General features: G+C 44.3%; 1 protein-coding gene and 1 long non-coding RNA gene across 4 annotated transcripts; one reads left to right on the plus strand and one right to left on the minus strand.

Annotated features, from left to right (window-relative positions):
- Positions 1 to 28,437: 28,437 nt before the first annotated feature.
- On the minus strand, positions 28,438 to 30,063 carry LOC147863998 (uncharacterized). Of its 3 annotated transcripts, XR_015529796.1 has the most exons (4): positions 30,022 to 30,063; positions 29,656 to 29,762; positions 29,117 to 29,417; positions 28,438 to 28,830 (listed from the first exon to the last, which is right to left on the minus strand). It is a non-coding gene; the product is annotated as an uncharacterized LOC147863998 (long non-coding RNA). The 3 variants fall into 3 exon arrangements; XR_015529795.1 differs by lacking the exon at positions 30,022 to 30,063 and having other exon boundaries at positions 29,656 to 29,886; XR_015529794.1 differs by lacking the exons at positions 29,656 to 29,762; positions 30,022 to 30,063 and adding an exon at positions 29,454 to 29,579 and having other exon boundaries at positions 29,117 to 29,362.
- Positions 30,064 to 31,512: 1,449 nt separating this feature from the next.
- LOC147863999 (B-type cell cycle switch protein ccs52A-like) lies at positions 31,513 to 35,290 on the plus strand. Its single transcript, XM_087319626.1, has 10 exons — positions 31,513 to 32,304; positions 32,900 to 33,022; positions 33,112 to 33,216; positions 33,422 to 33,601; positions 33,711 to 33,773; positions 33,852 to 34,046; positions 34,127 to 34,228; positions 34,486 to 34,548; positions 34,665 to 34,733; positions 34,819 to 35,290. The coding sequence occupies exons 1-10, from the start codon at positions 31,594 to 31,596 to the stop codon at positions 34,870 to 34,872; spliced, it is 1,665 nt and encodes a 554-aa protein (XP_087175752.1). The 5' UTR covers positions 31,513 to 31,593; the 3' UTR covers positions 34,873 to 35,290.
- Positions 35,291 to 72,089: the final 36,799 nt, after the last annotated feature.

Consider the following 72,089-nt stretch of genomic DNA (forward strand, 5'->3'; position numbering starts at 1 on the left):
TATGTTTGCCAAGGGCTCTTGAGGCTATATTTGTAAATAGCCCGAAAGTCATATGTGTATAAATATGACTTAGGGCAAACAGTTGCTGTTGTTGCTCATTTTTCTGTGTATCGCCACTCTTATGTGAGCAAGAGAGTGAAGAGAGCAGCCGAGAGAGAGAGAGAGAGAGAGAGGGAGAGAGACGAAGAGGTCGTTGCCTCTGTGTATTACCGCCGCCTGTGGCGAGGACAGTGAGCTCAAGGTTGTTGCCTTGTAGCTCCACCATTGTACATCTCTGATTATAGTGATAGTTGGAGTTTGAGGACTCCCGTGGTTTTTTCCCATTAGGGTTTTTCCACGTAAAACATCCTGTGCACTCTTCTCTCTATTGTCTTCGTGCATTTCGTATTTCCTGTTTTCTGTGAGTTGATCCTATTCCTCGGTTGTGGCCGAGCACTGTGTTCAACAGGCTCATCATATGGTTAGACCTCCGAGTCAACATACCACAGTTCCTCTGATTTGGAAGTGATCTTCTTCATCGAGTTCGCCTTGTGCTTCATTACAAAGGTCGTTCCTTTTTCGGTCTTCCCGGTTCCGGATCCTTCTAATCCTTCAACATAGTGCGAGCTTTGAAGGTTCCCTTGTCCAGGATTACCGAATCCGGATTTATCCGAATCGGCACGCTTCTTCCAGCACTCGCTTTCTCGGTGGCCTTTCTTGCCACAATACCAACATTCCGTGTTGGCCTTTCCTTGTTGGTTTTGGGCGCTACTTTGACTCCCCCCGCTTGTGGAGGGTCTGGAACTACTGTCGACACTATCTCTGTGCCTCTGATTCTACTCTTGTCGGCCGCCTACATTGCGTACCGATCCACCTCATCCTCCACGCCCACGGGGCTGATCCACTTCCGGGTATAGCATCCAGTTGTCCTATTGAGTCGTCCTTGGCCCACTCTCGTGGTTTTCTTCAACCATGAGCATCGATTGCAGGTCGAAGAAGGATGGTGGTTTCTCCTAGGTGAGGATAGAGGTCTGGATGGGCCCGTACCTTTGAGCCAGACCACCGAGGCATATTTGCACCATTTCATCCTCATCTATCGTGATGTCAATGGACCCTAATGTGTTGCATATCTCCTTTACCTTTGTGGTGTAGTCTGAAACTGACATATCCTTTTGTCGTATATTGTTCAGTTGTTGCCGAAGCTGTAGCTTGCGGGCTGAGGTACTTGCGGCGAAAATCTTTTTCAAATTTTCCCAGGCCTATTTCAACGTCTTAGCATCTCTAATGTAGCCGATCATTTGGTCATGCACAGAGGACGCAAGACAATATAGAACTTTTCTTGCTCCTTGTTCCCATGCCAAGAACTCCTTTTGTGACGACTCCAATGCTATTTCATTCGCACCCTCAACATAACTCCAGTATCCATGTCCGAGCAGATACTAGTGCATCTTGTATGACTAGGAGCATAATTGTGTCTGTCAAGCTTCTCTGTCGGAAGCAAGCTTGCTATACCTCTGTCCATCTTTCACTCTTTACCGGGAGTTAGGGTTTTTCTTCAATAATCTCTCGTTGGTAGCGGAGGTTCTAAACCCTAACGCTTTGATACCATGTAAAAGTTAACACGTGGACGCTTTGACAAACTGGTTTATCCGGATAGCAACATAAGATAGAGAATGACGGTTTCATGGAAGCTTAAGAACAGAGAATACACAGGAGAGACAGAGAGAGCAGAAAGCATCAACTCAATTCAAAATAATAACACTTTGTACATAGGATGTGCTTAGTGAGCACTCTTTATACAAGTTCACAAGGGACTGACAGAAGTACTATGTACTTCAGTGCTCATAGGAGTGGCTGATACTAATTACGAGGACCATGACTACCTAGTAGTCTAGAAGCGTAGACCTCTAAACGGCCTATCGATACACACATGGGTCCGGCTCATGGTTCTGGATACTATCCGGACATTGACCCGGATACGATCTGGCTCTGGCATATCTAGTTGATCTGGATCCGGTTGAGCTTGCTCGCTCAACGCCTTGATCAGCCATGAAGGATTCAAACTTCTGGTACCATTGTCGGGGAGCCTGCTTTAGTCCATACAAGCTCTTCCTCAACCAACACACCAAGTTTTCTTTTCCCTTCTTAACGAATTGTGTTGGTTTTGCATATCGATTTCTTCTTCTAAATCTCTATGCAGAAATGTTGTCTTGACGTCCATCTGTTCATCTTCTAGATCCATGTTGGTCGTGGGGGAGTGCTCCCGGTCATAATGTTCGTATCGTCCATTGTAATCCCGGTATCGATCATGCCGGTCATAGTTATCCCGCCGATCACCGTACCTGACATCATTCTCCCGTCGATCGCCATACCGGACATCCTGTGCCGGTCGGTCGCGGTCTATTCGCCGCCAGCGTTCGTCTTCTTCATCGCGGCTGCTGCGTGGCTCAATTTGTCGAACGGGCGGTGCTTGTCGGTTCAATAGATTATACTCGCACCTATCCGTCATATGGCTCTTGGATTGACAGATTACACATTGCGTCCTCATAGTGCATTCTAGAGCCGAGTGTCCGGAATTCAAGCAGGTTGTGCACTGTATTGCTTGCCGAAACCGGAGGTCTTCATCGGACGGTAACGCCCGTTGGAGTGCTCCCAGTGTGAGCCAGGAGCTTGTCTTTTCCATCTCTCTCACCCGGTCAATGACCTGGTCGATGGTACTTGTGCGGAAGTCAATTATCGTGCAAACCGTGCGTAGGGGTTCCCGGAGCGCGTTTAGGAATATAGTCCGTAATTCCTCCTCCGGGGGTGCGGGGGCAAGCTGACTATGCATCCGTTGAAACCGGATGACAAATTGGGGAATGCTCTCCCCTGCCTCCTGTCGGATGGTATAAAATAAGCCTACCATTATGGTCTGGTCCACCTCCTTTTGAAAAAAATGCAAGAATTTAGCTTTTAAATCTGCAAAGGTGTTGATGGTAGACGGGTCCTGCGTCCGGCGCCATCTTGCTGCCGGTCCCTCCAATGTGACGCCAAATTCCGCTATCTTAGAGCGTTCTTCTTCCTCCGGGGTCAATGGTTGGGACACATGGTTGGCTTCACATGTCTGTTCAAAGGTGTGCACATGAGCTTCCGCGTCCGGATCATCTCTATACTTGGAGTACTGGAACGGCATGTCGTCGTCCGGTATCGGTGCGCGGGCTGGCAGTGTTGGTGCTCGTTCCGGAATTTTCTCCGGCGTCGGTGGTCTTTCCCGATTTATTTCCGGCGTCGGTGGTTTTTCCTCTTCTTTTGGTGACAGAGATCTCTCCTCTTCGACTTCCGGTGTCGGAGGTCGCTCTTCCTCTGCTAGTTCCGGGGGTTCTAGTGTTAGCACTTCCGGTTCTGGTGTCGGTAAGGTATCCGATCCTTCGTCCTCCGGTCTGCCCGGGGTTTCATTGCTGCTACGGTAGTTCGTGTGCTCGCTGTATTCCCCTTCGGAGTCCGATTCATATGCTGAAAAGGCTTCTGCTTCGCCTTCTCCGTTTGCCAACGCGTGGAGAAGGGATTCGGTTTCCCAGAGGCTGCTTAGGCTGCTGCCGTCGTCCGGGTGCGATGTTTGCTATAACCAGAGGGAGTCCTCCGCTACTCTCCGGATTACGTTGGAAAACGAGCGATCCGCTCTAATTTCTTGCGCCGCTTGCTGGAAAGCCTCGCGTCTCCTTTGCCTTTCGGCAAGGCATCGAGTTCGATCTATAACCAGGTCGTGCGTTGATCTAGACATCCATCTGTGCCGTCGTTCGCTGCAAAAGCAGGAATCGTGGTTGCCAAAAACTGTGTTAACTCTTCGGGCCGGACAATGGCCTAACACAGGGTGTCTACGGAAGACACTTCACCAAAGAGTGTTACAGCAATCGGATTAGACTCAACGCTTAATCCGACTTAATTAAGTTACTTAGCATGATCGTCTTTCATAATTACACGCGTAAAATATAACAATTAAGACAGAACGGCAATTAACACAGAGAGATAACAACGCTAAGCTTCTATTAATTAACCGCCCTTCATTACATTGTATCCGGGCCTTTAAATAGGTTTCCGGTCTGTATTACAAAACGGTGCCATCCGCACCTGTTCGGGATCGGTCCAGATCCGGAACGACATATCGATTCCGGTCCATCCGTCCACACTCATAGCTTAATTACAACCACATTCCTACTACTTAAATAACTCTCTGTTTCCCACTTTGGACTCCTTTGCCGGCCGGTAACACCTAGTAGCTAACTGAGGTAAATGTAACTGATAAGCTAATTAGCTTTTCTGCTAACTGAGCTAATTAACTTTCCGTGTAGAGTCAAAACAAATGTTGAGATAAATGTAAATACCTGAGGTACATCAAGAAGATGAATGGGATGCTCCTCGTATTGATTTCTTCCAACACGTTTCCTGCATAAATCCTTTTTATTGGGTGAAACCCTACTCTCATTAGTCCAAAACATTGTGATTACATCCTTGATTTCAAATGTTATGGGTGTCATTGGCTTACATCTTGTAGTTAGCTTTAGTAGACTAGTTCCTTCACCCGAGGAAATTATACGGTTCATTGTATTGTACACTGTTTTTCTACTAACACCAATTACCTTAGATAGCTCACTGATGTTTATATCGTCAACATCACTATTAAGTAACATCATTAGACTAGACCTTTTTAAGACAAGATCATCTTCTGACCTGCTCATGGATACAAAACTATTACGAAGATTATTTACTAAAATAGATGATATGTTTGCATTAAGACCATCACAATCAACTAAGTCCTTTATCGATGGATCATTACATATTCCATAAAGTACTACCTTCTTTTCTTCATTGCTGATGTGCTTGGTTTGAACATTGAAATAGTCTACAACCTTTCTCTCTATGATGGTAGTCGCATTACTTACATTCTCAGCTAAACTATCCTTACCTTTACTGAGTGTGGCTTTCGTATCCTTCAACAATTGACGATGTTTCCTTTTTTTTTCTGCCCAATAGTTTCGTATGGCTTGTTGTGTCCTGATAGCATCATCCCTATCCTTATGATCATTGAGGGGTAATTCTAAACACCCTTCTTCCCCTTCCATTTGACTGGACATGTTAAAACCCTAAATTTCCAGAAAAAAAAAACAAGTATTTAAGATGGCTATGGGCAACAACAATACACAAAAATATTCCACAATACACAAGATTAGACACAACAATACACAAGATAATCAATAGACAGAAAAGTTATTGCAATCCAAGACCGAACAGTAGAGGAGTTCACTCCGTTGGATCGAACAGTTGAGGAGGCGATCCAAGACCGACCAATGGCGACAACTGAGTGTAGAATGTTGCCGTTGGATGAGTGAACTCCGTCAAATCGAAATGTGGAAGCAATCCGGGACTGGACAGTAGCGGCAACTGAGTATAGAATGATGGCAATGGAGGAGAGAACCCCGTCAGATTGAACAGTTACCAATGATGCTTGGAACACACATAGAAGGCACCTGAGAGTAGAGTGGCACAGAGAAGAGAACCCCGTCAGATTGAACAGTTACCAATGATGCTTGGAATGCACAGTAGCGGCCGCTGAGTGTAGAGTGGCACAGAGAAGAGAACCCCGTCAGATTGAATAGCTCTTTGATGACGCTTGGAACGCACCGTAGCGGCCCTTGAGTGTAGAGTGGCAAAGAGAAGAGAACCCCATCAAATTGAACATCTCTTTGATGATGCTTGGAACGCACAGTAGCGGCCCCTCAGTGTAGAGTGGCGGCAGGTGGACTCGATAGGGTTTAGCAACAGTGGTAGCAACTAACCCACAATACTCAACTAGAGATGGCCTACGTGATGTGGCAAAGGATCATGCATAATGGACCTAGGAATTCGATATATAATTTATGGTACACATTTATGGTGCACACATCAATTTATGTTGCACATTTATGGCACTCATTTACATATGTAATTAAAACACTCTAGTATTTTCAATGGTAGTTTTTTGCATACTTAATTTATTAATGATGGCTTTTTACTAAAATGACTATTTATCAATGGTAGCTTTTTGCATAGCTAATTAGCTATGTCAAGGACATAGCTAATTGTTTCCACTCGCATGCTTTCACCCAATGATAGTTTGCAGCTTGTGGGTTGCTGTGGTTTTTTCCATTAGTTTGGGTTTTCCACGTAAACATCCTGCGTACTCATCTCTTCTTCGTGTCGTTCATTATTTCCCGTTTTCTGTGTATGATTTTAAGCTCGGTTGTGGCCGAGCGTTGCGTATAGGGAGCGTGCAGTTCCATCAAGTGGTATCAGAGCGAAACGACACAGAAAATGGACAAATCATTTGGCGGCATGTTCAAGCTCACCGGCTCCAACTATTCAGTGTGGAAGTCAAAGATGAGGGACATGCTCGTGGTTAAAGATCTTTGGTTACCGGTTCAGTTCGGGGACAAGAGACCGGACAAGATCGACGCCACAATATGGGAGGTGATGCACATGAAGACAACGGCGTACATGCGGTGCTTCATCGACATGAACCTATACAACAACTTCAATGAAGAGAGCAAGGCTCATGAGCTCTGGGAGAAGATCGGCATTATGTTTCAAAACAAAAATGTTGTTAATCAGGTTTCGGTATTCCGAAAGCTAGTAAGACTCTGGTACCAAGATGGCGGAGCACATGAATGCCTTCCAGGGGCTGATCCACCAGGCAACTTCATTGGAAGTACCTCTCGCCGATGAGGTACTAGCGTTACTCCTGCTCAGTTCCCTCCCGGATAGCTAGGAGACGTTGGTTGTCACTTTGGGCAACGCCGGGCCGGAAGGAAAACGATTATCCCTAGCAAGAGTAAAGTCGAGCTTGCTAGATGAGGAGGCGCCTCGGAAAGATAAAGATACGAGCTCCGACTCCAAAGCGCTCCTGACCGAATCGGAACGCGGAAGACATAGAATCCGTAGTCCCCAGAACCGGGAGAAGTCGGGGACACGATCAAAGTCAAGGGGAAGGCCTACTTGCTTCTATTGTGGCAAGCCGGGACACTTCCAAAAGAACTGTCGGCATTTCCGAAAAGACAAGGAAACCGACGGTACCGATTCGAAGCGGACCCCATATCGGAACGGTAAAGACGAGAGGGGGCCGGACCGGAAGGGAACAACGGCAATCGCGGCAAGTGAAGAAGAGTTGATGCTCATCACCGAGGAGAGTGAGATAAACCTTGCCGGCGACGAGATGACCTGGGTGGTAGACTCCGGAGCCTCGTTCCACCTTACCCCGGACCGGAAATGCTTCTCATTCTACATAGCCGATGATCACGGCTGTGTCCGGATGGGGAATGAAGGTACATGCCGAATTGTCAGCATAGGAGACGTGTGGCTGACAACACCAACTGGATGCAAGTTGCTGTTGAAGGATGTCCGACACGTTCCGGAGGTTCGTCTGAACCTAATATCAGCCGGTCGGCTAGATGATGAAGGCTACACGGGTAGCATCCGGAACGGTGTCATGAAGTTCAGCAAAGGGAGCTTGATTGTGGCTCGGGCCCGGAAGGTCATCACATTGTACCTGATGAATGCTCGGTTATGTCCGGAAGAAGTGAACGTGGCATTCGACACTGCCGATGAGTTGTGGCACAAGAGGCTGTGTCATATGAGCGAGAAGGGGATGAAGAGGCTTGCAGACGACAAACTCATTCAAGTGAAGAACGTGCACTTGGAGAAGTGCACTAATTGTCTGGCCGGTAAGCAAAACCGGACCTCCTTCCGACCAAGGCCACTGATGAGACGTAATGCACCACTAGAGTTGGTGCATACGGATGTGTGTCAAGTAGACACGAAGTCACATGCCAGAGCGCAGTACTTCGTGACATTCATAGATGACCACAGCCGGAAGCTATGGTCCACACCGTTGAAGATGAAGGATCAGGTGCTATCCATCTTCAAAGAGCTCCACGTGAGAGTGGAAAGAGAAACCGGCCGGAAGCTGAAGGCGGTTCGAGCAGATAACGGAGGAGAATACCGGGGGCAGTTCGAGGAGTACTGCCGCTCGAAGGGAATCCGACTCGAATTTACCGTGCCGAAGACGCCGGAACTAAACGGGTTGGCTGAGAGGATGAACCGGACCATAATGGAGAGGGTCCGGAGTATGTTGGCGCATGCAAAACTACCCAAGAAGTTTTGGGCTGAGGCACTGTTGACGGCGACATATGTGATAAACAGATCACCCTCAGTACCCTTGGACGGAGACACGCCACAGAGAGTCTGGACCGGTAAGGAAGTGTCCTACCGGCATCTGAAGGTATTCGGGTGTCTCGCGTACGTGCATGTAGCTAAGGACCGGAGAGGAAAGTTAGATCCAAAGACCCGGCCATGCATATTCCTCGGTTATGGCGACGATGAACGATGAGTTCGGCTATCGAGTGTGGGACCTGGTCGACAAGAAGGTATTCCGGAGTCGAGATATTATCTTCATGGAGGACAAGACGCTCGCCGACTGGGAGTCGAAGAAGAAGATAATGAACTCCGAGTCGACCGGTAAGGATCGATTCTACAATGAGCAGACCCAACCGGTAAGAGACCGGTTAGCACTCGAGGAACCAGCTGGTTACGGTGAGGATACCGAACCGGCAGAAGAAGAAGTAGAGGAAGCTGAAACCAGAACCGGCCAAGACCCCGAATCAGATTCGGATGAAGAGCAAATAGAGGAGCCAGTTACCGAAGCCCAGAGACGGAGATATCCTCTAAGAGAGAGAAGGGACCCCCGGAGATTTTCGGATGCAGAGCATGTGCTGCTAACTGATGAGGGGGAGCCAGAAAGCTTCGAAGAAGCGAAGGATGACACCCACAGCCGCAAATGGTTAAGTGCCATGCAGGATGAGATGGATTCCCTGCATGAGAACCATACGTACGAATTGGTGGAGTTGCCGAAAGGAAAGCGGGCACTCCGAAACAAGTGGGTGTACAAGTTGAAACCGGGAGATGCCGGCAACCCCCCGAGATACAAATCCAGGATCGTGGTGAAGGGGTTCCAGCAGAAGAAGGGCGTGGACTTCGACGAGATATTTGCCCCGATAGTAAAGATGACCTCCATCCGGACGGTGCTGAGTATAGCGGCAAGCATGGACCTCGAGGTAGAGCAGCTAGACGTGAAGACGGCATTCCTTCACGGTGACCTCGAAGAGGAGATCTACATGCAGCAACCGGAAGGATTCGTGGAGAAAGGGAAGGAGCACTTGGTTTGCCGGTTAAAGAAGAGCATGTACGGACTGAAGCAGGCTCCCCGACAATGGTACCGAAAGTTTGACTCCTTCATGACCGATCAAGGGTACCACAAGACGCAAGCCGATCATTGCGTGTTTGTGAAGAAGTTCGAAGGAGGCGACTTCCTGATACTCCTTCTTGACGGAACTGCACGCTCCCTATATGCAACGCTCGGCCACAACCGAGCTTAGAATCATACACAGAAAACGGGAAATAATGAACGACACGAAGAAGAGACGAGTACGCAGGATGTTTACGTGGAAAACCCAAACTAAGGAAAAAAACCACGGCAGCCCACAGGCTGCAAACTATCACTATGTTAGAATGTACAACAGTGAGTTCACGGAGGCAACGACCTCGTGCTCATGATCCTCGCCATAGGCAGCGGTTACAACAGAGGCAACGACCTCTTTCTCTCTCTCTCTCTCTCTGTACACAGTTACGCGCTTTCTCTCTCCTTGCACCAACAAGAATGACAACAACACTTTCTAAAACTTTGCCCTAAGTCATATTTATACTAATATGACTTTTCGGCTATTTACAAATATAGCCATGATGGATTCTTAGAAACATATTTACGAATATGTCTCTTCATCCGGTGAGCACCGCATCACCGGGTGCCCGGCTACAGGACCGGATGGTGCAGACCCGGTGAGAACCGGATGAGGAGTGCCCGGCTTCGAAGAGCCGGATGGTGCAGACCCGGTGAGAGCCGGATGAGGAGTGCCCGGCTCTCCGTAGCCGGGCACTCCTCATCCGGCTCTCACCGGGTCTGCACCATCCGGCTCTCCGAAGCCGGGCACTCCTCATCCGGTTCTCAACGGGTTTGCACCATCCGGCTCCGGCATGGGGTGTCTTACTAGTCCGATCCTCTTCCGGCATGCATCCAGCTTGTCGGGTATCAACACTTTGGTCAGCATATCTGACTCGTTCTCGGCCGTGTGGATCTTCATCAGTGCGAACTCCTGGTCATCTACTCTTTCCCGGATCCAATGATACCTTCGTTGGATATGCTTCGTCCGGGAATGGTAGGCCGCATTCTTAGCAAGATGGATGGCACTTTGACTGACACAATATAGTCGGTATTCATCTTGCCGGATACCGAGCTCTTCGATGAAGTCCTTCATCCATAATATTTCCTTGCCGGCTTCCACAGCCGCCATGTACTCCGCCTCCGTGGTTGACAATGCAACCGTCTTCTGCAGCCTCGACTGCCACGAAACAGCTCCCCCTGCATATGTCATTACGTACCCGGATGTAGACCGGCTGGTATCCACATCAGCCGACATGTCCGAATCGGTGTAACCGTCAAGTTGAGGTTTTCCAGAGCCGAATCGGAGACACATATTTGAAGTGCCCTTCAAGTACCGGAGTATCCATTTGACCGCGTTCCAGTGCTCCTTGCCGGGATTGCTCATAAACCGGCTCACCACTCCAACGGCGTATCCTATATCCGGTCGGGTACAAACCATTGCGTACATTAAGCTCCCGACGGCAGAGGCATATGGAATCTTCATCATATCTGCCTTCTCTGCTTTCGTCTTCGGGCTTTGCTTACCGGATAACCTGCAGTTTGCCGGAAGTGTCGATCCGACCGGTTTCGCATCTGACATGTTGAACCAGTGAAGCACCTTTGTCACGTACTTCTCCTGTGACAGCCATAATTGCTTCGCTGACTGGTTCCGGATAATATGCATCCCCAGCATCTGTCTTGTCGGACCCAAGTCTTTCATTGAGAAGGTCCGGTTGAGGGCCTTCTTCAGCATCCGTATTTTGACTTGGTCCCGTCCGACGATCAACATGTCGTCCACGTACAGAAGTGTTGGGAGACAGGTCCCTCCAAATGGGAAGGGAGAAGAATAGTGTTGATGAACAAACTCTGTCGAGGCCGAAACCGGATGAGGAGTACCCGGCTACGGAGAGTCGGATGGTGCAGACCCGGTGAGAACCGGTTGAGGAGTGCCCGGCTACAGAGAGTCGGATGGTGCAGACCCGGTGAGGAGTGCTCACCGGATGAAGAGACATATTCGTAAATATGTTTCTTAGAATCCATCATGGCTATATTTGTAAATAGTCGAAAAGTCATATTAGTATAAATATGACTTAGGGCAAACTTTTAGAAAGTGGTGTTGTCATTCTTGTTGGTGCAAGGAGAGAGAGAGCGTGTAACTGTGTATAGAGAGAGAGAGAGAGAAAGAGGTCGTTGCCTCTGTTGTAACCGCCGCCTATGGCGAGGATCGTGAGCACAAGGTCATTGCCTCCGTGAACTCACTGTTGTACATTCTAACATAGTGATAGTTTGCAGCCTTTGGGCTGCCGTGGTTTTTTCCCTTAGTTTGGGTTTTCCACGTAAACATCCTCCTACTCGTCTCTTCTTCGTGTCGTTCATTATTTCCCATTTTCTGTGTATGATTCTAAGCTCGGTTGTGGCCGAGCGTTGCGTATAAGGAGCGTGCAATTCCGTCAATAAGGACTCTTGAGATATATGTTTCTTTTAACAAAACATATATGGGCAAATGCCTCGCACATCTCTTATACGCATAAAACGTTAAACATTAAACATGAGCAACCTATTTGGTTAGCTCAAGTGTTTAATGCATTTGTTCTCGAGGTCTCGAGTTCAAATATGACCAAGACCATACAACATTGTTGATACATATGACTATAATACATGTTTAGACGTTAGGTCTAATTGTTACGGGCATGACCATATGATATCCCGCAGTGAGAATTTACCGCAGTATTCTATACACGTGGATAAGTGTGAGGGTTAAATGAGAGTGTAAAGAAGGGGAGGATTACTTTTAATCCTCGGGATTGAGACACCCGTTATCAATCCCCCGTTAGGCCAAGTGTGAACTTGCATGGGGGCCTTGGGTATCGCTATAATTATGAGGCCTAACTACCCTCATTTCATCATATCTTGACTACATTGAGACTCTGTTTCGTGGTGGGTCAACTCTTGTAGCGAGCGCGCCAGCACCAGGTACAACCTGCCACGATGATGGTATGGGACGCCGATCGGGGCTCGAGTCCGTCTCGATTCCTTCGCTCGAGGGTGGTCGGGTGGATCGGCACCCTTCTTTCTCTCTCTCCTTTCTATCTATCTGTCTTTTATCCTTATCATATGTGTAAACGTAAGTGTTTGCGGAAGCGTAAAACAGAGAACAACACACAGAGAGAGAGAGAGAGAGAGAGAGAGAGCAGAACGTAATTTCCAAAATTATATAAAGACTCTACCTTTACACACTGTGCTAAGCACTATTTATACAAGTCCGCTTGGGATTGACAGAAGTACCATGTACTTCAATGCTCACACGAGCATCTGACACTTACTACGAGACTATAGATACCTAGTAGTCCATCCTATTCTAGGCTTCCGATTGGACTACCGGTTGCGGATTGCACCCGGCCTCCACTGCTTGCCGGTTCGGTTGCTCACCGTCATACCGATCCGTTTCGCCCGATCCGTCTCGCTTACCGGCTCCGGCTTATTCAGCCGATCCGGCTCCGGTTGAGCTTGCCGCTCAACACTCCCCCTCAAGCTCAACCTGAGGTGGGGTCGTAGTGTCGACCTCTGTGGCAGCTTCTCCTGGCGTCACTCCGCCTTGCTCACGCTCCTCGTCCGGTCCCGTCCCGTTTGCTGCGACCCCTTCGGTTCTGCGCGCCTCGACCCTCTCGGTCGGCATGTCTGCTCAATAGGCCCATCTCAACAATCACGTTGCTGTGACTCCGGCACTTGCCGATCCGTCAGTTCTCCCACGATGGCATCGACTTCCGCTGTGTCCGTGTCCCCTTGGCCTTCAGTCGATCCGACTCATCCGGATCCATCTGTTGATTCGAGTCAGCTGTCTCCGACTCGTTCCAGCTCTTGTCAGAATCGGTACACTCCGATTCAACTTCCGGCTTCAGGCCTCTCACCACATCAGACCACTTCCGAGTCTTGGCCTTCTCCATGCTTCCCTCAGCTTCTTCAGCCGGTGAACCGAAATCGAATTCTTCATTCGACTCCGCATCATGGTCAATACCGTCGTGATGACCTCCGCACAGCATGCACTTCTCTTCCTGAGTGCACAACTCTTCTTCACAGCCTCTTGCTCCGACCTGTTCGGATGTGTCGACTTCCTTCGTCGACTCGGCTTCCTTCATCTTCCGGCTCTCCTCTTCTTCCGGCTCTCCTCTTACCGACGGGTTCAACAGTTTTTTGGCCTTTGCCCGTTTCGGTAGAGACTTTGCCCTTGCTTCTCCCCCTCAAGTGCGGCACGTCGAGATGTTGAATACCAAGCATGTCGGTAAAGTGCTGCAACTTGTCCGATCCGAGCGGCTTGGTGAAGATATCGGCAAGTTGCCGATCCGTATGAACATACCGTAGGTCAACTTCACCGCTCAGGACCCGCTCACGCACGAAGTGGTAGTGCACCTCGATGTGCTTTGTGCGAGCATGGAACACGGGGTTCCTGGCGAGCTGCAGGCTGCTCATGTTATCGCAGTAAATCGGGATCGGGTTTGTTACCTCGATCCGCAAGTCTCGCAGCAGTCGCCGAAGCCAAATGGCTTCACAAGTGGCAATGGTAGCGGCCCGGTACTCAGCCTCAGTGCTTGACAAAGCCACTGTGGGCTGCTTCTTGCTGCTCCACGCAACGGTCGCGCTACCTATGGAGAACATGTATCCGGAAGTGGAGCGGCGATCAGACGCATCACCGGCCCAGTCAGCATCTGTGTAACCGACAAGCTCTTCGGGTATACCTCGCCGGTATAGCAGTCCCCGGTCCTTAGTGCCGCTGACATACCGTAATATAGGTTGCGCGCACTAAAGGTGCTCCACAGTCGGCTTCTGCATGAACTGACTTACAATGCCGACCGGATAGCTGATGTCGGGTCGGGTGATGGTTAAGTAGATCAGGCTTCCGACAACCTGTCGGAACCGTTTCTCATTGCAGGCCGGTCCGGAGTTGGGACGGAGCTTCTGGTTCCGGTCCGGGGGTGAGGAGACAGGTCGGCAATCCGTCATGCCGAACTTATACAGCATATTCAACACGTAATGTCGTTGTGAGAGCAATATGTCGTCGGGGGTCCGGATCACTTCGATCCCAAGAAAATAATGAAGGTCCCCCAGGTCCTTCATTTCGAATGCGTCCGACAACTGGGACTTGACGCGGTTGATTTCGGGAAGACCCGGTCCGGTGATGACTAAATCATCCACATACAAGAGTATACATACCGGACCGTCAGAGCCTTGCCGGATGAACAACGAAGAGTCCGACTTAGAGACAGCAAACCCCAGCTTACGCAACCGGTGCGTGATCTTTGCATTCCAAGCTCGGGGGGCTTGCTTCAAGCCGTAAAGCGACTTCTTCAGTCGGCATACCGCCGATTTGTTCATCTCCAATTGAAATCCGGGGGGCTGAGTCATAAAGACTTCTTCTTCAAGCTCTCCTTGAAGGAAGGCGTTCTTCACATCCATCTGGTGAAGATGCCACCCCCTTGCCGCAGCAACCGCCAGTACCACACAAACCGTCGTCATCTTCGCCACAAGAGCGAAGGTCTCGTCATAGTCGATTTCGTGGGTCTGCGCGTATCCCTTCGCCACTAACCGGGCTTTGTACCGGTTAACAGAACCGTCGGCGTTGTACTTGACCTTGTACACCCACTTGCATCCGATCGGTTTACAGTGACGGGGAGGATCAACTAGGTCCCAAGTTTCGTTGGCATCGAGTGCCCGCATTTCTTCGTCCATAGCGGCACGCCAGTTTGCGTCCTTTGCCGCTTCTGCGTAACTCTCCGGCTCGCGCACTTCTGTCACCTTAGTCATGTACGCATAATGATGCGCCATGTATTCATTGTACCCGTACCGCACGACGGGATCCTTCTAACGGGTTGATCGGCGCAATGCACCGTCACCTGAATTGAGGCCCTTCTTGGCCAGTTCGGTCTTCGTTGCCGAAGATCTGCCTTTCTCCTTTCCGGAGTCGGATACGCACCGATCCGACTCATCGTTGCCGGTTTCGAATTCCGGCATCTTCCTCTTCCCCTTCTCTTTGCGCGTGAACCGTTTCCTCGGTTCCTTGCGCGGGGAGAGCATGGCAGAGTCTCCACCACTTGCCGTCTCTTCATCCGACTAGTCCAACCGACTCAGTCGCTCGTTCGGTCCACTCAACCGTAACGATTCCGGACTCTCATCTTGAGTCCCGGCTTCATCATCCTCTGCCAGGGCTGATTCAGGCTCACTGGCCTGATCTTCCGACATTGGGTCGGGATCGGAAGTCGGAGTCGGTACGGAGTACCAGGATGCCGATTCGTAGAACTCGACATCCCGGCTAACTCGGACTTCCTTCGTCCGGGGGTTCTTAAGTTCGGCTTGCGCCCGAAATACAGCTCATGAGCTGACACCTTGTCACCAATGCGGTTTTGTATGTAGACGGCCGTCCGGACCGCCTCCGCCCAGTAGAACCGAGGCATGCTCTTCTCCTCAAGCATTGTCCTTGCCGCTTCAACGAGTGTCCGGTTCTTCCTTTCGGCCACACCGTTTTGCTCTGGTGTGTATCTGCAGCTGAACTCTCGCCGAATTCCCTTCTGCTGCAGATAACTAGTGAATTGGCTGGAAAAATATTCCTTTCCGCCATCCGACCGAAGGCATTTGATCTTCCTCTCCGATTCCCGTTCCACCATCTTCCGGAGGCTCCGGAAACAGTCGAAGACTTTGCTCTTCCACTCAATGAGGTAGATCCAAGTATGCCGAGTATAGTCGTCGATGAAGGAGACGAAGTATCGGCTCCCGCCAAGGCTTACACTTTGTGCCGATCCCCACACATCCGAATGGATGAGATCGAGCTTGTTACGGCTCCGGTTCCGTTCGGTGGGGAATGGAAGCCGGTGTTGCTTCCCAAGTTGGCAGGCTTCACAAATTTCGGCCCTCCGGCCGCTGAACTTCGGCAAACCAAAAACGACTTGTTTCGTTTGCAAATCTTGAAGCCTCCGGTAGTTGACGTGGCCTATCCGCTTGTGCCACAGGTCGATGTCCGACTCGACCTTCTGTCGTTTCGCGAACAGAGCGGTGCCAACGTCATTGGTGTCGAGGATAAAAATCCTCCCGTCTCTGCGCCCTTGCGCAATGACTTCACCCTCATCCTCAATGAAGCACCCGAGGTGCGTAAACCGCACCTGCATCCCCTGGTCGACAATCTGACCGACGGACACCAGGTTCTTCGTGATTGTCGGAACGTGTAATACATTCATCAGCTTCCCTTTCTGTCCGACGTGGCTTAGAGGGACTTCTCCGACGTGCACAATTGGGTGAGGAGTGTCGTCTCCGGTTTCGACTACTCATGGTTTATCTGGTTTCTCCAGAAAGGAGAACCACTCTTTGTGGCTCGTCATGTGGTTCGACGCGCCGGAATCAACATACCACACTTCCTCCGTTTTGGAAGTGGTCTTCTTCATTGAGTTTGCCTTGTGATTCATCACCAAGGCTGGCCCCTTACCGGCCTTTCCGGTTCCGGATCCTCCTAATCCGTTTGCGTAGTGCGAGTTTTGCCGGCCATCCTTACCGGTCTTGCCGGATCCGGATTTGTCCGAATCGGCACGCTTTCTCCAGCACTCACTTTCCCTGTGGCCTTTTTTGCCACAGTACCAGCATTCCGTAGCGGATTTGTCTTGCCGGCCTCCGGTACCGCCTTGACTCCCCCTACTTGTGGAAGTCCCGGAACTGCTGTCGGCACGCTCATAGTGCCTCCATTCCTGCTCTTGCCGGCCGCCTCCATTGCGTGCCGACTCACCTCTTCCACCACACCCACGGAGCCGATCTGTTCCCGTGTACAGCATTCGGCTGTCCGGGGATGCACTGTTAGATGCACCGGCGTGGTTCTCCTCTACAAGGAGCATTGACTGTAAGTCGAAGAATGAGGGTGTATTCTCCCTTGTACACACCGCAGTCCGGAACGCTCCGAACTTGGACGCCAGGCCTTCGAGACATACCTGCACCATCTCGTCTTCCTCTACGGTAACATTGATAGAGGCGAGCGAGTCGCAGATCTCCTTTATCCGGCCCGTGTAGTCTGCCACGGACATGTTCTTCTGTCGAACATTGCTCAACTCCTGTCTGAGTTGCAGCTTCCGGGCAGTGGTGCTTGCGGCGAAAACCTTTTTCAGGTTCCCCCAAGCATCCTTCGGTGTCTTGGCGTCACGGATGTGGCTGAGCAGCTGATCGCCGACACTGGACGCGAAGCAGTACATCACCCTACTTGCCGCTTGTTCCCATACCGGGAAGTCCTTGTGTGCCGAGTCTGGCGCCGCATCATTTGCTCCTTCGACATAACTCCAGTACCCGTGTCCAAGCAGGTACTGGTGCATCTTGTAAGACCAGGATGCGTAGTTGCTCCTGTCGAGCTTCTCCACCGGGAGCGACATAGCCATGCCTCTATTCATGTCTTCTACTATGTCTGTTCTCGACCTGTTAGGGTTTTCTTCTCAAGAGTAAATGTCTGCAGTAGAGGTTCTCAACCCTCGCGCTCTGATACCATGTAAACGTAAGTGTTTGCGGAAGTGTAAAACAGAGAACAACAGAGAGAGAGAGAGAGAAAGAGAGAGAGAGCAGAACGTAATTTCCAAAATTATATAAAGACTCTACCTTTACACATTGTGCTAAGCAGCACTATTTATACAAGTCCTCTTGGGACTGACAGAAGTACCATGTACTTCAATGCTCACACGAGCATCTGACACTTACTACGAGACTATAGATACCTAGTAGTCCATCCTATTCTAGGCTTCCGATTGGACTGCCGGTTACGGATTGCACCCGGCCTCCACTGCTTGCCGGTTCAGTTGCTCACCGTCATACCGATCCGTTTCGCCCGATCCGTCTCGCTTACCGGCTCTGGCTTATTCAGCCGATCCGGCTCCGGTTGAGCTTGCCGCTCAACAATATGCTTACTTTAGATCATGTTGGGAACTCGATGTTCCTTATGTCCGACGCTCGGCCACAACCGAGATTCTTTACATACACAGAAAAACAGGTAATGAAACGAGATACAAAAGAGGAGGAATGGTACACAGGAGGTATACGTGGAAAACCCCAAAATAGGGGAAAAACCACGGCAGCCCACAAGCTGCAAACTGTCACTATGTAGAGATATACAACAGTGAGATCACTGAGGCAACGACCTCGTGCTCACAGATCTTCGCCACAGGCGGCGGTTACAACAGAGGCAACGACCTCGTCTCTCTCTCTCTCTCTCTCTCTCTCTCTCTCTCTCTCTCTCTCTCTCTCTCTCTCTCTCTGTATCTGTATATCTCTATACAGTTACGCGCACTGATTTCTTCTTACACCAACAAGAAAGAATAATAACAACATAAAATGACAACAACTACTTCTAAAAGTTTGCCCTAAGTCATATTTATACTAATATGACTTTTTGGCTATTTACAAATGTAGCCTCGATGGTCTCCATCCAGCTCTCCGCAGTCGGGTACTCTCCATCCGGTTCATACCGGGCCTACACCATCCGACTCTCCGCAGTCGGGTACTCCTCATCCGGTTCATACCGTTTCGGCCTCGGCCGAGTTTGTTCGTCGGCACTGGTCTTCTCACTTCCCATCCGGAGGGACCTGTCTACCAACAGATCATAACTCTAACATTAATGGTTGAGGTTTTCAATTATGGATTACAAGGTTCGAGGTTCAAGTCCGGGTGACGTCATAATGGTCATGTATTCATGACAATTACGGTGTCGTTCATTCTCTCGACCAGTCTGTTTAGCTCTGGCGTCTTCGGCACGGTGTATTCAAGCCGGATTCCCTTCGACCGAAAGTACTCCTTGAACTGCCCTCAATATTCACCTTCGTTGTCGGCTCGAACCGCCTTTAGCTTTGGGTTGTTTTCTCTCTCGACTCTCACATGAAACTCCTTGAAGACGGACAATACATGGTCATCTATGAAGGTCACAAAGTATTTCAATCCGCCATGTGACTTCGTGTCCACGGAGCATACATCGGTATGCACGAGTTCAAGCGGTGCCTTCTGTCTCATCGGTGGTCTCGACCAGAAGGAGGTTCTATTCTGCTTGTCGGCCAAACAATCATTGCACTTCTCAAGTTGCACGTTATTAACCTCTGGAATGAGGTTATTGTTGGCAAGTCTCCGTATCCCCTTCTCACTCATGTGACACTGTCACTTGTGCCACAGATCACCAACTCTGTCGACTGCCACGTTTACTTCCGACCGACATATGACCGACAAGTCTCTGCACTCCCTTCTTACTCATGTGACACAATCACTTATACCACAAATCACCGACAATGTCGACTGCCATGTTTGCTTCCGACCAACATATCCGAGCATGCATCAGATAGAGTGCTAATCTTTTTAGATCGGGTGTCACGGACACACCAACGCTAGACTACGACAAAGCACAGATGACGAGGCTACAACAGATAAGCTTACGAACGTGGAACTCGACGTGATGGGGATAGAAACTCGGGAAGTTGGGAGCAACCAGATGAGGAACTTAAGACGCTAGGAACAATACACTAGCATAAAGACAGAGATGTAAATCAAGGAGAGAAGATGGGGTGAAACGAGAATACTAGATTGATGTGTCAATGACTGGAGTTGAATCCCTTAAAAGGGATCGAGGAGGTTACAAGTATTTATACTATGAGTTGAAGTGCATGGCATTAGAATATTCGGGAGAATATTCTAGAACCCTCTAGAACCTTCTAGTTCTAGAACTTTCTAAAAACTCCAAGAACTTGAAATAGATAATCTACTACTAATCTACTAAGATATATATAACATGACCATATATTTGGTGGTGTTGGTTAGAACACAACACTTGACTATATATAAGAGGTCAAGAGTTCAAATCTTGACATGAATGTTGGCATGTTTTTGATATTGGGCCACAATCAGGCTTCTTTTGCTGAATTTCGTGATGTCGTTTTGGATTCTACCTATGTAGCCTTTGTCATCTAGCCGTCTGACTAATATCAGGTTCAGTCGAACCTCGGGAATGTGTCAGACATCTTTTAGTACCAGTCGACACCCAGTCAACGTTACCAGGCACACATCTCTGATGCCGACAATTCGACATGCACCGTCATTTCCCATCCTAACAAGACCGTGGTCTCCAGCCTTGTATGTTGAGAAGCACTTTCTATCGGGGGTCAAGTGGACACGAATTGACTACCCATGTCGATTCGTTATCGACAAGGTTCACCTCGTTTTGCTCACCAATGAGCAGCAATTCCTCCTCACTTGTCACGATTGCCTACATACCCTTTCAGTCCGAACTCTTCTTCGAGTCAGCATTGTCGACTCCCCCTTTTTCCTTTCGGAAGTGTCGGCAATTTTTCTGGAAGTGTCGTATCATCCCACAATAGACGCACATGGGCCTCCCCCTTAACTTCGTCCTTGTCCTCGACTTCTCTTGGTTTTGGGGACTCCAATTTTGGCCTCTTCCTCTATGTGTGTCACTTTCCGTGACTAGTGCCTTCGGGTTGGAAACCTTGTCCTTCCGATGAATGTTAGTTGGTTGACTACCAGGATCGGATTCGGACAGATGTGAAAGAAAGTCGGAGTCGAACAAGTATGAAAGTGTCGGAGTCGGATCGATGAGTCATAAATGAATTAATATATATTTTGCCAAGTACAAAAAATAATAGAGTTAGTTAGGACAGTTTTGTTGTGGTCTTGTTGAACACGGCAAGTGTAAATCTTGAAGAGAGACGCTCAGATCACCTATAAGAAGAGGCCAAGAGCATTGTAACCGTATCGTTCTATTTTTAATTAATATAAGTTAGTAGTTAGAGTATATCTCTATCAACTGTGTTCTTACTCTTCTGTACTGCTATATGTGTCGAACTCTGGTTCTACGTCTATTAATTAATTATATTAAGAAAAATCGTTGATCACGGTTACTAAGTAAATAGAACCGGGTTCTGTAGAACAAGTCTGAGTATAGACTATTACTAGCCATCTAATTTCCCACCACAATCATCTTGATAGAATGTTCAAGGAGGAGCGTTCGACCTATTGTGCCTACCAGTTACAACAGTCGGTTGTCGGCATATCAACACGGAGTTTCCTCATCCAGCAAGCTCGATTTTACTCTTGCTAGAGACAAGTGTTTCCCTTCCAATCCAGCGTTACCCAGTGTGATGACCACCGTCTGCCAATTGTCCGGAAGGGATCCTAGATCCAACAATGCCAGTACCTCGTCGGCTAGAGGTACTTCAAGCGAGGTAGTCTGATTTATTAGCCCCTGGAAGGCGTTCATGTGTTCTGCCATATTGGTGTCATCCTAATACTTGAGTCTCATGATTTCTCGGAATACTGAGACTCGATTCACGACATTCTTATTTTCTAACATGATGTCGATCTTCTCCCAAAGAAGATCAACCTTGTTCTCCCCATTGAAGTTGTTGTACAAGCTCATGTCGATGAAGTATCTTATGTATGCAATTGTCTTCATGTACATTAGCTCCCATGTTGATGCATCAATCTTGTCTTGTCTTTTGTCTCCAAACTGTACCGGCAACCATAGATCTTTGACCTCCAACATGTCACTCATCTTCGACATCCACACTGAATTGTTAGAATTGGTTAGTTTGAACATACCCCCAAATGAATCTTCCATTTTTCTATACTCTGATACCTATCATAAGCACATAAACATCATGGCTTCACTTGGGCTTGAACCCAAGACCTTGTAATACATAGTCAAGAACCCAACCATTAAGATAGCCTATGATCATATAAAATGGTAAAAGCTACTTTTTGTAATACACTAATTATTGTAAATACTCTGGAACATTCTAGAACATTTTAGAATATCCTAGAACATCTTACAATATTCTAGATCTAGAACATTCTAGAACGTTATAGAAATCTCTTGGCTATTCTATAGGAACCTATAAATATAGACATACAATTCTTCTCAAACCAATTCGAATCAACACCAGTCTTAAGCTCTAATCGCCTATCTTGTATCCATTCTCATTCTATCTTAATATATTCATTCTTCTCTTATCACTTCATTCCTCTCTTCTTGTGATCTCTTTACATCTTTCTTCCGCCACTCTATCTTTTCTCTTGGTTCTGACAGTTTGATTCGAATTCTCTCTCTCTCTCTCTCTCTCTCTCTCCTTTATCCTCCTCAATAAACATCACGAAACCATGGGTGCCATCAATTCAAAAGAATATCTCACCCTTATTGCAGAAATGGAGAATCTTAAATCCAAGTTCGCATCTCTTGAATTAGAGAATCAACGTCTTCTTGGAGATCTACAAAAGGTTATTGTGGAGAAGCAACAACAACAAGAGGAGTTTACGTGACAGGCACAACAATTAGAATCGACAATTGTAGTTTTACAACAACAAAGGGTCGAAGGTCAAGGAATTATCAAGGAGCCCAAAATCAGCCCCCCAACTAAATTTGATGGTTCAAGTGCGCATTTCCAAGGTTTCTTGAATCAAGTGCGGTTGGTAATTCAAATGCATCCCACAGGTTATATGACAGATGCATCACGAGTTGGGTTAGTGGGCACCTTATTGACTGGCATAGCGTTGTCATGGTTTGCTCCATTACTAGAGACAAATTCTCTTCTACTGCATAATTTTGAGGAGTTTATCAAATAATTTAAGGTTTGCTTCGGAGATACAAATGGGGCAAGAACAACAATCAACAAGATTCGTACACTACGTCAAGTTGATCAGTCAACATCGACATATGCAACTAATTTCCATCTCATTGCAAACGATATTCCTTGGGATGAACAAGCCCTAGTAGCAATTTTGTTCTGGTCTTCGTAGTGATGTGAAGGACTGACTTCTTACCTTCCCCGAGGATCCAAAATCACTTATAGAAGCTATTACTCAAGCAATATAGTGTGATAATCATCTTTTTTAGTGTCGATGTGAGCAACAAAAACAAATAACAAGATCAAGATTCACACCAACTTATGCATCAGTAACGGCACAATCATCTCTAAGACAAACCTATAGCCCTGCTCCAACTCCAAGGTAAACACGTAGTCTAGCCCCAATGGATAGGCCTACACCCATGGAGATCGATATGACCCAACGATGAGGACCATTGTCAAACGAAGAGAAGCAACGATGATGAGCAAATTGTTTGTGCTTATATTGCGGAGGTCCAGGACATATAGCCATTCATTGCTCTCGTAGGTTGAGATGTCAGGTAAATCAAATTCACTATGACAATAAAAATGAGTCCAACATTTTAGCACTTAGTGATTCTAATATTATGAATAATCCACCATTGTCCAATAAGTTTGAAGTCCTAAGCCAATTAGAAGAGGAGTCAAACGAATAAATCCGGCCAAAATAGGCACCATTTGGTTGGACAACTCTAGATCTATACAACCTAGCATAGGTTCCACTTTATCCAAGCATGTTAGTAGAGTCTTCTCAACTAACAATCGGCAACGGTTCGGTTTAAACCGAACCAAACCGCGAAACCGCGGTTTAACGGCTTAACAGTTTCACCGGTTCAGTTCAGGTTTAGGTTTTTTTTAACGGTTCGGTTCAGTTTCGGTTTGGTTTCAGCAATAAAAAATCGCGGTTTAAACGGTTTAACGGTTTTATTTTTTTAATTTTTTTAATTTTTTAATTTTTTTAATTTTTTTAATTTTTTTAATTTTTTTAATTTTTTTAATTTTTTTTAAAAAAATTTAAAAAATTGTTTTTAAACAATCTTTTCATTTTTACTCTTATTCTCACATTTTAGGAACATCTTAAAAATTCTAAAAATTCTAAATAATGAAATATTGTAAATTTTTAAAAAATAAAAAATAAAAAATTGACTTATGTGGAAAACCGAGACCGAACCATGAAACCGCGTTTTTTACGGTTTAAAGGTTTAACGATTTGAAAAATGTTTAATGGTTCGGTTTAAAGGTTTCACGGTTTGGTTTGGTTTGATTCAGGTTTCAAAAATTTTAAACAGTTCAGTTCCAAACTGGTTCGGTTTGGACCCTCTCAAACCGAACCGTTGCCGATTGTTATTCTCAACCCAAGTACAAGTTAGGACATTGAGTTGTCAACTTTAGGTCTAAGCCCTCTTAGATATCGGAGCCAATTCTTGTTTCATGGATAGAGATTTTGCCCAAAAACATCAAATATCCTTGCATACCCTTCCTTGCCCAGTTTCTGTAGTAGTGATTGATGGACGTCCCATAGCTTCCGGGAAGATATTCAAAGAGTCTGAGCCAATACACATACTTAGGTGATTTAGGATGTGTAGTTTCCTTTAACATAATCCGTAGCCCCGAGCATCCAATTGTCCTAGGTTTGCCATGGTTCGAGCTACATAACCCAAGAATCAATTGGAAGAGGCGAGAAATTTGGTGCCCTTCAGTAAAAAACATCATTGTTAAGGATCGAACCCAGGACTACTCCCTTAAAGAATATAGTCCTACCAATGCACCATCTCCTTTTCATCAAATCTCAACCATCACTTTACAACAATTGTCCCAAGTGGGAGGAAAGGAGGAACTTCTCTTATTTGTAGTATCAATGACACCTTCTAGTGCCACTCAAGGGAATTTAGACATCCAAATTCTCGAAAAATATCAAGAATATGTTGATGTTTTTGACAAAGTCAAAGCTAGTGTACTTCCAAAGCATCGGTCGTATGATTGCCCTATTGACCTCCAACCAGGAAAAGAGCCACCGTGGGGTTCGATCTACAATCTATCACCAACTGAGCTTGAGGTTTTTCAAGAATACATCGAGAAGAATCTTGCACATGGGTTTATTCGACATTCAAAGTCTCCAACCGGTGCTCCTATAATTTTTGTGAACAAAAAGGATGGTTTGCTTCGTTTGGTCGTGGACTATCAGGGATTAAATAAAGTCACCATAAGAAATAGGTATGCTCTACCTTTAATCTCTAGTCTTTTAGAGTGCATTGGTGGGGCAAAGCATTTTACAAATATTGATTTAAGGGGTGTAAATAATCTTGTTCGCATTCGACCGGGAGATGAGTGGAAAATTGCATTTCGCACTCGGTATGGTCATTTCGAGTATATAGTCATGCCTTTCAGGCTCATAAATGCACCCGCAGTTTTCCAGCATATGGCAAATGACATTTTCCGGGATTTTCTGGATATCTTTCTCATAATCTATTTAGATGATTTGTTGATTTACTCTAAAACACAGAAGGAGCATGATATACATGTGCAGAAAGTACTTGAACGCCTAAGAAAGTATGGTCTTTATGCCAAACTTGAGAAATGCAATTTTGATTGCAAACAAGTCGAATTTTTGGGATACACTATTTCATCCAAGGGTATTTTCATGGATCTATTAAAAGTCAAAACAATATTGGAATGGCAACCCCCACGTTCTGTTCGAGACGTCCAATGTTTCCTTAGATTTGCTAACTTCTATCGCAAATTCACATGGAATTATTCAAAGATCGTGTTGCCTCTCACCCAACTCATTAAGAAAAATCAAGCGTTTGTTTGGACTATTGAAGCGGACCATTGTTGTAAAATACTTAGCATAAAGTACGCGTACAATACGTATTCTAAGTATTCTAACTTCTTTTTAAAAAATACTTAGAATATGTATTTTATAGATAAAGTATGTTAAATACTTAGAATATGTGTGTAGAATACTTAGAATACGTGTAAAATGCATTAAATACTTCTTAAAATTTAAAGTTTTTTTTTTCAAAAAAAAGAAAATATTTTTTGAAATGATAAATACTTGTTAAATACGTTGAATACGTAGAATGCGTCAAATTTTGGGAATACGTAGAATACGTCAAATTTTTAAAAACAGCAGTTCTAAAACGTAGAATACGTGTAGAATACTTCAGAGTATTCTAAAACGTATTCTAAACGTAGAATACGTGTTTTTTAACAACTATGAAGCGGACACAACCTTTACTCAGCTAAAAGAGGCATTTACATCAGCTCCTATCTTAACGCATATTGATCCCGAAAAGCCATTTACCATTGAGGTGGATGCATCCGACTTTGCATTAGGAAGTATCCTATCACAACCAGGCAAGGACGGGCAGTCCCATCCAGTCGCGTTTCACTCGAGAAAAATTACTATTGCGGAGATAAACGACGAGGTGTATGACAAGGAGTTACTAGCTATGGCCGACTCTTTCGAGCAATGGCGACATTTCTTGGAATGATCACCTCATCAAATCATCATTTATAGTGATCACAAAAATCTTACGTAAATTTTCAAATGACTCGAGTGTTAAATAGGAAACAAGCTCGGTGGGTATAGTTTCTAACTCCTTTTGATTTCAAGATTGTTTTCCGCCCCAAGAAACAACAAGGGAAAGCATATTGCCGCTATCCAAACAAATCGGGCCCTACATTGTTAACGCCTCCTTCCACTCGTCATTCTTGAAGGGGAGATAGTGTCATGAATACATATACATCATGTTTGACTTCACATGGGCTTGAAACCAAGACCTTGTAATACATAATCAAGAACCCAACCATTAAGATAGCCTATGATCATATAAAATGATGAAAGCTACTTCTTATAATACACTGATTATTGTAAATACTCTGGAACATTCTAATGTTTACTCTGGGCCCTACATTGTTAACGACGCCTTCCAGTCGTCGTTCTCGAAGGGGAGATAGTGTCATGAATACATTAACATCATGGCTTCACCTGGGCTTGAACCCAAGACCTTCTAATACATAATAAAAAACCCAACCATTAAGATAGCCTATGATCATATGAAATGATAAAACTTACTTCTTTTAATACACTGTTTATTGTAAATACTCTAGAACATTCTAGTGTTTACTCTGGGTTGGACTTAGCCTCAAACACAATGTGTCCTTTCTGGAACACTTCACAAAAGGGGTGGTTAAGGGATGGATGTTATCCAACTATTCGATTCCGATCCGACTAATTCTGGTTACGTTTCGGATTGTTAAGACACAGCAGATTAGTTATGACATGCGTAAGATTAACAATTGAAGTGTAGAACGACAAGTACACAGAGACACAATAGAATTAAAACCGAACATTAATCTCATATTACTTTAGTTAAAAAATTACATCGATTTTGGATCCTTTTATAGGCATCTGGTAGGAAATACAAAACGGTGCCTTACCGGCTACTGGCTATTAATCGGTGCGGATCCGGATCCGTAAAACTATCCGGAATGTCTGTTCCTATAATATTTCCTAACTACTAATTATGCTTCTAATTATAATATTATTCTCCAACTCGTCCTTGTAGACATTAACCCTCCGAATCATACTCTAGGCCAACATCTAGAACATTCTAGAATATCCTAGAACATCTTAGAATATTCTAGGTCTAGAACATTTTAGAACATTATAGAAATCTCTAGGCTATTCTATAGGAACCTATAAATATAGACATACAATTCATCTCAAACCAATTTGAATCAACACAAGTCTTAAGCTTTGATTGTCTACCTTGTATCCATTCTCATTCTATCTTAATACATTCATTCTTCTCTTATCACTTCATTCCTCTCTTCTTGTCATCTCTTTACATCTTTCTTCTGCCACTCTATCTTTTCTCTTGGTTCTGACAATACCACTTTGTAGTGAATAATGGAACTCGGCCACGACCTAGTCAAATGCGAAATGGGGAAGCAAGAAAATACAGAGAGGGAACAAAAATGAGAGTACACAAGATGTTTCGTGGAAAACCCCAAGTCGGGTAAAAACCAAGGTGCTCACAGACACCAAATAGATCACTATAAGAGAGATATACAATGAGACGAACAAACGGGCACGGACCTAGATTCGTTCACTTCACCAATTGGTGGTTACAACAGAGGCACTCTCAGTGTCTCTCTCTCTCTCTCTCACGCTTCGTCTGTTCTAGCTATGGAGGCAACAACCTCGCACACACAGTACACAGTTACACTCTCAACTAACTATGAACAAGACGACACACAGAACATTAAGTTTGCCCTAGTTATCTTTATACTTAGATAACTTTCAGGCTATTTTCATGACTGGCCTGAGAAGGCTCGACTCAACCTATTTACATTTTTCTTTTGTCCTGAATTCGGCCCATCCAAAAGGGACCTAATTCCCAACATAATGTAGGATGAATCTTATCCAAGCCAACAACAACATTATCTTTGTATGCACAAAACATCATTTACAACAATTGTAAATATAATACATACTCTTAGATCACATTTAGAAACTTATCATTTGTGATTTGATTGTCATTTCAACTCTTATACAAAATTCTCAACGAGGGTAATGACATAATCACCAATTACATAATCCAAGGGTTATCAAGGCTTTTTTTGACAACCCTAACATGAATTTCTAGTATTTTCCCCGAGAGGTGCACTTTAAGATGCATAAATCTATGGCTGGCACATTAATGTATTTGATCGTTTTAAGAGAGCAAGCATGCCTATCCCAACCACGAATGTAGCTCCAACTACAACAACAGTGTATGCTATCAATCCCTAGTTTTCTTGGCTTTGTATGTTTACTCCCGTTCTTCCATGTTGGAACTCGGTATCACTCTAGGATTCTCGAGGAATACTTTTCTTTGCCACTACTTGACAGTAGTCTAAATGAAGCTTTAGAACCTGAACAGAATTGTGTTCTAATACACTATTATTGAATGGCTTTCTGAATAAACTAAACTTTGAATATTGCCCAAACTTGAGCTACAACACGAAATATATCTGAACAGGGAGTTATCTTGACTGACAAGCAAGTATATATTTTGCTCAGAACTAACCTAACATGATTAAAACCTCAAACCATTAAAATAATTAGCCTCCCTAATTTTAAGATAATTTAGGAAACAAATTGTCAATTGTGATGGCCAAAAGGCATGATAAATAACGGAACCAAGAATGAGCATAATACCTTGGCACCTAACAATCTTGCATAAGTTATGGCATTCATAAGATCATCATCAATAGCGAGGATTACACGGTCACCTTCATCATCTTCATATTGCATGCCAAGATCAATGTGACACAATAAATCACTTAAAACTAATTAGCAGCCTACAATTTGGAGCAAAAAAAAAAACCATTATATGTGGTGATTTATTGACATAAAAAATCATTACCAAGTCTCTGTGTTATTGTAGAAATTAGTTTTGTGAAGCTCTTAGTTCCGAAACATTCAACATTCGTGTAACTTCAATTCCAAGTCAAGGGCTCTAAAACCATAACCCATTTAGCATGTAAACTTTAACATGGAAGTACCACAATTGAAACGATGAACGCTGCCTTTGGAATCCTCTAGTTTAAAAGCAAAGGATGTTTCTAAACCTAATGTTAGATATTTCAAGTGATCAAGTATGATGCTTTCAACATAGGACTTTGTTGGTCGTGTAAAAATAAATCAATCATATGAATGACATTCATCAACTGTTTAAACATGAGAAAAACTTAGACCTATGACTATCATCCTCATCTTCAAGAGGTTCCAATGCAATGGTTGAATCTGAAAACCTCTGTATCATTATGCTTGACAGATCAGTATTGCCCTCATCATTGACAACCTACATCATCAGTAATACATAGGAAGTTCTCTTAGTAAAAATACATCTCATGTATTCTTAAGAGTGGGTAGATGTAAAATGAAGTTTAAAACATGACAAATCTTCTATACCATAGGAACAATGGCATGGGCATCCACACATGCCACAATGCAACCCTTAGCCAAAATCCACCAGAGAAACTCAAAAACACACAAGGAACACAAGAATGATTTGGATTCTTTAGCGTGATCGTAACTCATAAATGATTTGGTCGTTTTACCTCGATCTATGATAGGTAAATGAAGGAATTTCCCATCATGCAAAGCATTTACAATGCTCGTATCAATTGTGGTACACTTTGGATTTGGAATCATGACCTATAACAAGAGCATTGTCAAGACTCTTCATACATAATTGGAGACACATATTTTAGAGGAAAATACCAATAAAAGCATACCTTCTCAACAAGTGTGGACTTTGGTGAAAGGTTCTACACAATCACTCGCATTAAAACATCTTTTGAATTGAGACAATACCCTATTATTCAAATTTGAAGGCAAATATGTCCACAAATTCAAGCTACAAATTATGCAAACACTTATTGGATCGGACCTTGTGAAAATAAAAAGTAGAAGTTTATGTGAGGATTCCTTGAGGCTTATTACTATTACTTGTGATGATTACTGAGCTAACCTGAAGTTCTCGCAACTACTTACTACCATTGTTATTGCTACTCAGAGAGGTGGCAAGATTCACATTCAGAAAAACCTATAACTTGTAGGAGTTCACCTGAGAAGATCAAAAGGGGAAACATATTGATATTATTATTAGTTTTGTGCCAACAGATTCATTCTTCAATGATGTTCAGAACAATATTGTTGAGACAATCTACATTTGAGATGCTATGGACAAGTATTTAGGGTTTAATCAGTCACTTACTTCTTGATTCTACCTGATTCATCAATCAAGTATGAACTTTGGACTCTGAATTTGAAGCGCCACACACAACACGGAGTAGAGTACAAAGCCCCCACACGCAATTGTTGAGTTTAGAGTCAAAATAGAGGCAATCGGTGAGCAAATGTCGAAACCCTAAAAAAGAGAGAGAAGAAAATAGTCGAAGAATGAAAATAAAAGTTTTGAGCTCTATATCTCTCAAATCCAAAGTATAACTTTAACCACTAAACCATTCATTTCTAATTATTGTTTTATCATTCTATCAATCTTAATTTTATGAAGTTTTTGATGTCAACCTTTGAGTCGGGCTCCTGGCCTGGGTCAGCCAGGCTCCTAGTGACAGAGTCGGGCTCCTGGTGACAGACATTGTCAGCTTTTTATCCACATCGGACAGTGCAGATTGCACGCGCCCTCAGCTTGAGTGACCTGCACCGTCCGCTCCCGCGATTCCCTCACTTGCCCTCTTTAATATTTGGTACTAGTTAGACACGAGCATGCATCAATCCATCATACATACATGATACATATACATACATACATACATCCATATACATCCATATATACATACATACTATACATAAATATATACATACATACATACATTATACATATGTACATACATCTCTGATGTGTTGATATATGTATTTCAGTCATTCCAACTTCCAAGCCCATATACATAGGTATGTACATACATATTTGGGATGATGATGAGATGAAGAGGCTAAAGCCAGAGAGACGTTGCAAAGCCTCCCTCCCTCTCTCTCTCTCTCTCTCTCTCTCTCTCTCTCTCTCTGTACTAGTACATCCCTGTAGGAAGTGAAACAGGTCTCTCTCTCTCTCTCCTTCCTCTCAGGGTCCGATTTCCGGTCGTGGGTTCTTTCTCCTCATCTTCTTCATGGAGGAGAATGTAGTAGCAGGATCTGCTACCCCTCCTCCCTCTTCACGCTCTTCTTCTCGCCTTAATCTTCCACAAGGTGTCTTCCTTCGCCTGGATACGGTCACAACCCCTCCTTCATCTCCCCTGAAGCAACATAAGCAACAAACGAAACAAGAGCGGCCACAGCAGCAGCAATCGCCCAGATTAGGGTTTGCATCTGGAGGCAGCCCATCGCCGTCTCGGAATTCGTATAGTGATCGGTTCATCCCAAGCCGATCAGGTTCGAACCTCAGCAGCTTTGCTCTTCAAGAAAGGTCTCCATTAGCTTCTTCTTCTTCTACTTCGTCTTTGGCCATAGGAGATGGGAACCTTGGGGGACGTGAAGATGGGGGCGCCGCATACTCGATGCTGCTTCGAACAGAGCTGTTTGGATATGGGGCAGAGGTAGGCGGTGGGCCTCTGTCTCCATCGACGATGACAAGTACACCTGAGAAACCTATGTCGATGTCGATGTCGATGTCTATGGTTATGGCTAGATCTGAAATCTCGAAGAGTGCCCCACCCCTTAGCCCTAGCAAGAACATTTTTAGGTTCAAGACAGCCTCGGCTTGCAGCCCAAGGCCAGAGTCTCCTTATTCTCTCTCCCCCGTTGGTATTGATGGCGCCCTCTCTGGTTCAGTCGCAAGCCCTCGGAAAGCTCCTCGCAAGATCCCACGCTCACCTTACAAGGTATATCACAAATCACCCTATACCCCTAACCCCAGAATTTGCAAGTTTCCTATTTTTTTCTTTGCATTTTTGAAAAAGATCGTGTGTGTTGTGTGTTTATTATTATTAGCTGTTCTTTCTAACATCATACTGCACTAACTTTGTAAAGTTAATGCCACAGATCGTTGGAATCTTTGCAAGGTCTTTATATTTGTCATGACTAATGCCAATATATAGGGTTTAAGCTATGATATATATGTATTATTGTTTGGAGGAGTTGCCTTTCAATGTATGTCATGGAGGCTTAAGCTTAAACCTCTAACCCTAGATCTAGCAAGACTGACGTTTGTATGCAGAGGATGTGTTTATGGTGATCTCTCCTGCATGATGGTGTGGCTTTTCCATTTGTGCATTGTGTCATTGCTTTTTATTTCTAACATTGAATACTCGTAATATTGCGCTTTCCATTTGGAAACGCTTCAAAGTTGTGTCTTTGAAGCAGCCACATTTTTGTCTCTTTAGTATCACCTAAACCAAAGTTGGGTTTTTGGTGTTCAGGTTAGTGTTACAGTGTTCTATAGCTTCATTTGACGCATTATATCTGTTTGATTGCCAGGTTCTTGATGCCCCAGCTCTTCAAGATGATTTCTACCTCAATTTGGTAGATTGGTCATCACATAATGTGCTATCAGTGGGTCTGGGCACATGCGTCTACCTCTGGAGTGCTTGTACTAGCAAGGTATATTGAAGTATCTTAATTTTGTGTTTCCTTTTACATAATAAATATTAACAGAGATTGATTAATTTCTGGAACCATATAATTTGCAGGTAACTAAACTATGTGATTTGGGTCCAAATGATTCAGTTTGCTCTCTTGGCTGGACCCAAAGAGGGAATTGCCTAGCAGTGGGCACAAACCTTGGTGAAGTCCAAGTATGTTATCACTTTCTTCTTGCATGCTATGTTCGAAATGAAAGCATTGAAGATAATGTTCAATTTTATAGAAACAAAAACATAGAAGTGCTAATGATAGCTTTCTTGATCATAAAATCCAAAAATGGATCTCAGGACTAAATCTAAATGTACTTTTCCAGTGATCTTACATCCATTGCTCATGGATTTTTCTTGGGTGTCTCAGATATGGGATGCTGCTCGCTGTAAAAAGATAAGGACTATGGGAGGACACCGAACCAGAGTAGGAACTTTAGCATGGAGTTCAAGTCTATTGGCGTCAGGTAGTCGAGATCGCAGCATTCTGCAAAGGGATGTCCGTGTGCAAGAAGATTTTGTCAACAAACTTTCAGGGCACAAGTCTGAAGTAAATTCTCTCATATGCCTTTTCTTTGATCACCAAATATCATCGTATATACTCGTGTGCATTTTGACATGCATATGAATGCATATTGATCCTAATGTGAATTATTTAGGTATGTGGGCTGAAGTGGTCATATGATGACCGTGAACTCGCTTCTGGTGGCAATGATAATCAGGTACTTGTGGCTTTGGGTTAAATATATGATATTTATTTAATTCATTCACATGCATCATAAAGACCCTATTCGTTGCAGTTATTGGTGTGGGGCCAGCAAGGAACACAACCTTTGTTAAGATTTAGTGAGCATACTGCTGCTGTCAAAGCTATTGCATGGTCGCCTCATCAGCATGGTGTTTTAGCTTCAGGTGGGGGTACAGCTGATAGATGTATACGCTTTTGGAATACGTCAACAAACAGCCTCTTAAATTGCATAGACACTGGAAGTCAGGTATTGTTTGGACTCTTCAAGAATATTTCACAATGATTTGAGAGGTTAAATGGTGCTAAATTGTACAGCTTATGATTTAGGTTTGCAACCTTGCATGGTCGAAAAATGTGAATGAGCTTGTCAGCACACATGGGTACTCTCAAAATCAGATAATCGTGTGGCGGTATCCAACTATGTCTAAGGCATGTTAAAGCATCTTGATTTGTTGAAAATACTTGTTTCTTTGTACTAGGCGTTGCGTTGCCCATGATGAAGTGAAAACGAATAGTGGTTACTTGCCAAATGGCTATTTTTCTTCATCATTTAAATTCTATTCCTTCTTTTTTAACTTGTGCTTGATATGATGAAAATGAATAGTGGCTACTTGCAAAATGGCTATTTTTCATCAACATTTATATTAAAGCTCCTTCCTTTTTACCCTGTGCTTGATGTGATGCAGCTGGCAACGCTTACTGGGCATACGTTCAGAGTGTTATATCTTGCAATTTCACCAGATGGACAGGTACAATAAATATCTGCACCATAAACAGTCTTAGAGGATCAATCATTTGTTGAGTAATATGCTCTGCTAAGATTTGCATAAGATTCCTGGTTAAAATTGGGTTTGCAACTTGCCAGACAATTGTCACTGGGGCTGGTGATGAGACTCTAAGATTTTGGACAGTTTTTCCATCTCCTAAGTCTCAGGTATCTGATAGTGGAGATTTATTTGTAATTATAATTTTCTGCTTTCTTCATGTGTCTTTGGCCAACATGGAACTTTGTTTTGTAGAGCACTGTTCGTGACACTGGAGTATGGTCTCTCGGGCGAACACATATAAGATAAAATCTAACTCAGGGCAAATAGAAAAGTTTGGGTGAACATGCAGTCTCTCGTGTGAACCCATAGAAGATAAAATCTAATATAGGGTGGACGAAAGATTGGGAGAGGACACACGTCACTGTTCCTCCTTTGAAAGTGATATCGGCATGTAAATTATTACCAATGATGTGTACATGTATCTTGATGGAATTGATTGATGAACAACCGTCGGAGAAGAGAAAGAACGACTGGGGTTCTTAAAGGTTAGATCAAATGCTCCATAGGAATTTAGAACTAGCTTGACAACACACATACAATACACTTCAAAATTTCCCTCTTGATATTCTTTCAGGAGCATATCTGTATGGATTTGGAATCATATACTAACTGTATCACACAGATTCTTATTAATGCCAAAGTTATAGCTGGGTATTCATTCTGACTCTATCATCCGTAAAGAGACCTTTTCGTGCAGTTTGAATCCCAACTTTAGGTGGTTTTTTTATTGGGTCTGACATTTCTGTTTGGGCTATATATGTAATCTTTTCGAGCCTTTAATATCTTCTCACTAGGAAGCACTATTCGAGCCTTTAATCTATGTAATCTATTCGAACCTTCAATACCTTCTCGTTAGGAAGCACTATTTTTGGCAATAAGTATGGATATTCAACAAGATTCCCATTGTGTTGATGATAGAACAATCACAGGCAAGGGCAACAGAAAGATTGTCGGTTGGTTTGGAATTAATGGGTTGTCTCCTTTTGAGTTGTACTAAACTTTTCTGTATCCTTTAGCAAGAGAGTATGTAGTAGTAGCTCATGAAATTGTGACATGGGTGCAACTTTTCTGTATATATATGCTTTATATATTGTGAAAATGTAGCAAGGCTCAATCAGTTATGTTATGGAGAAAATGTATGACTTGTTTTTTGTAGAATATAATCGGCAGTCTCTTTTTGTGTAGAATTGGAACTTTTGCGTAGGAATGTATAGAGCCAGCCAGTATGTTGTCCACAGCTACAATTGGAGTATGAACCGATGGGCAACATCGATTCCATGCCAACTGAACTGAAACATATCTATCATTTCAAAGTGTAAGATTCGTAATTGTGATAAAAAGCACAATTGCAAGCTCAAATGGTGAGTGAGGCAAGCATTCCAAATTACAAGTTATTATACCAAGTGGACAGAAACTGTCTGCTCCATTAGATCTCATGAATATGAGGACATATTTCTGTCTCCTCCAAAACGTGACCATAGTACCCTGAGAGATATGTCTTGGTCACACACCATGTGTGTCAACAGTAGAAGCTAAAATGCTCAAACAAGAAATATACAATTGGTGTTGTGACCCAGCAATATTATTGGATAAGATGTTATGAAATATACATGTGGTGGTAGTGAGCTTGAATTGAACTTTTAGAATGGATAATGTTGCACTGTAAGCACTGTATTCACAACAAAGTTTGCCTACAAAACACCAAGAGGTTTACAATGAGAATGTGACTAAAACTAACCACCAACTCACCATTATTACAATGTTTAATGACCACACAAAAGCAGCCATACAAGAAACCCTCAACCAACTAGGTTAATGATAGCCATCATTATTTCTAAATCAGAAAACATTTCTGTAAACTAGGATCATTATGTGAAAATATGTGTCGGTTGTGCGTCTCTTATATGAATAAGATTGTCAAACATTTCAATGGATGTAAAAATTTAGGGGGACATATTTGTCCTTTGCATGCACTTGGTTCAACACTTGTGCTATTCTTTTGTTGACAATTTGCAGCAAAAATTCAAGATTATTTTTTACTAGCATATCAAAGCTCTCTTGTCTTTGATATTTTGATCATTTTCATAGATTCTATATAGTTAAACAAAGTTGAGTTCAAGTGGTGATGCAATATCATATCATGTATATTGTCAAGGGTAGTGGTTAGCTACAACACTAGGTAGGAACTTCCAATCTTTTTAAAAGAAATAGTTGATTGTCGTCCTCAAACATAAAATCGCATGTGATTATTACCACTCTTGACTACTATTACTTGTAATTAGGGTTGGCGGTGCAATAACCAATTTTACATGACTTCCGAGAGTTGTTAATGTTACAATGAGTACCAATTCATGAATGGTAGAAGAAAAAGCAACACGTTCCAATATAGTAGTATCGCTCTATAGTTTTTTTGTTTTGTTTTTAGTATCTTAAAAAGGGAGGATACAAAAGCCACGCGAAACAACATATAACTTTCATAATCAAATTGTGCTCATGTTGTATCATCCCTAGGTCAAAGAAGAACAAAAATTGGGGTTGAAGATACGATAATCCCACACTTGCAGACCAACCTTTTGGGCTTTGACTTGAAGACAAAATATTTTTAATAGGTAGATGCCATGTCCTTCAAGGAAGTGTGGTGAATTGATCTCTCCTTAGGTCCAACACATGGTTGAAAGGGATGTAACGGGAGGTACCTAGGGTGCCATGGTTATTATTATTATTATTGGCATGTTCTGAAATGGGTAATGAGATTGAGGGTTAGGAAATAAGCTATCAATAAACTATCGCCTATAGCCTAGCCTAGCAGTTTAGATGGGAGGGAATGTTTTGTGTATGGGAAGTGGTGTGTGGTCGAGGGTGAAGCGAGGAGGCGAGAAGGCGGCGGGCGGGCGGGCAGGTGTCTTCCAAACCGGTTTGATTTGGACAAGGACAAACCGGTTAAAGCCGGAACCGAACGGTTGTGGATTCCTAAATCTTTAATTTTTAGTCTGTGTTTGTGTTGGGAGTGTGAGGTAGGAAATGACGTGGGTCTTAAAAAAAAAGGAGGTAAGGAAGGAAGGAGGAAGATGTACCCCGCGTCCTGCACACATAAACACAGACGCACACAAACACACACACACAAAAGATAGAGAGAGAGAGAGAGAGAGAGAGAGAGAGGGAGAGCCCCCCGATGAGACCAACGCGCATTGTTTGGCTACAGAGCAATAGAAAAACAGACATCAAATTGACTGCCAGTTCTTCTTAAACTTGGAAAAGAAGCCCATCTATCTCTTCTCTCTCTATCTGTAAGTCTGTCTCTCTCTTCTGTTTGTCTGTCTGTGTGTGTGTGTGTCTCTCTCTCTCTCTCTCTCTCTAGAGCTTCTTTCTCTGCGTATGGACGCTCAGACAGAAGAAGGCGCCTCCGCCTCCGCCTCCGCCTACCCTTCCCTCACCAAAGACAAAATCCTCTCCCTCTCCCTCCTCCTCCTCCTCGACGCCTCCCAAGACGACGATCACCACCAAGAAGACGACCTCCGCCGCCGCCTCCTCCTCCATCTCTCCAAGCTGGAGCAGGACGCCATCGCCACCGCCACCGCCTCCGCCTCCTCCATCTCCCACCGCCACATCAACAAGCGCCGCCGCCTCTCCTCCTCCTCCTCCCTCCTCTCCCACTATCAGGAGGAGATCGAATCCCACTTCTCAGACCTCGACCACCATGAGGAAGAAGAAGTAATCGAGCGATGCCGCATCAAGCGCTCCCGCCTCTCCGCCGCCGCCATCGCCGCCATCGCCTCCTCCTCCGCCGCCTCCGCCTCCGCCGCCGCCCAGAGCTCCGTGCCCCGCCGCCTCTGGGTCAAATCCCGATCCCAGGCATGGTGGGAGAATTGCACCGACCCGGATTTCCCAGACCCCGAGTTCCACAAGGCCTTCCGGATGTCCAAATCCACCTTCCACCGCCTCTGCGAGGATCTGGGCGCCTCTGTAGCTAAGGAAGACACCATGCTCAGGCAGGCCATCCCCGTCAAGAAGCGTGTCGCCGTCTGCGTGTGGCGGCTCGCCACCGGGGAGCCCCTTCGCCTAGTCAGCAAGCGCTTCGGCCTCGGCATCTCCACGTGTCACAAGCTGGTGCTGGAGGTGTGCGCCGCCATCAATGATGTGCTCATCTCCAAGTATGTTCGTTGGCCGCATTCACACCAGGAGGAGATGTCCGGGTTCGAGCGGATGTCCGGCATCCCCGACGTGGTCGGCGCCATGTATACCGCCCACATCCCCATCATCGCGCCCAAAGTCAATCTCACCGCCTACTACAACAAGCGGCATTCGGAACGCAACCAGAAGACCTCGTATTCGGTCACTCTCCAAGGGGTTGTCGACCCCCACGGCATCTTCACCGATGTCTGCATCGGCTGGCCCGGGTCTCTCTCGGACGAAGAAGTCCTCCAGAAATCGGCATTGTACGGGCGCGGCCTCAACGAAGACCTCCGAGGCGTGTGGGTCGTGGGCGGCCCTAGCTACCCTCTCTTGGATTGGCTCCTTGTCCCTTATGCCCAACAACATCACCTCAATTGGACCCAACATGCCTTCAACGAGAAAGCCGAGGAGATCATCAAGGTCGCGAGGAATGCATTCGTCCGGCTCAAAGGCCGCTGGCGCTTCTTGCAGAAACGGGCCGAGGTGAAGCTGCAAGAGCTGCCGGCCATTCTAGGGGCGTGTTGCGTGCTACATAACATTTGCGAGAAGTACAAGGAAAGCTACGAACCCGACCCCGGGTTTGAGATGCAAGACGACGAGATGTTCTCTGTAAGCGTCCCATGGTCACAACAGGCAATGCATAGGCGGGATCAGATAGCACATAATTTGCTACACAATGCGCCAAGATCTAATGCTCTGTGACCATACATAGCATAGCCCCCCCCCACACACTTGTGAAAAATGGCTTGGATAAGAGTGATTTGTTTATTCATATGGGAAGGTCAATTCCCATATTCAAAATTAACAAGCTCTAGACTCTCACCATACTGACTCAAAGACACTTGGAACATTAGGTGCAGGTCACTTGATATGCACTAGAAAAACACACAATGGTATAGATGTAAACATTCATTTCTTAGTTGAAATTTATTTTCTTTTCACTTATCTAAGCATTGTTAAAAACATGAAATTGAAATCTCTTTTGAACTCACTATCCTTGGGCATTCTCTCCATGACATCAAAAGTTAAAGATCTCTCTCTCTCTCTCTCTCTCTCTCTCTCTCTCTCTCTCTATCTATCTATCTATACATATGTATATGTATGTGTAACCTATGTGCCTATCTTACATACTCATACGTTATCCCTTCCTTGAACTGTCATCCAAAGCCATAAATTTGAGAGAGAACCCAAGTTCGATCCTCTCGCAATTGGCTACGCCTTGTCCCAGTGATTGTCACTCAAGCTCTTGACTCTAGTGGATGTTTACCTTGCCCATTCCCTTTTGTCTGATAGTAACATCAAGTCTATACAGTGGACTATCAATCTTTTGTCCATGTTTTCATAAGCACGTGATTTGATGAACTTTTAGTTTCCAAGATCGTATGATTTGACAACCCAAGGGGCTAAGAGGAGGCAGTTTCTCTACTTAAAAAAAGGGTACATCTTTTCCATGCAATTTAGCTCAACAAATTTGCTCTTTTTGTATAATGCTGTATTAAGTTCATCATACTTATCAAATTGAAGATTGTGGATCAGATAATGTTAGAAAATGAAATTCCAAATGTTTTCCCAAGTGGTTGCTAATTTGCTTATTTGAGGCCCACATGAAGCTTAAGATAATTACTATTTATGATTCTCATATTCTAGAAGAGAGGCCAAAGGAAGTTTGACACGTTTCTCTAGCTGTGATTTTCACCCTAAAGATTATAAAACCATCATCAACTCTAGTAAGCAAAGTTGGCCAATGAAAAAGTGAGTCCTTGTCCCTCATGGGAAAATGACTGATACTTCTAGACATGATGCTAAACTGTTTGGATATAATTCTCTACTCAACTCCACGCTTGGAATCTCTATTATATATGTACAACTCTTATGTATGCATGTCACTCTTTCGTCACTGTGGTTAATTTTCTTTGTTAAAAAAATGAGACTCATATCCCTTTGTCTTTTTTGTTTGAACATCTCTGTAATGATTTTGATTACTTGAATAGTTTTGTGTTCTATTTTTGGTTAATTTTCTTTGTTTAAAAAAAGGAGATCTCATATCCCGTTTTCTTTTTTGTTTGAACGTCTATGTAATGAATTTGATCACTTAAATAGTTTTGTGTTATATTTATCATAGATATTTACAACATATGCGCTTATGAATCTCTAATATGGCTCCTTGATGTGGATCATATTAGTTTCTCTCCCTCCATCTTACAAATCCTTAGGACATGTATATGATTTACCTTTTTCTCGAGAACTATCACATGATTTCTTGTACATAGCACTAGTAACACATGTTTCAATGACTTTTAATTAGCATATGGCGATTGACCTTCAGACATAGGGTTTAGTCAAACATATACCTTCTTCTTGTCACGTGTCTTGACTAGGTCCATGCCCTTTTCTTTGGAATTTTTTTATCAAAATTCTCAAGAAATATAATCTATAAAACTTAACGTGCTTATCAAATTTGTCCATTAGTTGGTTCAACAATCTTTGTACTTGTGCATGTATGAACTCCACAATAATTTCTGAAATTTTTGACCATACTAAGTGGCCCAATTCCCTTCGTGTTAAAGTTATGATATGGTCATTTCTCTTAATTTAGATCACATGTTTCTTTTTCTTTTCCTTTTTCCAAAAAAGATCTCATGTTTCTTATCAAAGACTTTGATGTGAACCTAAATGACGGAAATATACTATCTTACTGAGGTGCAAAGCCTTGTGCTTTGTGATCCCCATGTTGTTGACCCTTGCATTAGACATTTGTTGGGTTTTCTAATCAATTCTTGATGAGTATGTCGTGCATAATCCATGAGCATTTGAACATGTTGAGAATCGAACTCAACTTCCCATAGAAATAGGTTTCACACTAAGCTCATGGACATACCAGGCTAGTCTTGTAAATAGTAGAAAGGGCCCTTGCCCTAGTTTAGTTGGTATTTAAACCAACCTTTTGTAGCTTTGTTATTGTTGGATGATAATATATAGACTTCTTGGTTAAGAACTTTCTCTCTCTCTTCTCTTTGTTGCATAACACACACAATCCTTCCGTTGCATACAACCACTCTCATTTCTTTACATGGTATCAGAGCGCATGGTAGCTTGATCCCAACCTAGACCGAAGAAACGTGTTCACGAAGAGCCGGCTAATCACTGCACAACATTCGCACAGACTGAAGAAACAGAGAAGAAATCACCATGAATACTCAGATGGGAAGTGCTCTTCCTATGGAGAAGCTCGACAGGACAAACTTCGCATCTTGGGAGTACAAGATGCATCAGTACCTTGTCAGACAAGGATACTGGAGCTATATTGAAGGAGCTCACGAAACGCTACCCAACCCGACACACGCCGACTACTCAGTGTGGGAGCAGGCCGCAAACCATGTGTTGTATTGCCTTGCATCATGCTTACATGATCACATGCTTGGCTATATTCGAGAGGCGAAAATGCTGAAAGAAGCTTGGGGCAATCTCAAGAAGATCTTCGCGGCCAATACGGTTGCCCGCAAGCTCCAGCTTCGTCAGGAGTTGAATGGAATTCAACAAAGGGACATGTCAATCGACATCTATGCCTTGAAGATCAAGGAGCTGTGCAATGCCCTCTGGTCGATCAATGTTGGCATTGATGATGAAGAAATGGTGCAAATATGCCTCAGAGGCTTGGCACCTCGATTGAGTGCAATAAGGTTTGCCGTCCTCGCAAGAGAGAATCCTCCCACCTTTTTCGATCTCCAGTCAATATTGTTGGTCGAGGAAAATCACATCCGACAAAGGAGCAACACACCAGAGGGTCAGATGCTCTACTCCCAGTCGGATGATGGAATAAATTTTGGCCGTGGAAATAGAGGCCGATTCGAACAAGGCCGTCACGGTTAGCAGACCCAAGAGCGTAACTCCCACCAATGGCAAGAGGACAGGAACAATCCCAAAGAGTTCGACAGAAGGGGGAGTCATCACACCGGACCAAGCAACCGTAATAACCCAATCAAATGCGGATACTGCGGAAAACTCAATCACTACGAAGAGGAGTGCCGAAAGAAGAAGCGAGAGTCGGCTTCAACCAGCCGACAATTCATGAATTACGCATCAAATTCCGACTACGACGATTGTAGCAGAATGTTCATGATGAGGCACAAAGCGCAATCAATGGCGACACAAGGTGAAACAAGCACCATGCCCTCAGAGAATGTATGGTTTGTTGACTCGGGAGCATCCAACCACATGACGTCTCATGAAGATTGGTTTCGGGAATAATGAAAACCTGAACGTCCCGGATATGTCGAGACATGCGATGACACGACTCATCCAATACAGCATATCGAGAACATCCCATTCGGAAACAACGACAAACAAACCTACCTCAAGAACGTACTACATGTTCCTACAATCATGTAAAACTAGGTCTCGGTCGGCCATATTGTTGAACAAGGAATGCACGTACGATTCAACAATGATGAGTGCTTTATCAAAAGAGGCGATCGAGTCATAGGTCACGACCATCGTGAAGGCCGTATGTTTGTGCTCAAATTGAACGAGGTAAAATCGACCATGTTTGCAAAGGGCCTCAAAGTGCGAAAGAAAGGAATCCGACGAGAATTTTCGTGCCGTCACACACCTCAGCAAAACGGCGTAGCCGAGCGGAAGAACTGGCACATAGTAGAGGTAGCACAGGCAATGATGAACGAGAAGAACCTACTGAAATCATACTGGGCAGAAGTGGCGAACACGATCGTATACCTCATGAATAGGTGCACAACCTCGGGAGTAAACAATGCAACCCCCATGAGAAGTTTTTCGGAAAGAAGCCGGACCTATCACATGTTCGGATATTCGGCTCCATTGCGTACATGCATATCCCCGACGAGAAGCGTCAAAAGCTCGACCCGAAGTCGGAGAAATGTATCCTCGTGGGGTACTCGCTCAAACAAAAGGGGTACAAATGCTACAATCCATCTACCCAAGATGTCGTGTTCGACGAGTCCGCATCCTGGCACGCACCAGAGACAACTTTGACTTTGACTCCGCTTGACCCGGAATATGCCAAAATAGAGGTAGAAGCTGAAGATCGACTTACGCCCATGTTCGACGAAAGTCCAATCACGACCTGAATAAGTGGGCCATAAGAACCTCTGAGTGATCAAAGCACATCTCGGCCAAGTCCGAAGCTGGACAAAAGGAAGGCGCAAATGGCGTAGTATGAAGACGATCACTTCGACGGCAACGAATCGACTCACTCCCTCGATAGTGAGTTCAAAGGCCTCGACATCCGGACAAATGGAGCGAAGAAAGCCTTACTATCCGTGAACGAAAAGCTACGCTAGTCCACCCGAGAGAAGAACCCCGTAAGCCGTTACGGCTACAACGAGTACACGGCGTATCATTACGCCTTTATGATGAAGGTAGCGTCAATACGGGAGCCGGAAACCCTTTTCGAAGCTGTAAAGGATCCGCGATGGGTCAACGCGATGAATGAAGAAATGCAAGCCCTATGCAAAAATGAGACACAGGATCTCGTTCCTCACATTCCACACAAGAAAACAATTGGCTATCGATGGATTTACAAAGTGAAACACAATGCCAATGACTCCATAAATCGCTTCAAAGCACGGCTCGTTGCAAAAGGATACACACAAACACACGGAGTTGACTACGAAGAGACCTTTGCTCCAGTGGCAAAGATGACAACTGTGCGGACCGTGGTTGCAATCGTAGCAGCAAAAAGGTTGCACCTTCATCAGATGGACGTGAAGAACGCCTTCCTCCAAGGGGAATTAGAGGAGGAAGTGTACATGATCCAACCACCCGGCATTGAATCGCGCAATCATCCAAACGTCTTGTACTGACTCAAGAAGCTACTCTACGCCCTCAAATAAGCACCTCGTGCGTGGCATTTGATGATCATGCAATATCTTCATCAAATCGGATTTTGAATGTCAAAATATGATAATTGTCTCTATATCCAAAACGAATCGGATAGCCCGATTTTCATCATCCTATACATGGATGATTTGGTCATCGAAGGAAAGGAGCTCGCCGAGATTAACAAGGTCAAATCACTTCTCTCCAGCAGATTTGAAATGAAAGACCTGTACGAGCTCCATTACTTCTTAGGCATCGAAGTAATTCGGACACCATTCGGAATAATAATCTCATAACGACACTACGTCCTCAACTTACTCTACAAGTTCGGGATAATGGAGTGCAAACCTGTGTCCACCCCTCTTGACCGTAATCTCAAGCTTGATGGCGATTCTGGCACAGCTAACAATCGACAACGGTTCGGTTCAGTTTGAGAGGGTCCAAACGGAACCGTTTAAATTTTTTGAAACCTGAACCAAACCGAACTGAACCACGAAACCATTAAACCAAACCGTTAAACCTTTTTCAAACCGTTAAACCATTAAACCGTAAAAACCGCGGTTTCGTGGTTCAGTTTTGGTTTTCAACATAGGTCAATTTGTTAATTTTTTATTTTTAATTTTTTAAAATTTATAATATTTCATTTTAAAGATTTTTTAAGATGTTCCTAAAATGTGAGAATAAGGTTTAAAAATGAAAATATTGTTTTAAAAAAAAATCTAAAAAATTTTAGAATTTTTTAAAATAAAAAATAAAAAACCGTTAAACCGTTTAAACCGCGGTTTTTGACTGTTGAAACCGAACCAAACCGTTAATAAAAAACTAAACCTGAACCGAACCAAACCAAACCGTTGAAAACGTTAAGCCGGTAAACTGCGGTTTCGCGGTTAGGTTCGGTTCAAACCGAACTCTTGCGGATTGTTAGGCACAACCGAGTGTGTGGCAACTCAGTATCGCCAATTGATTGGCAACCTCATCTACCTAACCATTAAGCGACCTGACCTTAGCTATTCAGTCGGCCTACTCAACCAATTCATGTAGAATCCGCGAAACCTTCACCTTGATTGCGATAAGAGGGTACTTCGGTACGCTGGTGGTATGATAGATTACAACGTCAGATACATGTCAAATACGATAATTCGACTTGAAGGGTACACAGACGCGGACTGGGCAAGTTATAAAGCGGATAGATGGTCAACATCAGGATTTGTCCTCTCCCTCAGCAGCGGAGCAATCTCATGGAGTAGCAAGAAGCAACCAACAATCGCACTGTCGAGCACAGAGGCCGAATACAGGGGCGTGACGGTCGCCGCGTGCGAAGCCGTATGGCTCAAGCGTATACTAAAGGATCTGGGCGTACCCATCAAGGATTCGATTCGTTTATATTGCGACAACATGAGTAGTATCTACCTGCCGCGGAACCCCATATTCCACGCGCAGACTAAGCATGTCGAAGTGCACTACCACTTCATCCGCGAACGCGTGCAGGACGGAGATATAGACTTACACCACATCAACACGAATCTACAAGTAGCCGACATTTTCATGAAAGCCCTAGGTATCAACAAGTTGCGGCAGTTCGCGTCGAACCTTGGCCTATCTATTCCTGACTAGCCGAGCTTGAGGGGGAGTACAGAACAATGAACAACACAATCCCGATCGATTGATCGAAGCACAACTGAAAAGCCGAACAATCGAAGCTCAAAGCATTCCGAAGACCGATCCGAAACAATTTTTTGATATCCGGAAGTTGTGTTCGAAGGGGCATGTTGAGAATTGAACTCAACTTCCCATAGAAATAGGTTTCACACTAAGCTCATGGACATACCAAGCTAGTCTTGTAAATAGTAGAAAGGGCCCTTGCCCTAGTTTAGTTGGTATTTAAACCAACCTTTTGTAACTTTGTTACTGTTGGATGATAATATACAGTTTGTTAACTTTTCGGGCCGGACAATGGCCTAACACAGGGTGTCTACGGGAGACACTTCACCAAAGGGTGTTACGGCAACCGGATTAGTCTTCAACGCTTAATCCGACTTAATTAAGTTACTTATTAGGATCGTCTTCATAACACGCGTAAGATATAACAATTAAGACAGAACGGCAATTAACACAGAGAGATAACAACGCTTAAGCTTTCATTAATTAACCGCTAACTATTACATTGTATCCGGGCCTTTAAATAGGTTTCCGGTCTGTATTACAAAACGGTGCCATCCGCACCTGTTCGGGATCGGTCCGGATCCGGAACGGCATACCGTTTCCGGTCCGTCCGTCCACACTCATAGCTTAATTACAACCACATTCCTACTACTTAATTAGCTCTCCGTTTCCCACTCTGGACTCCTTTGCCGGCCGGTAACACATGGCACGCCCGTGGGACAGTACCTTGTACGTCGAATCCACAACCGACCCTTGCTATTCTTCGTCCAAAATGTCCAGAATGCTTTGTTCGAGAGACTCCAATGGTTCATCTGGAAGTGGTTGTTGTTGTTGTTGTTGTTGTTGCTGCTCTGTTGCTGTCTACTGCGGCGGGTCCGTTGGTGGTTGCTGCGGCTGCTCCTTCGTTTATGGCTCTGACACCGGCGTCTCCGTCGTTGCTCCCTACGTCGTGGTGATCTCCGGTTGACTGGTTCCCAGCTGACCCTCAGCCGGCGACGGTTCCTCATTACTAAGGTTAACCGTTGTCGCTTCCCGTGCTTTTTCTTCCCGCACCCGGGACCGCTCGTAGCTTTCAAACTGGATTTGAGCGTCCAACCTATCATCGTCCAGCTGAGCTACGAGCTGCCTGACCTGCGCCAACTGTTCATCTGCCAGGACTTGGAAGTCATCGGCCAGCTCGTCCCGTATGGCGGTGAAGTCCTCGGAAGTCAACGTATAACATTCATCTCCTTCCTTCCGCCAGTTTGCCACATCCGCCCGTAGCAACTGGAGTTCCGCCACGTTTTGTGCCCACTTTGTCCACCATTTTACGGAGCTTTCATCAATCAAGTGTTTCGTCTGATTCAGCCATGCTCGGAGGATGGACTGAATCCGGCTCGTTCCCAATTGCGATTTGGTTTCCGCCGCTTGCCGTTCCTCCTTCAGTTGTTTGATGATTTTGACGTTGTCCTCCGCCTGCGCCTTGTAATGCGTCAATTGCCTTTGATATGTGCTTTGTAATTTTTGCAATACTGTTGACGCTCTCTCTTTGTCTTCCTGCTGCTGCCTCTGGAGCTCCATCTGGACCTTCTCCGCCTCTTCCAAGCGCCTTGTATTTTCCGCCCGTTCGTCGGCGATCGCCGTCACGGCCCGATCAACTGCCTACTGGAGCTCGGCCATCCGTTCTTTATGCTCCGTTTCCAGCCATTTGTAGTCCCGGTGCAGGTGCTCAAAATCATCCGTCTTTTGCTTGAGCCGTGCGTTGATCTGACGACGGGCCCGGTCCTCGCGGTCCTTCTGCTGGCGGAGCTCTTCCTTTAGTCGTTCAATCTCTGTTTCCGCCGTTTTCCGCAGCTTGTCCTTTTCCTGCAGCACTTTGTCTTTCTCCTCCTTTAGCTGGTCGTACGCTTGATGGCCTTTCCGGAGGCTCTCCTCTGCCCGACGGAGGTTCTCAGCAGTCTTCTTTAATTCGGCTTCGGCCGCCGTCTTCAATTCTCGTTCACGGCTCCTTAGCGCTTCTTGTGCGGCAAGTTCCTCTCTCAATTCCGCAAGTTCCTGAGCTTGCGCCGCATCTCTCACCGGAACGGTTTCCATTGCCGGGGTCTTATTGCTATGTATAGGTCGTTCCGTTTCTTTATTCTGTACACTTACCGGAGTCACCGGTGATTGGATCCGTATTTTGGCCATCTCTGTCGTGACATGATCCAAGTCTTTTTCAAGGCACCGGATTCTGGACCGGGCCGTCTCTAGTTGTTTGGTTGTGACGAGCAACCGTTCGCTTTGCGCTCTTTCTTCCGCCTCTATATACCCCACTGCTCCGGCTATCTGTTCGCCTATCCACCGGAGCCACAGGCTACCGGTGCCTTGTTGTGCTTGCACGGAGGTTTGATAGATGGGCTCACTTGTAGAGGGGTGGTCCCGCCTGGTCGCGCCGAGTTGCAGTTCCGTTTCTGCCCGTGGACCATCCTGCTGTCCTGGTTCCCCTTGCGCTTCTTCTTAGCTGACCGAGGGAGGCTGTAGTGACCTTTCCGGCTCTGGCGGGATGGGACTTGCCGGTGTTGCCGGTGGTGCTGGGACTTCTGTTTCCGGTGCCATCTGCACCGGTTCCGGTTCCTTCCTTGGCGTGGGAGTCTCAGTAAGGGGAGCCGGTGTTCCCTCTGTCTGAGGGTCCGAACGTTTCCCGGCTGTCTCAACGGTCCTTGCCGACGACCATCGCTGGAGGTGCTCCGTAGGCTCCTCCTCTATTTCCTCCTCTTGAGCTCCGACATTGAGTTTTGCCGCCAAGGGGTCCGCTTCTTGATTCACCGGTCGGCGGAGTGTGACCTTTACAGGCCATGCTGGTGGTTCCTCCTGCGCCTCCGGTTGACTCTTCGGATCCCATCGTGGTCGCCAAAAACTGTGTTAACTCTTCGGGCCGGACAATGGCCTAACACAGGGTGTCTACGGGAGACACTTCACCAAAGGGTGTTACGGCAACCGGATTAGTCTTCAACGCTTAATCCGACTTAATTAAGTTACTTATTAGGATCGTCTTCATAACACGCGTAAGATATAACAATTAAGACAGGACGGCAATTAACACAGAGAGATAACAACGCTTAAGCTTTCATTAATTAACCGCTAACTATTACATTGTATCCGGGCCTTTAAATAGGTTTCCGATCTGTATTACAAAACAGTGCCATCCGCACCTGTTCGGGATCGGTCCGGATCCGGAACGGCATACCGTTTCCGGTCCGTCCGTCCACACTCATAGCTTAATTACAACCACATTCCTACTACTTAATTAGCTCTCCATTTCCCACTCTAGACTCCTTTGCCGGCCGGTAACACAGTCTTCTTGGTTAAGAACTTTCTCTCTCTTTTCTCTTTGTTGCATAACACACACAATCCTTCCACCGCATACAATCACTCTCATTTCTTTATAGAACATTTGGCACATTATCCAATAACTTCTACTTGTAATGAAGTTATTCTTGGTCAGGTGCATCAATTCTCTTCCTCTCTCTCTCTCTCTCTCTCTCTCTCTCTCTCTCTCTCTCTCTCTCTCTTCAAAGATATCTGTTAGTTCACTCTGGCCATCGTTTTCTACGTTCTATAGCTCGGTTGAAAGCGCTTTGAGAGAGCTTTCGAAAGAATGTTCATTTACTGAATTCCGTTACCGTGGCGAGAAGTTATGAGCATTTTCATCCACAGCCATCTTTGCCCCACGGTTCCTCAAACGAAGGTAGATTTTGAAGCCCTAAATCGAGTGAAAGGTACATTCTCTTTCCTTCCCTCTTTGTCTCTCTTTTCCCGTAGGGTTTGTCCCTACAATGACAAATACTCATAAAACTGCCGCAAAGTTCGGGGGTATGATTGATAATGAGCCGAGATCACCAACAAATCTCGATTCTAATGCAATGGACAAAATGCTTATGAGTCACTTGATTTCTCTTCAAGAAACCATAAACAAGCAAGGTGAAGAGATTAGGATGTTAATGAAAGAGAATACTAAGCTCCAAAGTGTTGTCATTGAGAATGAAAGTCTTAAACAAGTGGTTGCAAAACTTCAAGAAGAGATTCAAGAATGTAAAAGAGCTTCTTTTGAAACAAATGAGCGCCTTAACAAGATTAAGTTAAAGGAAGCGTTAAAAGAAGAAAAATTGGACACGATGAGGCGGGATGTAAGTGAGATGAAAAATGTATGTACAACAAAGTCATGGGCCGATGTATGTGGTGGGGATGTGCTATCAAACTCATCTAATATGCATGTGATGCATCAAGAGAAGAATATAGAAAGCATAGATGTCCGAGAATTGAAAGAACGTGAACAACGATCAAAGAACATTGTCGTCCGTGGGATTAAAGAAGAGAGTATTGAAACACCCGCATCCCTTGGAAAGGCCATTGGTGAATTTTTTAGCATGCATTATGGGATGTCAGATGTGAATGTATATGGGGCACACCGAGTTGGGAAACATGGTGTTACTCACTCCGGAGAAAGGCCAATTGTATGCACAATGACAGATGATACAAAGCGGCGGATCATACTCGAAAATAGTTGGGTATACCTCAAAGGTACACAATGCTTTGTGAGTGAAGATCGTACTATCTCACAACAAAATGCTCGTCGTAAAGCATATGAAGAAAGATTGAAAAACAAGGTTAAGGATGTGCTTAAAGATGGAAATGTAGGCAAATAGGGAAACGTGATCTATGAGACTAACCCACGCCTTTTACGACTATGCTTTTGGAATTGCAATGGATACCCATGGAATGCGGGATTTGGCATAGAGGAGTTCACCGATGACTCGGATATCACACTTCTTGTTGAAACATGGGAGCATGATACTCAAAGGATTCAAGGTTTAGGAAACTATAATGTACACTCTTTGATATGGAAGAAAAATCCTAGACAAAGAAGAGGACAAGGAGGGGTGGCATGTTTGATTAAGAAGGAAATAGAGAAATATGTGTCAATCATAAAAAATGATGAACATAAATGCTACATATGGCTCAAAATAGAAACACCTAATGATTTTCCCACTTTTGTAGTTGGATGTTACATTCCTCATCAAGATTCTAACTTTTATGCTTGTTTGGATAAAGATCAACCGTTTGCCAATCTAGAAGATGATATTGCTTATTTCAAATCCAAAGGGGAAGTTATTATCTTTGGTGACATGAATGCTCGTACAAGAAGTTTCCAACTTGATTCACAAGAATCTTTCATGCCACATATCTCAAGGATGCAAGAGGATATGCAAATGTACAACCGCTCTTCTAGCGATGAAAAAGATCCGGACCAATTTGGGAAGTTACTCCTACAAATGTGCAATAGTACCGGATTGCTAATTGCAAATGGTATTTCCTTATGGCCCAACACTAATGGTTTTACATGTAGAAAACACAACGGAAATAGTGTGATTGACTATGTGCTACTTTCCGAAGGTATTTTGGATCGTATACATAAATTCTCACTTGGTGAATGGACACCGGAATCCGATCATAGGCCTTTATGTATTGATCTCAAATGTATGCATAGGTTTGATTGTGAGAAGGCTATTGAAGATAATAAACAACCGCACTTGAGCATGAACCTTAAGCAAGCACCCATGTATTCTAAGATGGTTGAGGATATGTTACAAATGACAAAGATACAACATGGTGCCACACTAGAATGCAAATGGGAAGCTTTCAAGAAAGTCATTCTCTCATGTACAAACAAATGTTTTTCGACAAACTGCACATCTTGGAAATGCACCAAGAAACTTAGGAAAAAATGGTTTGATAAAGAATGTTGTGAAGCTCAAAAGTGCCTTATGGTTTTAGATGTAGTTAAGGATAAAGAGAATCACCAAAAGCATTTGCATGAGTATAAAAGGCTTATTCAAAGAAAGAGAAGAATATGGGAAGTTACTCAACAATTTATCCAAACGCAAGAGAAAGCACATGCATGTGCTAAATTTTGGGGAAATCTAAAGGGAAAACGTGTTGAGAGTTATGGTGACTTAACTCTTCATGACTTGTCTATGCATTGTAAGAATTTATATGAGTTATCTCTTGCCGGAAAGATGATGTGTTATGGTTCTCTTTCACATATGCCTCCCTTCTTTACAATTGAAAATATATGCATAGGACTTAAGAAATTGGCCTCTCGAAAGGCAAGTGATCTTCAATGTATAAAGGCTGAAATGCTCAAATGGACGGGAAAGGAAGCACATATATGGATAAGCAATATGTTTAATGATGCATTGCAACATGGTATGCCGTACGATTGGACTACAAATTGGATCAAACCTTTACATAAAGGTGGACATATAAATAATGTAAACAACTATCGAACCATCATGGTTGGCTCATTAATGGCAAAATTATTTGGATGTATAATGGAATCAAAGATAAGTGTATGGGTTGAAAAAAGTGGTAAGAGAGCTTATGGACAAGCTAGCTTTCGGAAACACCATAGCACCATTGATCACCTTATCACCCTTCGAGTATTAATGGAGGAAAGTCGCCTTAGAGGTAAAGGTTTATATTGTTGCTTTGTAGACTTCAAGAAAGCTTTTGATATGGTACCTCGTGAGCATCTTTGGAAGCGAATGGAAGAACTTGAGGTGCCAAGTGAATATATGCTTGCAATTTCCCGAATTTATGAGAAGGTTATATGTTGTGTGCGCATGAGAGATAAACTTTCAGATTTTTTCAAAAGCACTATTGGTGTTAAGCGAGGATGCCCACTCTCACCAACACTATTTGGTCTATGCATTGATGAATTGGAAGAAATGGTTACCAAGTTTGCAAAGGAAGAATGTGTTGAAGAAGTTTCCATTGGGAATGTTGTGATTATGCTTTTGCTATATGCAGATGATGTAGTGCTTTTTGCAAATACTTTAGGAGATGCACAAAAGCTTATGAAGGCATTGGAAAATTTTTGCATGCATACTAAATTAAGTGTTAATAGCTCTAAAACAAAGATTATGCTTGTGAAGAGCCAAAAAAGAGATAAACCATGCATTATGTACAACAATGAGCCACTTGAATGTGTGGAAAGCTTCAAATATCTTGGCCTTGAAGTTCCTTCAAATCATAGATGGAATGAATGTGCTACATGCCGCTTAGAGGCGGACAAGCGAGCATACTATGCATTTGAGAACACATGCAATCTTGGAGATATTAAGTGTTGGGTCCTCAAGAAATATCTTTTCGACACTTTGGTGACACCGGTTCTTCTCTATGGGGTGGAAGTATGGGGCGGTAGCATCCCTAAATCTATGTGGAAAGAGTTTGAAAATGTCCAAAAGCATTTTCTTACCAAGTTTCTACAAGTTAAGAAACAAACGCCCTACACCCTCCTCCTTGAGACGGGATCGCTTCCCATTGAGATCATGGCCATGGAAAGGGTTGTTGAATACATGCTTAAGGTTCAAAAAAGTCCCTCACATCGACTTCCTAGAATTGCGTGGGAAGCAAGCAAAAAGATCCAAAAGACGCATAAAAGCAAAATTTTGTGTTCCGGTTGGATGCAAGATATAGAAAAATGGTTTGGTAGATGGGATGCGAGACACTTGCTTCATGGTGCATCATTAGATTCCTCTGTAAATGAGGCATTTTTGCAACGCCAATGTATCATGACATGGGACAAATGTGGAGGCTCACACTTCACACATTATACTACACATGTTGCACCTAACTACAAAACCATATTCTTTGCGGAGTGGGGAAATCATACACATCCATACATGTTAGAGCCCATACCGTTATCTCCATTCGAACCATTGCTTCCATGCTACTTAGCTCACATGCATTGCGATGTGAAACAGGGCGTTGGGTTACAAGTGGTGTAGCACAAGGTATTGATGTTATATTTTTGGTTGAAACTTGGAGGCGTGATTCAAAACACATACCTAAGATAGATGGCTACCTTATAAAATCGATATGGACTCACTCTAAAGGGAATATTGGACTTAGGGGATAACATGTATTTATCGTGAGAGATTAGATAATTATATAAGATTACGTAAGTAGGATGATTATAAGTGATACATATGGATTGAGATTAATTTAGGCAAAGAGAATCTCTACAAAGCCGCATGCTACATTCCTCATAAAGAATCAAACTACAAATTATAGTAGATTTGGGTTGGAACATGATGATCCTTTCACAAATTTATGTCAAGACATACTTGTTTTTGAGAAGCTTAGTAAAGTGTTGATTATGGGAGAATTTAATGCTAGAGTTCAAATATACCAAAATATGGATATATTAGAAGAAAATGTAGTGGATCCTTTTCTATTACATGACTCAAAGGATTGTATTGTGATGGATTATGGAAGAATTCTTCTGCATATGCTTGACTTCACAAATTTGATCGTCTTAAATGGTATAAATGTTTTTCCTTTGACAAAGGTAATCACATATTTACTGGACTCGGATGGAAGAAGTGTAGTATATCATGTTGATATCCTGCCTCAAGGATTATGGAAGAATTCTTATGTATCTATGAAGGCATGTGATCTATCCATGGTGAATGCATTTAAGGTCGGTGATCTAGTTTGAGACTTAGACCATAAGCCCTTGTACTTGGACCTTACACTCTCACACTCTATCAACAAATGTGGTAAAGTGAAAGAAGAAAGAAGATACATCATGGAGGCATGCGATCTATCCATGGTGAATGCATTTAAGGTTGGTGATCTAGTTTGAGACTCAGACCATAAGCCCTTGTACTTGGACCTTACACTCTCACACTCTATCATCAAATGTGGTAAAGTGAAGAAGAAAGAAGATGCATCATTCAACCTTTTTACAATAAAGCTACGATATATGCAATGGAAATTGAGAACCATTTGTCAAAATCCTCTTTAGGTAATAATGTTAAAGAAAATTGGAAACACTTGAAAGATGTCATCCTTGAGGTAGGATATCAACACTTTCGAATGCGTGTTGGTGGACATATAAGATCTAGTTTCCCATGTAATTCTTGGTTTAATGAGGAATGGAAGATATATCTCAAACTATATAAGTTTGCGAAAGAGGAAAGTGAACGGGTCATGGCATGGCACCAATATAAAAAAGATAATGAGGAGAAAGAAAAGACCATACTTCCATTTGCAAGAAAGGAATAAAAAAGGTTTTTAAAGCTCCAACCAAGCCTAGCATGGAGACAACACAATGGTAAGAAGGAAGATATCAAAGGTGAATTTACAAATGAAGAAATTCTAGAATATGTGCAAAGCCTATATATGCATGAGGGAGTGGCTCCTATGGTTGAGAACATTGAAATACCTTGTAATACATGCATTGATCTTGAAGATGTCAATAAGGGAACAAAGAAGATGGCCAATGTTGAAGTAGCCAACGTAACTCTCATTACAAGTGAGCTTTGTTAAGTATCCAACACTCAGCATACCGGTTGTGGAGATTGTAACGCCAACAAGAGACATTGAGCTCAACCAACCTTAGGAAAAAGGGGGATATAACAAACCAAAGAGAAAACAATGTATGTCAATGTGCAACCTAGTATGAAATGGAGAAACTTGCATTGTAAACATCTATAAAATCAATCTTTTGGTGACCTTTGAGCTCTTTCTTGATTCTTAGGGGTTCTCCTTTTCTAATAGTACACTAAGAGCTCCTCTTCTATCTCCTTAATACTTCATTAGAGTTAAGAGAGATTAAGGTTAAGAGATAAGTAAGTCAAACCCTAATATCATCCTCTTGTATGGTGTTAAACCTCTTTGTATTGAGAAGTGGTGTTAACGATAATATATCTTCTTTGTGTAAGAGAGAGTAAAGCAAGGAAGAGAGATTAAGTACTAAAAGGTAAATGCTAAGCAAGCTAGTAGCTCGAAGATGCTCGAAAACCACTTTCACGTGATTCATCATCAAAAGGGTATACATTCGTCTGGACTCAAGGCTAACGACATCGATAGGAGGCAAAACTCCATCAATCTATAGATAAATTCCGTGAGGTACACGGAAGCGACACAAGCTCTTAAAATAGACAATGCCAAGTGCTTGTCATTGGATCATGACCAACATAGATCAAGCTATTAAACAAGGTTTTCCGAATAATTCGCTCATGAATTGGATTAAGCCAGGATCAAATTATCATACAATTATAGTGAGCTCAACTATTGCTAAGTTGTATGACACTCTTAGGAGCGAAAGATAAGTGCATGGGCTGAAAGTAAAAACAAACAAGGACTTGAGCAAGCAAGTTTTAGACCAAAACACTCCACGATAGATCATCTTGTTACATTAAGAATAATTATGGAAGAAAGTCAATGACAAGGAAAGACACTCTATTGTTGCTTTGTTGATTTAAAAAAAGCATTTGATAAAATACCACGAAGTGAGCTTTTGGAATTGAATCGTGGAAATTGGCATGCCATTAGAGTATCGAGTTGCTATTGCACAATTACATAAGCAAGTTAGATGCCAACTAAAAATTGAGAATGGTTTCGCAAAACACTTTTTAAGTAACATGGAGAACACTGGGACATTTGAAACAGGTAATATGTCACATTTTGAGAACACTCCGTCAAAAAAAGACATAGAATAGGTCGTTTCACAAAAAAGGATGACGCATGTGTAAAGGTTTTTTAAAAATGAACCAAAATATATTGATTTTCAGCATTTCGAAAAGTTTAGGGCTTTCTAAAAATGCCTAAATAATAGACAAGCCAAACTTTCAAAAGAATGTACAAAATGACTACCACCTAGATTTATACATATTCGTGATTTGACATATTGAAGTAAAATACAAATTACAGTTCATCTATCAGAACTATCACTTCCCAAAGCTATGCCATCATTTTCAGACCCATCCGATGAACTAGAAGAGCTTTGTGAGGTCTCATCCTCATTATCACTGGCAACCAATGCATTGTCTTCATCTTATTGCAAGCCAACCTCACCATGATTATGAGACATGCTTCTTGTTTGTCTTTGTCTCGTGGTTGGCACCACATTTCGGATCGTCTCTTTTATTATTTTAATGGTGGTTTGTCTTAGATGGCTTGTTTTAGTCAAGGAGAAGTCGTACACGAATATGTCAACATTATTCAGCGTGAGAGTAGATGTGTGTTACGGGCATGACCATATAATATCCCGTGGTGAGAATGTACCGTAGTATTCTATAAACACGGATAAAGTGTGAGGGTTAAATGAGAGTGTAAAGAAGGGGAGGATTACTTTTAATCCCGAGGATTGAGACAACCCATTAGGCCAAGTGTGAACTTGCCTCGGGGCCTTAGGTGAGGCTATAAATATGAGGCCTTGCTACTCTCATTTCATCATCTCTTGACTACGTCGAGACTCTGTTCTTGTGGTGGGTCAACTCTTGAAGCGAGTGCGCCAGCACCAAGTACGACTCGACACCACGATGGTGGTATGGGATGCCGATCGAGGCTCCAGTTCGTCTTGATCCCTTCGCTCGGGGGTGGTCGGGTGGATCAACACCCTTCCTTCTCTCTCTCCTTTCTTATTAATCTATCTTTGTTATCCTTATCATACGCTTACTTTAGTACATAACTCTAACAATGGGTATCCGAGCCATGTTTCTAATGTTTTGTTTGTTGATTGTTTTCTTTTGATGGATGACGATCGATCGGTGTGCGGTCGACCGTGATTCAGAAAGGCATAAACAAGTGAACTTTGGTAACTCTTTCTGATTTTTTTTTCTATTCTTTCTTCTCCCAATCTAATAATATATAATAAATATATTCAATTTCAATGATTCAATGATGTTGTAGTGGTAATGGATTGGTTGTATGAAACGTATACATATGTGTATGAGATCAATAACTCATTTGACATATATTTTATATGTGATTCGTATCGTATGTGTACGACGTTAATACTCAATTGCGTATTACGTTCACATACATATGTTATGTATGCGTATGAGGTGAATACCTTGATTTCTATGTAAATGATATGCAATTGGTGTGGTATGCGTAAGAGGTCAATACCTCAATTGTGTATTACATTCACCCTTATTTTTGGATGTTTCGTGTGCATAGAGGTTATATGCCTCGATTATGTGTCTCAATTTCATCATTTGTTGGCTATTTTATGTTACGAGTGTTTTTAGTATACGCATGTGTGGTCACGTGTATACGTATTTGATTGTATACATGTGATAAACATACATATGTGTATATTAGTTATTACGTGATTTTGTATATCGAATTGTCCTTTTCGGGGAAAGGATCTTGGTGGCCTTCATCACATTTTTATGAGAATGGCGTCGTCACCATCCTTTTTTTCAACAATTCTTTTGTTGTCATCCCAGTTGGTCACTTCTATTTCGCTACGCGTTATAACGAAACGATGATAGCCACAATGATGTTAAGAGCGTTGGGCTTGACCCGCTTCATGTGAGGTCGCTCCAATGACACATGTATCCAACATCCCTCCCTCGTTACATGGATGTGATGTCGTGACCATGAGATCATCATTACAGAAGGCATTTGTAATGACGTGACCATGAGATCATCATTACGGAAGGCATTCGGAATGACGTAACCATGTGATGGGCCATGTGGGCCTACTACGAAAAGAGGGTTCATTTGGCTTGACCATTAGGTTGCACTTTGGCGTATGCCATCGTAATTATGAGACTTGAGGTTAGGTAACGTACCAACATAGTTTTGCAGTAAACGAGGGGGAAATAAGGACTCTCGACATAATATATGTTTTCTCTTAAAAAACATATATGGGAAAATGCCTTTGGATATTTCTTATATACATAAATGAGCAAACTGATTGGTTAGCTCAAGTGTTTCATGCATTTGTTCTCAAGGTTTCGAGTTCAAATATGACCAACACCATATAACATTGTTGATACATATGACCATAACACATGTTTAGACTTTAGGTCTAATTGCACTTCGGGGGCCTCATAATAGGACTTAAAGAGTCGAAACCGCATGGGTGGGCACAGAGACATAGTTTATCGTTAACATTATTTCGTGTATAAATTATTCTTACCGCAAACATACATGGTTGAGCCTTGGGGAGCCGCCATGAAAAAATCGATATGGAGATCAGGGAAAGACATTCATTTGTCACCCCCATGGTAACCTGATCTTGAACCTCATCTCATACATCTAGAGGGGTATTGACGTGAGATCATGATATCGATTAATGTTTGTCCATGATATGTTTACATCACGACATAATGTTATGACTATTTGCCTGATCTTATCCTATTTCTTTGCCAAAAATAATCATTCAATGGCTCAGGATAACAACCCGATGTCATCTGCTCAAGTGGAAGGAACTCAAAGAAATCCTCTTGGAGCAATCTCCATTGAGTCATATTTGTTTGACTTTATCCTATTTCTTTGCTAGAAATTATCATTCAATGGCTCATAATAACGACCTGATGACATCCGCACAAGCAGAAGGAAATCAAGGAAATCCTCCTGACCAACCCCCATTGAGTCGTATTTTTTACAAATACAAAATTTCCTTAATTCAACCTTGCATCAGATGACTGAACTTTGGGAATCTCATAGTGCTCTCGAGGCACATGTCATTAGTTTACAACATGATACTAATAGACCTAATGAGCGTCAAGGTGAACCATCATTTGTCATAAACTCATTTACGGGAGAAAAAAAGGAAAGAACCGAAGAAGCAATCTGCATGTGGTTGGGTCGATGAAAGTCTCGTTTTGAGCTCTATCCGAAGCCAAATAGTACGAAGATTACATATGTCGGCTGAGAACTAGGGGGTAAGGCCACTACCTAGTGGTGTGGGCTTCGAACTTTAGGGAAATTGCCCGATACCTGGATAGATTTTGTCACAGTTTTGAAGGGCCAAATTTTGCAACTTCCATCTCGAAATGAGGCAACACAAGCATTAATGAACCTCTCTAACTGGAAATTTTCCTTGTTAGAAGACTATGTTCACTATGCTAGAACCCAAATCCAAAAATCGGGTCTTGAAGGGGACAACTAGTTAATAGCTTGTTTTGTCAATGGCATCCCCAATTCGGACTATCACTAGATAGTGCACGATAAGGATCCCAAATCCTTCGAAGATGCCGTTGAAATAGTTCTTCACTATCAACGCACTTCGAAGAAGGACTGGATAACAAACCCAACGAAGCCTTGAAATATTTTTGTGACCACCAAGACCTTAAAGGTCGTAAGGCATGATGGGCAGACCTCATGCAGGACTTTGATTTTTCCATAAGATATCGTAAAGGTTCCATGAACACTGTCGCTGACGCACTAAGTCGCATCGATAAAGTTAACATGCTTAGCTTCACTGAAATAACTTCAGATCTTTATGATCACCTTCGAGGAAAGTATCCTGATGACAGTTATTTTGTGAAATACTAGGCAAGAGTTGAGTCTGGAACAAACACCACCACATCATCGAAGGAATACTTCCACATTGCTAACGGTTTGCTCTACCATAACGGGAAGGTTTGTATTCCATATTTGCCTGAGGTTAAAAAGAGAATTCTTTTTTAAGGCCATGATGCACCCTTAACAGAGCACCCTAGAATACATTGTACACTCATTCTTATCTCCACTCAATTTTACTGGCCTAAGATGCATCCTAACATACATAGTTATGTGACTAAATGTCACAAGTGACAAGTTCACAAAGCCGAGCGACTTAAAGCCGTTAGACTTGTATATCCCTTGGAAATTCCTAACAATAAGTGGGAAAGTATATACATGGATTTTATTCTTAGCCTTCCTCACACCCAAAAGGGCCATGATTCCATCTGGGTTATGGTTGATCGACAAACTAAAATGGCCAAATTTATTACTATTAAAACCACAGTAACAACTCCTGAATTGGCTTCCCAATTCGTTGACGAGTTATTTCATTTTTATGGGTTACCGATGGATATCATGCGTGATCAAGATCCAAAGTTTACTAGCAACTTCTGGACGCGTCTTTAAGAAGTTAGAAACTACATTGAGCATGAGCTCCATGGATCATCCTCAATCTGATGGACAGACAGAACGAGTAAATCAAATTATTGAGGACATGCTCCGTGCATATGTTGGTACAAAACCAACAAAATGGGAACGTTATCTCCCAATTTTGGAGTTTGCTTATAATAGCTCCAAGCATACATCGACGGGATATAATCCTTTTATGTTGATGTATGGTTTTCAACCACGAGCCCCAATTGATGTTAATGTACATCATGATGAGTTGCGAAGTACGCAAAACTTTCTTTGGGATATGAAAGATATGTTGCATATTGCACGAGATAATATAAAAACAGCTCAAGATAGAGCGCGTTTATATGCCGATCATAATAGGCAACTCGTGCATTCAACCCTGGACAGAAAGTATTTTTACGTGCACGTCACAATTCTAAGACATTGTCTACGGGTAAATGCACTAAGTTAGCCCCATGGTTGTGTGGACCTTTTACAGTCCTCAAACACATTAGTTCATCAGCCTATCGTCTCGCTCTTCCTGATGGCGTTGAAATACATCCTGTTTTTCATGTAAGTCGTCTAAAAGAACTTCTTGGTTCTGGTGACAATACAATGACAATTGAAACTCTGGTTACTTTTGAAGAATTATCTTCTAAACCACATGTACGAGAAAGAATTCTCGATGTTAAAACAAAAAATTTGCATTCTAACATAATCTGAGGATTTAAAATTAAATGGATGGATAAATCAATAAAAGATGCCACATGGGAACGCGAAAATACTCTCAGAACGAACTTCCCTAACTTTCCATTGCAAGAGTGCAATGTTTTAAAGAGGGGGGAGTATGTTACGGGCATGACCATATAATATCCCGTGGTGAGAATTTACCATAGTATTTTATACACGTGGATAAGTGCGAGGGTTAAACAAGAGTGTAAAGAAGGGGAGTATCACTTTTAATCCTCGGGGTTGAGACAACCCATTACGCCAAGTGTGAACTTGCCTGGGGGCCTTGGGTATCGCTATAAATAAGAGACATAGTTGTTACGGGCATGACCATATAATATCCCGTTGTCGCGTTGTTACGTGCGTATGTGTAGAAAGGGGCAGGACCATGGGGGTCTTGGACCGAGGAGCGAGAGAGAGACAGACTGAGAGAGAGAGAGATTCACCGACACATAGAAGCGAGAAAGAGAGAAACAAAATACAACACTTAATTATAATGACAGGGATTACAAACTCCGACGATTACAACCGACAAAGCGGCGACGGGCCCGACACGGGGACCCTACTCACGCACACCGACGACAGTCACCGACTCAAGGAAACAAAGGGGAAGGGGAGCGACTCTGCTGGAAGCGCACGGGCTGTCCATGAAGCAGAGGCAGCGGCCTCCCAACACCCGCAGGGAGCGACGGTTCGAGTCACAGAGAGAGAGCTCTGCCTTCCGTTCTGCAGCCACCTCCCTCCTCCTCGCGCGCGATATCGTTCTTCTCTTCTCCTCTTGCCTTTATTCCCTGTCCCCCCCCCCCTCCCTGACCGGGATACACACAATCCCCTCTAATAAATGCGTGTGGATTAGTAGTTACATCCACCGGTTCGTGTGCAAAGTATCCAGTCACACGTTCATCCGTGTAAGGGCCGGTTTACGCGCTTTCTCTCCAATTCCGCCTATGGCCGGTTTTTTTCACGACATCCACCCCCACCAAACCGCGCATCCACCGGCATGCGCCAGAGCCGGGTAGATACCAAAGAAAACCGGCCTCACTCGTTGCTCTCCGATTCTCCGCCGGACCCGAACTGATCGTCGTTGTCGCTCCCGCTCGCAGTCTTCGGCTCGTCTTCGAACCGCTTTTTGAAAGCTTTGATCCGCTTTCCGGCCACCGGCACCGCTAACCGTGTCCCGTCGAGTTCCGCGAGGTGGTACGTGCCGTTGCCGTTCGCGCTCGTCACCATGTAGGGTCCGAACCATCTCCTAGCAAACTTTCGCACCGCCCTATGCTGATTGTCGAGACTGTTGTCGTATACCAAGACCCAGTCGCCTTCCTCGATCCTCTTTGGTTACAATCGGTGCGTCCGGTTGAACCGGATCTTGTTCCGCTCCCTTGCCGCTCGCAGCCTTTCCTTCACCCGTATCACGTCCTCCGGCCTCCACTCGAGTTGCGGAATCCGCACCGCTAGCAACTCCTCCCGGCTCATTTCGTCCTTCCAATCTACCATCGCCCACGAAGAAACCGTCCGCTCCACCGACATGATCGGCTTTTGTCCGTACATCAGCTCCGTCGGCATGAATCCTGTCACCGAACTGTGCGTAGTCCGGTTCGCCCATTGCGCGTAAGGAAGGAGTCGCGGCCAATTCCCGACCTGCCCACCGCATGCACGCACCAACGCCTTTACAATCGGTCTGTGCCCACGTTCCACTTAATGTACGCTATCCACCGGAGCATTGCCAGGTCCGGCGTCGCGCATCCGAAAACCATGCCGAGTATCGGCAGGCAGTCCGTCTCGATAATCACCTCCGTCCCGATCAGATAATCCTTGTAGGCCTTGACTGCCGAAACAACACCCCAAAGTTCACGCGTAACTTGGGCGTACCCTCGTTGCCGCTTGCTCAATACCTTCGCCCCGAACCGGATCGGGAATCGTACGCCGCCCTTGTCCTCCTGACTGATTACCCACCAGATCCCGGTCGGGCTGGTGTCCACCGTTACGCAGATGGGAACATCCTTGTCGTAAACCGCTTTACGGAGAGCCGGCGCTGCCGTAAGCGCCTCCTTTAGTCTCCGACCCGACTCTGTGTGCTCCGTCCTCCACTCAAAGCTACGCCCCTTTTTCAATAGTCCGTAGAGGGGTTCCGCGACATGTGCGTAGTGCGGGATCCAAATGTGGTAGAACACGCATGCCCCCAAGAATCTGCGGACCTCTGTGACCGACCCGCAAACGTTCCTCATCGCGGAGATGGCCTCTACCTTTGCCGGAGACGGTTTTCTACCGTAAGGCCCGCACAGGTGTCCGACCACCAAGATTTCCGACTGTCCGAAGGCCGACTTTTCCCCAGAGAAGGTGAGCCTCACGCGCTCTAGTCTCTACAGCACCTTCTCGCAGTCATCGATGTGGGACGCCACGAAAATTCAACATCCGTCCGACCCGATTGCCTCGTCCCTTTCCTCCATCAGGCATCCCTTGATCGGGATGTCGTCGAAGAACGACATGGTGATGTCCGGGATACAATCCCTGAGCACTTTGTTCATCGCGTTCACCATGTGAGCCACTGAGTTCGTCCCTCCTTGTAGCAGGGTACACATTCGCACTAGGCTGAGAGGAGTCCGCATCGTCGTAATGTCTCTACTCTCCACGGCTAGTTGGAACTGATCGTACCCCGAGTACAGATCGCCGACAGAATAGATCGACCTTCCAGCGAAGGCCTCCGCGAACTCGTCTATGGTCGGTCCGATCCCTGCATTATGGATGGTCACCTTGTTGACCGGTTGGAGGTCCTGGATGAAGCGCAGCGTGCCGTTCTTCTTCGGCACCGTAAACCACCGATTTAAATACGGGGCACTCAACGGTTCGAGGATGCCCATCTCCACCTTTTGCTTTAGGAGCTCCATCAACTTTGGGATGTGAGCTCTTGGAATCGGAATCGGCTTGAGATTCCACGGTACATGTGGTACCGTGAAGATCACCATCGGTTCGACAACTGTCGGGTCTACGCACCCGATCTCCTCCGGTGAGAATGCGAAAGCCTTCCCGTGCCTTCCGAGCATTCTCCGAAACCGGTCCTCCTCCGCCGGCAGTAGGAAGCCGCCCCCACCGACCTTGAGCTCCCGTAGCGTTATGTCGGTGAACCGGTGCCCTATGCCAGCTGGATTCCGTAAACTTGGGTCCGACGTGACCCCTTTTATCCGCTCCTCGCTGCCCTCCAGCAAGGGTGCCGCGATTGGCCTCACCTTCCGGTCCACAGTCTTGTATTTCGTATCCACGCGGGCCGTCCGATCCGACCCGATCCTTTCCCCGAAGTCCGCGATGACTTCGTACATTCCCATCGATTCTACCGGAACGGTCCGGTCTTCTCTAAGGTCTTCATCGATCACCTTTCGTAGTTCGCCCAAGGTGTCGTCAAAAGAGACTGCCTCCACAGCACCGCTGATGTCTTCGTTGGGGAAGAGGACTCCGCATCCCTTGAGCCGCTCCTCCGCTCGCTTCCTCTCCCGGCCGCTGACGCCGGTTATAGTACAACCTCCGTTGTCGAAGAACCAAAACTTCCTACCCATGGTACAAGTCTTCTTCCGTACTGTACATTTGTGGGGTTGTTCCCGGGAGTCCGGAATATCACGGCCCCACGCCTTGATAGCCCTCTCTAAAAATCCCCTTGGGTTTCGCTGCCGAGGGCCTCGCAGTTACGCTCGTGGTTTGGTCTCACCGTTAGAAATTGGACCGAGTGGCGCCCGTCCTGGCTTTTGACTCTTGCATAGGCTGAACCGTTGTCCAGCACCTTGGTCTCCATCCGTGCCGCCGTGATATATGGCTCTCCTAGTATAACCGGATGCGAGGACGTCTCCTACACGAAGAAGCGCTAGTCGATCTCGACATCGCCGATTTTCACCCGTACGTTCGGACAAGCCCCATGTAGTTCTTCTGTGGCGCGCGTCGCTGCCCGTATCTTTCAGCCATGCTTGATGTTGATCGGCCATTTACCCTTCTTGTAGAAATCCATGGACATCAGGTTGATTTCGGATCCATGGTCTACCAACGCCACCACCGGTTCCAGAACGTTGCCGATCCGTACTGGGGTTTCCGTAGTCGCCCTGGCCCAATGCGGCTTTGTGTAGTGGCTTCCCACCAACTCATCTTCCAGGGCTCCGTCTTCCAGGTGCGTGGTCCACACTTTCACCGGCTTCTCCGGTTCTGGCTCCATCGAGAGCCTCTTCCACTTCACCAAGTCTACAATAGAGTCGTGGAACTCCCTCTTGGCGGTTCCCAGCACCTCCAGCAACGACAGCTCCACTTTACTGTCGAGGATTCGCTCCTCAAGGACCTTCCGTAGGTCCGTTGCTCTCTCGATTTCGGTGCTCAACCGAAACCCCACTTGCTTCTTCCCATCCGGCACGCCTGGGTTGCCGGCACCGGTCGGTTTCGGCCAGAATCGGGTCTCATACCTCGGGGGCCCAACCCCTCCAGCCTTTCCTACCCGTTTGTCCTCCACCAGAACCTCGTAGTTCTGGCAAGTGGCTTCTACGAAGCCCATTTTCTCTTCCACCGGATCGTCCCAACCGGTGACCTCCTGGACCCGTTGTTCCGCGCGATCCGCCTCTTCCTTCCTCAGCCGAACTCCGGAGAGGCCTTCTAGTACTAGCGGCCAGAATCTGGAGTCCTTTGCCTTCCGGGTCTCATCACCCCCGACCCGAATTCCCGCCGACACTGAGTAGTTAACAGCTTCGACGTGACATGCCGCGGCCTCTTCCATCAACCTCTTCATTCCGCCGCACCTCGTATTCAGTTCCAGGGCTCTCCGGGTCTCGCTCGCGTGCACCCGCCCGTTCCAGAGGTACACCATGTTGGTCTTGAGCGCATCGGCGAAATCTGCGCAGTCCTTCCGAATGTGACCGATCGCGTCACACCACATGCACCGCTGCCCAACCGGCGGCCTCTGGTCGCGAGGTTGTTTACCGCTGTCTCTTCGGGCCTGTGCGATCTGCAGGTTGCGCACCATCTGTGTTAGCTCCTCCAGAGCCGCTCCTTCGGACGGGCCTCTAACCACGTCGTTTGATGCCGACCCCGACTCCGGCCAGATTCGGGTCTCTTCCTTCCTCCCAGCCGGCACCGAAACCGGCTCCTCGAGCCTCCTCCTCGGGACTGTTGAGAAGCAAGCTCAACATGGTATGTGATGCTTATGAGAAATAAGCTATAGTAGCTATTTAGCTACTAGTGAACAAAAAGGTAAAACAGCTATTTAGCTAGTGACAGCTAATTAGCTAGTGAACAGCTATTTAGCGACTGACAGCTAATTAGCTACTGGCAGCTAATTAGCTGCACGTGTAATAACTTATGACTTAGGTAAAAGTAAGAGTGAGTGAATAGAAAGGTAGTAGTAGAGAAAAAAACAGAGAATAGTGAGTAGAGAACTCTGAGAGAGAGTGAGAGACCAGAAGACTGACGAGAGCAAGTTGAGCTCTACATGTAATAGAAGAAAACCATTTTGCTACTACAGAGGTAAGTCCCCTTTCCTTTCTCTGTCTGTTTAGAGCACGCTAACGATCCAGCACACTACGATCCGCCGCGCATACAGAAGAAGAGCCCGAGTGCCTTCTTCACGTTTTCTTAACATGGTATCAGAGCAGAGTAGCTCGTAAGGAAGAGTGTAGCAGTGCCTTAATCTGAGAAAGTTATTTCTCTGGTTGCTGATCAGAAATCAGAAAGTTACTTGTTGAAGTAACTAAAGCAAAACCCTAGTTTTTTGGGAGGAAAAAAATGGCTGCAGAGAATGTAGGCCAAATGGTCACAAAGAAATTAGATAAAAACAATTTCCCGGCGTGGAAATTCAGAATGACAAACTTTCTGATGGGGAAAGGATACTGGGATTACATTGAAGGAGACCTAGAAGAGGCTCCAGAGATCCCAGAAGAGAATGCAACAGCTGCACATATTAAGGCATTTAAAGATTGGAATCAAGGGGCAAGGAAAGTAATGCATTGGCTATCACTCAGCATCTCAGATTCAATGCTTGGGCATATACAAGATGCTATGCTCCCAAAAGAAGCTTGGGACAACTTGGTAAAACTGTTTGCTGTGAACACAAAGGCTAGAAAGCTCCAGTTAAAGACTGAGCTAAATACCTTGGAGAAAGGTAAGATGTCAATAAATGAATATGCCCTAAAAATCAAGAGTATATGTGAATCACTTGCTTCTATCAATGTGAAGATAGAAGATGATGACAAAGTGGAAATATGCTTAAGAGGCTTAGGACCTCAATACAAGAGTTTTAAAACTTCTATGCTCACAAGGGATAGTATCCCAAGTTTTTCAGATCTGGTCTCAATGCTTGTGGTAGAGGAAAGGAATCAGATGGATGATGCAAATAAAGGAAACTCAGAGAACGAGGGGCAAGCCCTCTATAATAATGCCGGAAGAGGCCGAGGAAGAGGCCATGGAAGATTTGGCTCAGGAAGAACCAATAATAATGGCTTCCAAGGAAGAGGACAACAAGCTCATAGAGGAGGAAACAACAACAGAGGCAGGGGGAGCAACCGAGGTAGAGGTAAGCAAACTTATGTAAATGATGATGGCTGCTGGTATTGTGGTAAACCAGGCCATACACAGGCTGAATGTTACAAGAAAAAAAATGATGAGAAAAGAGGAAAAGGACAACAGAGTAACTATGCCTCTACTAGTGAAGATTGTGAAAAGGAAGGTGTTTTTGTAGTGCAACATGAGATAGCAGCAGTGGCTGAAAGCTCACAGAAATGTAATGAAGAGTTTACGTGGTATGTAGACTCGGGGGCATCTAACCATATGACTAGACATGCAAATTGGTTTGAGAGTTTAAGAGAACCAGAGGTTCCTGGTTATGTACAAACAGGTGATGACACAACTCACCAAATAAAACATGTTGGAGATATCCCATAGTGGGAAGAAAGAGGAAAAACCAAGTATATGTTGAATGTGATGCATGTTCCAAACCTTGCTAAGAATCTGATTTCTGTTGGACAGATTGTAGAGCAAGGTATGCAAGTGAAGTTTAAGCAAAGTGGATGCTATATAGAAAAGAATGGGAAGCTCATTGCAAAAGGGAAGAGACAAGGAAGAATGTTTATCTTGGATGTAGAAATGCCCAAACAGATTTCAGCCATGTTTGCAAATGGAACGAGTGTAATCTCAGATGTGGAAATGTGGCATAAAAGGATTGGCCATATAAGTATGCAAACATTAAAGAATATGTTGAGAAAAGATGCAGTGGCTGGACTGCCAAACTTGAAAAAGTGTGAAATGGGAAAAGTATGTGAAGCATGTCAATATGGTAAGCAAAACATGTTGCCATTCCCTCATGAGAGACATGTAAGCAAAAATCTGTTGGATTTGGTACATACAGATGTATGGGGACCAACAAAGAATGCATCTATTGGTGGATGCAGATTTTATGTTACATTTATTGATGATTGTTCACGGAAGACATGGGTGTACTTCATGAAGGAGAAAAGTGAAGTATTTGACTGTTTTCGTAAGTTTAAATGCATGGTAGAAAAGCAGGCTGGTACAAGGATAAAATGTTTGAGATCTGATGGAGGAGGAGAGTATTTCTCCAATGAATTTTCTGATTTTTTGTGTAATCAGGGAATAAGAAGACAGTTCACATGCCGATATACTCCACAGCAAAATGGAGTTGCTGAGAGGAAAAACAGAACTTTGGTGAACATAGCAAGGGCAATGATGACTGAGAAGAACATGCCATTATACTATTGGGCAGAAGCTGTAAATACAGCAAATTACATTTTAAATAGATGTATTACATCAGGAGTACATGAGGCAACTCCTGAAGAGTGTTTTTATGGCAGGAAGCCTAGCTTACAACACTTGAAAGTGTTTGGATGCCTTGCATATGTACATGTGCCTGCAGAAGTAAGAAGTAAGTTGGATCCAAAGGCAGAAAAATGTATTTTTGTTGGCTATTCAGAAGAACAAAAAGGGTATAGATGCTATAACCCTGTAACAAAGAAGATTGTGACAAGTAGGGATGTAATCTTTGATGAGTTAGCCAGCTGGTATAGTCCAAAACAGAATCCAGAGACTGATGAAGACAATGAGATTGAAGACAAAGACAGATCAGAAAATGTAGAAGACTGTCACAGAGATGGAGACAAGGTTGGACAGCAAAGTCCAACATCAACAGAATGTTCTGGACCATCAAAAAGCTCAGATGGTAAATCTGATTCAAATTCATGGAGTGGAAAAACTGGACAGAAAAAATCTGATGACAAAAAAGGAAAACAGAAAATGCCAGAGTATGAAATCCCGGATGACCTATCAAAAAACATGGAAGATGAAGATTCAGATATGTCTTTGGATGAGTTCCTTGGAATACAGGAAATGAAAATCCCTGGTATGGAAAAGGCAATAAAGAATGCAAATCAGAAACTGAGAAGATCAGATAGAGAGAAAAAGACTGTGGAAAGATTTGGGTATGATACATATATGGCTATGCACTATGCATATATGTCTAAGGTGGTACAGATCAGAAACTGAGAAGATCAGATAGAGAGAAAAAGACTGTGGAAAGATTTGGGTATGATACATATATGGCTATGCACTATGCATATATGTCTAAGGTGGTACAGATCCCTGACCCAAACAGCTTTGAAGAAGCAAAATCTGAGAAGAAATGGATGGATGCAATGCAAGAAGAGATTGATGCATTGGCTGAGAACAAAACGTGGGATTTAGTGAAGTTACCAAAAGAGAAAAATGTGGTAGGCTGCAAATGGGTCTACAAGACAAAGCATGACTCCAATGGGAATGTAAGTAGACATAAAGCAAGATTGGTTGCAAAAGGATATGCTCAGATGCAAGGGATTGATTATGATGAGACTTTTGCACCGGTTGCAAAGATGGCAACCTTGAGAACACTACTTGCTGTAGGAGCAGCCAGAAAATGGTTTTTGCATCACATGGATGTAAAAAATGCCTTTTTACATGGTAACTTGGAAGAAGAAGTGTATATGAGTCAACCACCAGGTTTTGAAGATAAGAAACATCCTGATTATGTATGTAAGCTGAAAAAAGCTCTCTATGGACTGAAACAGGCACCAAGAGCATGGCACAGAGAACTTTCAGATTCTCTGAAAAATCTTGGTTTCAAAATGTCAAAAGCTGATCCTTCTTTGTATGTAAAAAGTGAAAATGATTGCATTGTTATTATTCTGATTTATGTAGATGATTTGATTATTGGAGGAGATTCCGTGGATGAAATAAGAAAGTTGAAAAAAAATCTGGAAATGCAGTTTCATATGAAAGATTTGGGAGATCTGAGATATTTTCTTGTGTCGCGAATAGACCCTCCTATTCACCTTCTTCACTCGGCCACAACCGAGTAAGCACGAATCGATGGAGCAGAAAATAGGAACCACACGGAGAAACAAAGAAAAAAAAAACGCGAACACAGGGATTAACGTGGAAAACCCTAGATGGGAAAAACCACGGGAGTACAAGACTCCAAACCAACACTATACAGAGAAGTATACAATGGCGAGCTGCAAGGCAACGACCTTGAGCTCGCTTTCTTCGCCACAGGCGGCGGAAATACACAGAGGCGTCGACCTCTTCTTCTCTCGCGCTCTTTCTCTCTCTCTCTCTCTCTCGCGGCTGCTCTCTCTTCGCTCCTCTTAAGTGGAAAAACAGAAAAATGAGTAGCAACATAAAACTGTTTGCCCTAAGTCATATTTATACACATATGACTTAGGGCTATTTACAACTATAGCCTCAAGGGCCCTTGGCAAACATATTCACAGATATGTCCCCGCATCCGGATCTCTCTCCGGGTACATTCGTCATCTGGCTCCGACGCCGGGGTCTTCATCATCCGGTTCCGAAACCGCAACCGGGCTTGTCGTCATTCATCTCCGACATCCGACCATCCCATCCGAAAGGGACCGTAATCCCAACAAACTCCCCCTTCACTTCGGCATGGGATGTCTCTCCAATCCGATCCTCTTCCGGCATGCTTCCAGCTTGTCGGGTGTGAGCACCTTGGTCAGCATATCCGACCCGTTCTCGTCCGTGTGGATCTTCGTCAGCACGAACTCCTTGTCTTCTATCCTTTCCCGGATCCAGTGATATCTTCGCTGGATGTGCTTCGTCCGGGAGTGATAGGCCGCGTTCTTCGCAAGGTGGAT

The sequence above is a fragment of the Azolla caroliniana genome, unplaced genomic scaffold, assembly GCF_043228905.1.
Source record: "Azolla caroliniana isolate FFs.n. ecotype wild unplaced genomic scaffold, voAzoCaro1.0.p SCAF_5, whole genome shotgun sequence".
NCBI classification, from domain to species: domain Eukaryota; kingdom Viridiplantae; phylum Streptophyta; class Polypodiopsida; order Salviniales; family Salviniaceae; genus Azolla; species Azolla caroliniana.

Coding starts and splice junctions, on each gene's coding strand:
- LOC147863999 (XM_087319626.1), top strand. CDS start 31,594: ATGGAGGAGAATGTAGTAGCAGGATCTGCTACCCCTCCTCCCTCTTCA. Junction 34,047..34,126: donor GCATAGACACTGGAAGTCAG/GTATTGTTTGGA, acceptor CTTATGATTTAG/GTTTGCAACCTTGCATGGTC. Junction 34,549..34,664: donor CAATTTCACCAGATGGACAG/GTACAATAAATA, acceptor GCAACTTGCCAG/ACAATTGTCACTGGGGCTGG.